The sequence below is a fragment of the Scomber scombrus genome, chromosome 15, assembly GCF_963691925.1.
Source record: "Scomber scombrus chromosome 15, fScoSco1.1, whole genome shotgun sequence".
Taxonomy (NCBI): domain Eukaryota; kingdom Metazoa; phylum Chordata; class Actinopteri; order Scombriformes; family Scombridae; genus Scomber; species Scomber scombrus.
Genome location: NC_084984.1, coordinates 26,752,842 through 26,824,930, shown reverse-complemented (window position 1 = coordinate 26,824,930; position 72,089 = coordinate 26,752,842). Strand labels below are relative to the sequence as shown.

General features: G+C 38.3%; 4 protein-coding genes across 5 annotated transcripts; 1 reads left to right on the top strand and 3 right to left on the bottom strand.

Moving 5' to 3' along the window:
* Positions 1-45,520: 45,520 nt before the first annotated feature.
* Positions 45,521-48,364, bottom strand: thap1 (THAP domain containing, apoptosis associated protein 1). The gene is made up of 3 exons (XM_062434754.1): positions 48,182-48,364; positions 46,861-47,053; positions 45,521-46,684 (listed from the first exon to the last, which is right to left on the bottom strand). Exons 1-3 carry the CDS (start codon positions 48,250-48,252, stop codon positions 46,280-46,282), a joined length of 669 nt encoding a protein of 222 aa, XP_062290738.1. The 5' UTR covers positions 48,253-48,364; the 3' UTR covers positions 45,521-46,279.
* Positions 48,365-48,844: 480 nt separating this feature from the next.
* ccdc82 (coiled-coil domain containing 82) lies at positions 48,845-53,376 on the bottom strand. Of its 2 annotated transcripts, XR_009927129.1 has the most exons (3): positions 52,373-53,376; positions 50,842-52,235; positions 48,845-50,802 (listed from the first exon to the last, which is right to left on the bottom strand). XR_009927129.1 is itself a non-coding variant. In XM_062433980.1 (2 exons), exons 1-2 carry the CDS (start codon positions 52,895-52,897, stop codon positions 52,011-52,013), a joined length of 750 nt encoding a protein of 249 aa, XP_062289964.1. In that variant the 5' UTR covers positions 52,898-53,376; the 3' UTR covers positions 48,845-52,010. The 2 variants fall into 2 exon arrangements, 1 of the variants encoding a protein (XP_062289964.1); XM_062433980.1 differs by having other exon boundaries at positions 48,845-52,235.
* A 575-nt stretch (positions 53,377-53,951) lies between these two features.
* wdr91 (WD repeat domain 91) lies at positions 53,952-66,474 on the bottom strand. The gene is made up of 18 exons (XM_062433972.1): positions 66,255-66,474; positions 64,952-65,088; positions 64,639-64,818; positions 64,340-64,546; positions 64,052-64,135; positions 62,693-62,802; positions 59,352-59,523; positions 58,822-59,019; positions 58,446-58,639; positions 58,215-58,269; positions 57,994-58,089; positions 57,525-57,619; positions 56,189-56,342; positions 55,685-55,793; positions 54,886-54,998; positions 54,687-54,794; positions 54,473-54,562; positions 53,952-54,282 (listed from the first exon to the last, which is right to left on the bottom strand). Exons 2-18 carry the CDS (start codon positions 65,072-65,074, stop codon positions 54,118-54,120), a joined length of 2,253 nt encoding a protein of 750 aa, XP_062289956.1. The 5' UTR covers positions 65,075-65,088; positions 66,255-66,474; the 3' UTR covers positions 53,952-54,117.
* Positions 66,475-67,825: 1,351 nt separating this feature from the next.
* LOC133994969 (sperm-associated antigen 16 protein) lies at positions 67,826-70,905 on the top strand (the record flags this gene model as incomplete). The annotated part of the gene is made up of 3 exons (XM_062434211.1): positions 67,826-68,683; positions 69,992-70,096; positions 70,258-70,905. Coding segments are annotated over 3 exons (1,611 nt in total), but the record flags the coding sequence as incomplete, so codon positions are not given.
* Between the last annotated feature and the right edge of the window lie 1,184 nt (positions 70,906-72,089).

Here is a 72,089-nt window from a genome sequence, read left to right as displayed (position 1 = left end):
ACATTTTCCAAAAAGTCCATATATAAAAAATCTACAACCTCACAGAGAGGCATGGGCAGGTTTTTTGGGATATTTACAGCAGTTACCAAATATAGTTATTTGTCCAATAAAGGGTTAAATCAAGAAATCTCTTCTAAATACATAAAACTGAATAATACAGTTTGACTCAACAAGTAAAAGTCTGAACTTTTTTTTGTGCTGTTGTTTGAAGATGGAGCCAAACTGAGTCACCAATTTTAATGACAGTGTTTATGCAAATCCTTCAATGACAGACGAGTCAGACTGTTATCAGTCAAACACGTAGGTCAGTCCAGAGAACCTTAAACAGGAGCCTTGAATACTCATCAATAAAACCTTCTATTAGACAACACAGAGCTCCACCCAGACTGCACAGTGCACAAAGTGACCACTCACTTCTGGACATTTAAACTCATCATCAAATTTAACAGGATCACATTGGGTTAGACACCAAAACCTACTACTAAAAATGGTGTTTATATAGAAACTATCAAAGTAAATACATTTTGAAAAGAAACATTATCAACATAACAAGAAAATGTTTTAAATGAATGTATCTACAGAGCTGCAAAATCTGAAATGAAATGAAAGAAGAAGGAAAAAGGGAGTGGACCATTGTGCAAAATACAATGTCTCAACTAATACCTAGAAACCTCTCACATTCATTGATAGTGTCACAATTAATAAGTCAATTTGCATATTATTATTTAGAAAGATTATACACATGTAGCGTTTAGAGCCAGATGTTTCTGTCAGGAACTGGTGAAGACCAAACCAGAGCTAAAAGGCTTTGTGTCTGCTGGATGTGTAATGAGCAATAATTTGCTATCATGTTCACCACAACTATATGTCAGTGTTAGCTTGTTCTGCTGCCAAAGAAGTGGCCGGAATTTATATAATAATAATAATAATAATAATAATAATAATAATAGTAATAATAATAATAGTAATAATAATAGTAATAATAATAATAATAATTAAAAATAAATAAATAATAATAATAATAGTAATAATAATAGTAATAATAATAATAAATAAAAAAATAGTAATAATAATAATAATAATAATAATAATAATAATAATAATAATAGTAATAATAATAATAATAATAATTGAACAGTCCTTAACTGTCTTTTTTCCCCCAACTACATTTTGCAAAGACCCACCCCTACTCTGCCTCTGATTGGCTCTGACCCTGATGTTCTTAAACTATCCCTAAACACACCTCTCACTCCTCATACCTAAACCAACCTAACTAACCAAGACAACGAGTACTAGCCAATCAGAGGCGGAGCAGGGCGGGTCTTTGTGGAATGCAGGTGGGGAAAAAAACATAAAACATGAAACAACAACAAAACAGGAAATAAAAATGTTCAAAATAAAAAACTGTAATATACAAACAGAAACACATATTCAAAACATAATTTAATGTCTACTTATTGTTTTTTTTAAAAACTTGATTATATGGTGTTATTCTCTATGTAGCCTAATGGAATATGTATTTTCACTTTGATAAATACATGTGTTTAAATGCAGAATTTATTATTTTAATTGTAAAACTGGAAATGTTTGTTGTATTTGTTTGAATTTAACTCTGGCATTAATTCAAGTATCTAGAATGACTTTGGTTAGTGTTTTAGTGTTCAGAGTCTTTTCACCTTCTCATGTCTGATTTACAGTTTGTCAAATGATACCAATCAGATTTTATAGTCTATGTGCACAAACATGTTCACCAACGGCAATCCTGAAACCACATATAAAAACACCCCCCAAATTTAACCCTTGCTGACATACAGTGTTTAGAATGTGACAGTTCATTCTTAATCTGAAGTAACAGTGAGAGGCAGTCGAAAGCTCAGAATGGTTAGTAAGCGGACCTTGAGTAAAGATTTTATGTCAAACTATTGGAAAGTGTTTTAGAGGAGAAGCTGACTGACAGACAATCTAAATCAAACTTCTGTGATGAAGATAAATACAATAAAATCTCCAGAAAGACACCTCACCATAAAAAAAACAGCTTAATCACTGTTAAAATAAATGACCTCACCTTTGACATTAATGCAATTAAAAAAAAAAAATAAAAAAAAAAAAAAAAAAGGAAAAAGGAATAGATTAAAAACATTTCCACTGATAGTAAGTCAGGGATGATTTAATAAACTTTTAATGGTTGTTTTGGCATTAGTAACCCTGTGCAAAAGTCCATTTAAAAATCAATTAATTAAAAGAGTCTGTATCATTAAACCCATAAGACACTTATCTCAGACTCAGTATTGGTGTTTGAAGCTTCAATATATTCTAATGAAGAATTCATCTGGATTTAAAGAACACATAAAGGTCTTTTAAGAGATAAAAATGACGTGTATTAGCAGAATTAGAAAAAAAAATTTAAAAATCAAGTGACCCAGCCAGCTGACTGGCTCATGTTTGTCTGTTTTTACTTTTTTGTGGACTTCTGACTGACAGAAGAAAGTGTTTGTGTGTGTGTGTGTGTGTGTGTGTGTGTGTGTGTGTGTGTGTGTGTGTGTGTGTGTGTGTGTGTGTGTGTGTGTGTGTGTGTGTGTGTGTGTGTGTATATTAAACTGTTTGGTAGAAAACATTGTGTTGCTGTTTTTCCATATTCTGCTCCAGATGGAGTGACCCACTTACTGAGAGAGAGAGAGAGAGAGAGAGAGAGAGAGAGAGAGAGAGAGAGAGAGAGAGAGAGAGAGAGAGAGAGAGAGAGAGAGAGAGAGAGAGAGAGAGGGAGAGAGAGAGAGAGAGAGGCTCTGTGCCATTTCTGGTGACTAATACCCCCTCCACCCACACCTCAACACACACACACACACACACACACACACACACACACACACACACACACACACACACACACACACACACACACGCACACGCACGGAGCGAACTGTATTGGCGTGTTCGCTGTCTTGTTGTTTTCTCTGTGATTCTGCTCTCTGATGATTCTGTTTGTTAAAAATAAAGACGTTTGTGAATAAATGAGTGTTGACAGTGAACGTCAGCGCATGTTGTTGTAGTTTTACATGTTTTCAGCTGAGAAACCTTCAGTCTGACACACACTGCTGCTTCGTGGCAGTTTTATAGACAAAAAACGGTGAAATCTTCAAAGTAAACTAAAGGGACTTTTTACACCAAATCCTGTTCCTTTATAACAGAGGACTTTTCTAAATTAAGCAGAATTTTAAAGTAAATTGGGACTTTTTGTTTTGACACTCTCAGTATGTGAAACTTGACTCTTGAATTTGATTCAGTCTGATGTCATGTTTTTGCTACATGGCATCAAATGATGTCTATAAAGATGTGAATCTTAGAAGCAACTATCATTTTCTAAATTATTTTGAAATGTAATCAATGTAACTATCATTACATTTATAACACTGAAATGAACAAACACTGCAGCCAGACTTTAGTGACCACATCACACCGATCCTTGCTGCCCTTAGAACTGATATTAAGATTTTACTGTTGTTTTTTTAAAGCATTGAATGTTCAGGCTCCTGTCTATATTTGTGAACTTCTAACTCCTTATGAGCTTGATCGCTGCCTGAGATCCTCCAGCAGGGCCCTACTGATGGTTCCTATATCTCAACATGTTACTGTTGGGGCCCCTCAGCTGTGGAACTCCCTGTCTGGAGATCTCAGGCAGGAACACTCAGTGTCATCTTTTAAATCTCTTTAAGACTCACTTTTATCATCTGGCTTTTTCTTACTGTTGGTATTTGTTGTGTTATTCATTTATTGTATATTGACTTTATTTTTGTTTTGGATCTTTTACTTTCATTATCTGTTTCTACTGTAAAGCACTTTGTTTGAAAGGTGCTATATAAATAAAGTTATTATTAATATTATTATTAGTATAATAATAATAATATACATATATACACCAAGAATTCAGACTACATACATTCAGATGGATGGTTTTGAGAATACACTATATACATATATATATATATATATATATATATATATATATATATATATATATATATAATATATATATATATATATATATATATATATTCTTTTAGGGTTCTCAACTGTAAACACAAAATTCAAGTCCCAAAACCTATATTCAAATGTTCATATTTAATTCTGTTCTGATCTAAAAAATGAAGTTAAATTTAAAAAATCTGGTCCAATTCAGACCCTAAAATTTCAAGACCTGAAGGTGAATGTGTGGAGTATAAAGGATAACCTGTATTACAGCCTATTAGAAATGACAACTGTTTAACACTTAAGAATACTTGCAAAAACTATAAGAGAGTACTGTGGCTGCTTTAATCTGCTATGAGTTGTGATTGGTTCATTTGGGATGGTTTCTAGGATTGAACTTCTCACCACACATGTGAGCAATATAACCATATTATACTGATATCATGATTCAAGGACTCAATGATTTTTATTGTCATTCCTGCCGTGTAGATACATGAAAGAGAATGAAATACCCGGAGATTGTAGTAAATAAATAAATATGATAAAATAAAGAACTCTACACAATAGGCATGAATAAATTAAGTATAAGTCAATAAAGTAGCAGCATAGATATAAGAATAGATATCGTGCTTTTATTGGAGCTGTGAGCACCTGATGACATCAGCAGGATGGATGAAGATTAGCGTTTAAAGGAAAATTCTGCTTTATTTCAACATGATATATTTTCCATTCATGTGTCATGCTCAGTCTCCAGCTGTGTTGAAAAGAAGTGTCTATTGCACAAGAGTCTGAAGTTATCATGAATCATTTCAAAAATGTGTCTGATAAAAGTGAAACTGGTGAAATCTGCAACATCGATACGAGGAAGTACATTAGTTTGAAATTAAGTGGAATTTTCCATTAAAACCGTCTGATTGGTTAAAAAAAGAATCCACCTGAAGATGAACTGTGAAGAGTTTAGGAATGTGCTGGCGTCAGAAAAATAAATAAACTGCTTTTCAGAGAGAAGAAGAAGAAGAGCTCAGGGACAGATACTATGTAAATCAGATTAATTTCAGCCTTCTGCTCTGCAGCTGACCTCAAGACCTCAGGGACACCAGCTCTGAGCCCAACCCCCCCCCCCCCCCCCCCCCCCCCCCCCCCCAAAACCACACACACACACACACACACACACACACACACACACACACACACACACACACACACACACACACTCACACACACACACACACACCTGGAGGGAAAGTCAGCATCCAGTCGGGAGTCTTCCTTCAGTCCATCTTTCTGCCTCATTAAATATTCATGAGACTCACCTGAGGCATCGCTGAGCCCGCCTACCCCCCCCTCCCCCACCCCCCGAGGAGTGATGTCATAGCGAGGTGATGCTGGTTTGTGTGATGAGAGCAGGTCTCCGAGTGAGGGGGGGAAACGATACAACACGGTGGACGTCAGTGAGGATCCGACGGAAAGAGGAGACGTGAGCGTCTGACAGCGGCTGACTGACAGCGGAGTCTGCTTCACCTCCTCCGTCAGTGCTAACAGTGTCTTCACCTGAGCTGACAGGCCGCCTGCTGGCTCTCAACCCTACATCCATTCACATCAAGACTCTGATCCTTGAAACCAAAACAGCTCAGACTTGACCCTTATTCTCAGTTATAAGAACAAATAGAACACAGTTAAGATACAGCTCTGTGATTCACATTTAAACTGCTGTACTTACTAACACACTAGATGAATTAAGGCTGAAGGGTTTGACTCTTTTCTTGAATCAGGGGAAAATAAATATTCATTATAATGCTTATAATTCTAATGAATTCAAAATGTAGAATAAGAACAGGATGTATTATGTACAGTACCTCCACACACAAGAACACAGTGATAATACACACTGTGTGCTTTTAGGACTACATACTGGAGTATTTAGTGGTTGTGGGACCAGAAACTGTGAATAATGTGTGGTTTTAGTACCATAAACTCTTTTGTTTTTACCCCCAAAATGTAAAAAGGTCAATCTTCAAGTACCACTAACTGTAATTGTTTCCTGCTTTTTAGACTATGAACTGTAAAAATGTGATTTTAGGACTGCTATTGTTGATTTGGCTCAGGAGGCCACAATAAAAGGGAAAAACACCATGGTAGACATTTAAAAAATATATTGATTTAACCCGTACATGCTGTTCATATCCTGACCCAGCGTAAATATTCCTTTATAATGAGTGACTATACATAATTGATCTACAGTGAAAACACATTCTGTATAATCACATTATATTATGATCTCATGTTATCTAAAACAAGAACATAATCATTCGGTAGGTTTCATGATAACAATTAACACCCTCTATGTGTAAAAAGGTATATCAGCTGCATAGAAATAAATCATTTTGAAATATTTCAATTTTTAAACTGGACCACATACAAGCTTAAGCTTAAAGAATGTTATTTAGTGTGTTTGTATTGCTTTCAATGGGTCAAATATGACCCAAACAGTATGTAAGGGTTCAACCAAATTAGAGATTGTGCTAAATTAAAGTATGTGGTATGGACCTCAGTGGCATCGGTAATGTAAGTGCTGGATGATGGATGGGTGAATGTGTGTGTTGAGAGATGCAGAAAGTAACTGAAGTAACATGACAGAAACCAGAGGCTCAAAATAGACATTAAGTAGCCCTTGAGTAGAATTTCTATGTCAAACTACTGATGCTGACTAACAGACTAAATCAAACGTCTGTAGAATCTCCAGTCAGACACACCTCACCATGAAAAGCAGCTTAATCATTGTTAAAATAAATGACCTCACCTTTGACATTAATGCAATAAAAAAAGGAGGAAAAAAGGAAAAGGGAATAGATTAAAAAACATTTCCATTGAAAGTAAGACAGGGATGATTTAATCAACTTTTTTTTTTTTTTTTTTACATGAGTAATCCTGCAACCCTGTGCAAAAGCCCATTTAAAAATCTATTAATTAAATGAGTCTACATCATTAAACCCATAAGAAACTTCTCTCAGACTCAGATATTTGAAGCTCCAGTGTATTCCAATGAAGAATTCATCTGGATTTAAAGAACACATTAAAGTCATTTAAGAGAAGTGTATTAGGTGGAAATGAAAAAAAAATCTAAGAGCCAGCTGACTTGCTCACATTTGACTGTTTTTACTTTTTGTGGAAGAAAGTATTTTTTTGTGTATTCGTGTGAAGCTGTTTAGTAGAAAACAAACCAAACCCAAAACCAAAGCAGCACAGCCTCTCTATGAATGAGAAAGATGAGTCACAAAAAAAGCTACAGGTGCCCTGAGTTACTGCAATCAGCCTGAGCTCATTCACCTGCAGGGGAGAGAGAGATCAGACACACCCATCACATGACCTCACAGTGGCATCACACTGTGCTCCTGTTATTTTCATATCATATCCAGTTACTGTTACATCTGGAAGCTCCAATTTGCTACTTAATGATAATGATCAGCCTGTCATTCAAGTGAACCTAACTTTAATAGCAATGTTGTGGGTAACGCGTCACAAAGTAGCATGTTAGAGTACTTGGATTACTTTTTTGATGTAATGGGTAACCTAACATCCACAATTTAGGTACTTAGTTGTTTAGTTACATTTTCAAAAAGGTAATGTAACTTGTAACTTTTTGCCACAAGAAAAGAAAATCTGATACAAATTTGCACCGTTGCTACTTTTTTGGCAGGCAGGCACCTGGCTACGTGCTACAGTTATATCACTGCGCGCGTGTACGGCAGCTCAGAAGGGACAACATTCACTTTGTGGAAATATTCGCATCATTTGGAATTTTTGGGAGGAAATAAGGGCAAGAACATTGTATTGTTTTCAGGTGATACCTGAATACAAATTCCTGTATTACTGTATTTAGTTTTATAACTTGTATGTGGGCATATGTTTTAGAAGCCACTTTAACACAATAAAGACTGTAAATGGGACATTGTGTCTGTCATTCCTGCTATTAGTGTAAAGATTTATAGATGATGGGCCAGACTTGGCTGTGTAATGATGGTACAGTCATTATATTTAAAGGAGGTATGGACTAAAACAACATGAGGAATCACAAAGTAACATTAAAGTACTCAGTTACTCTTCTGAGGAGGTAATGCTGTAATGTAATTAGTTACTTTTATAAGTAATGTTCCCCAACACTGATTAATAGACATAAGCACCAACTCTGCCATCAACCAATCACGTGGATGTGCTCGTAAGTCATTAACATGGGGATCATTGCCATCTCTTCTATCATGCGTTACATATGATATGTGGTTGAGAAGCAGCCTGTGTTTTGCTCATAGAGTCCTCAGCAGGGCAGATGAGCAGACGAAGCTCTCTGATTGGCTTGTTTCTCCCTCGCTCCTTCGGTCTCTCTCTGTTGATGTTGTTGGCTGACTCCAAGAGTTACTGCCTGTTACATAACCACACACACACACACACACACACACACACACACACACACACACACACACACACACACACACACACACACACACACACACACACACACACACACACACACACACACACAGTGGAAGTTTTCAGTTGTGTCTTTGTTCGGTGATTGGGTTTGATGTTGCTATGGCGACGCCGACTCGAAACAAAAACAGAGGTAGAAAATAAAAGCACAACATGACAGGACACTGTAGAACACATCTGCAAACGTTCATAAACGGAACCAATTATGCATTCAACCAATCAGAGAGCGAGTTGTTGTTCCGTTGTTCATGTGACTGATCGCTTTTAACCCCCTTTTGACCTGAAGTGCATGCTGGAAGAAGATTTGTTTATAATAACGATGACGAAATGGAAACGCGTTCGTATCCATTGACGTAAATGAATGAATGAAAGCATATAGATTAGGCGGATGAATGAATGAATCGAGGACAGAGGAGGTGAAGCTCACTGTGTGAAAATAAAGTGATGAAACTGGTGAAAAGCTGATGTGTTATGTAACCAACGCTTCATTGTTCTGTGAAGAAAACAACAGCTTTCGCTCCAAAACTGAGCAAATCTATGAGAAATACACAATGTGAAGATTAAAGCAAATCATCTTCATAATCAGTGATCTCCTGAACCTGATTGAGGGATGAGGGAGGGATGATGGAGGTGTGCAGGGATGGAGGGATGGATGGAGGAATGTATTATTGGCTCTGTAGTTGTTTGAGGGTGACTCAGATGCTCCGCCCACAGACTAACTGAGTCACCACGTACCGCCAAGTACTCCGTGTATGTTTGTGTGTGTGTGTGTGTGTGTGTGTATGTGTGTGTGATGTACCTGATTTAAATGTCAGTAAAGTGAGAATCTGACTCTCTCTCTCACAGCTTTTTTTCCTCCTTCTTCTGATTGGACGACGTGACTCTGAAAGCTTTCAGCAGGAACACACACTTTAATGATGTGAAACATAACAAAGCACAAACTCGCTCAGCTACAACACTGTCATAACGTTTAGTGGCATTTCACTTCTCTCTGTTTAGACTCTTTAAGACTACAATTCCCAGAAACCCTGCTGGTCGACTGTTAGAATAAAGAGTGGTTTATTCCCTCTAAAAAAAGTCTAAAAAGGTCCAAACTCAAGCAACACTCGTAGTATACAGAACAACTTTATTTTTAGACTGACAAATTTTGGCTTGCGGCCTTCATCAGAGTCATCATACACGTTACAAACAGCATTTAATAGATAGATCCTTGCTTGGTTTACAGCAGCTACATCCACACTTAAGACAACCACATTTAACATCATATAGAAACACATTTCTTACTATCCAATGAAAAAAATAAAAATAAAATCTTAACATTCCATTTATTTACCCATTAATAATTATGGAATTGTGGAATTTAAGCATAATTTATAGCTCAAAAAGCCTTGATTTTTTAAATTAAGTGAAAATTCATGGGTGGTTTTTCTTCAGCCCTGCTTTTTCATTTGGTCTCTGCTGCACTACCCATGGTACATATGAACCACAAACTCTTTTGCAATGGAAATTTCGTCAACCGTACACGCACCTATGACAGGTTTCTAATCATTTCGTTATGTACGATGTTGTACTATCTCTTAGCAACTCCCACATACCCTCCATAGCTATACTGTGCATGTGGTTACAGCATCTGTCTGCTTTACAATGGTAGAAACAACAGACTTTAGCGCTGTGGTTGGATGTGACTATTCTATTGTCACGAACATGTTGGATTTAATATGCTGTTGTCACTTTAGAAGATGTGTTTGATCTTGGTGGATATATCGAGGAAACTCAGAAGAGCATTGACAACCGTCACTTTAGCCTCATATCTGATTGTGAACAGCTGTCACAGATTGAAGGAACACCACAAAGCAAGGCGTACACATGCATATGCTGCACATACCACTTATTGTACATATATAAAGTAACTTATTTCATTATACATTATGGGTATCCTTATATATTGAGATTTCTCACTAAAACCCCAAAATGTCAACTTCAGTGGGCTGGTAGAGGAAAATTCAGAGGATCACCAAAGTCAGTGGGATTCATCCTCTGGGAAGCATGAATGTCTGAAAAAAATTTCATGGCAATCCATCGAATATTTGTTGAGATATTCAAATCTGGACCAAAGTGGTGGACCAACCAACAGACACATTACCACCACGTCGAAATTCTCTGGTACCAGCTTCACCAAAGTGAGGATTTCTGACTCTGCTGTAAGAACATCCAGCAAGAATCACAAGGAGTCAAGCATAAACCGTTTTAGCCATAGGAGAGCTAGGCAACATAGACCTTTCCTGAATTTTAGTTTTCCTTGAATTGCTTTTATCTCCTTTAGATATGGTTTGTCTATTCTTGCCTTCTTGCCACATTCAAATGTTTATTACTCATCAAATTGTTTTATTTGTTCTCTTTTATAACACAATTATTTGATGATTCATGTATTTTGCTGCTTTGCGAAGCACTTTGTAACTTGGACTTTGAAAAGTGCTCTATAAATAAAGGTTATTATTAGGCAGACTTGGCTAACGCATATATTTGAAATAGACCAGAAATTGACTAAAGTTGAATAAAGTTGAATTAAACTAAAATGTCATTATATCATTTGGCTATGAAGAGATCAATTCCCTCAGTGGTGAATTTCTGGCCTAAAGGGCACCGTAATTGTCAATATAACACAGAAGCATGGCACACTAAAGCATGTATGACTTGGGAAAATTTGGAGCACACACATATATATGTAGTATCTCAAGAGCACACATTTGTCATTTGTGTGCAATGATTAAAAAAAATTAAGTTTTATAACTAAGTTTGGCAACAAAGACTACGCCTCACCCCACACTGGTTCCATGTCTATACCCACCATGAGATTGGTACACATCCAACGCCTCCATCCATCCAACTGGCACCCTGATTCTGACCTCATTCCTTCATCCCTTCCCCTACACCCCCATCCCTCCATCCCTTCATCCCAAACCCTCATCCCTCCATCCCCTTGACCACTATCCCTTCTACTATTGTTACAATAACCCTTTAAACTCATATCTAAGTTGACATGGTCTTTGTTAGTGTAATTAGTCTAGAATTCAGAGCATCAAAGAGTTTTTGCTTGTTATTATTTTTTGTATATGATATAAATGAGACATAAATTCATTGTGTGTGACTTTGGGATAAAAATATGTTCTCATGCCTACAGTTCTCAAAGATCAGGAAAACAAACTTCAATTTTTTTGGTTTAAGCTTCCACGTGACTGCGTCCTCTCCGCTCTTTATTTGGTTCTTGTTTGTTTCTCTTTGTTATTAACGAGCTCAGACTGTGAGGTTACATAAAGCTTCTGTCTCAGCGAGGCTCTAACAGAGGGGTCCGGACAGGTACGAGCCTCGGCTGTCACAGCTCGTCAGACACCGCCGCAGTGTCAAGGCATGACTCGTTTAGCACTCTGTAAAAAGTGACGGTCCTCACAAGGAATCCGCTTTACTCTTCATTAAAAGATTCCACTGTTTTAAATGTGTCTTTTTCAGATTTGAATTTATTTAGTCAGATTTGGAGGATTTGATCGAAATATTATTTTTTACAGTGTTGTGTAAACTGAAGAAGAGCATCTGTCCTTAAGTGTCCCGGCTTCACGATGAGACAAGAGTTCAGGAGGTCACCGAGGACTGTGACCCCCCTTCCCCCTCGTGCTCCTCGCTCCTTCCACACTATTCACTTCCTGCAGGCGTTTGCTTTACTTTTTTTTCTTTCTTCTGAAATAACAACAGCAGCTCATTCTACAGTCTGAGGAGAAGATTTGGCTGCAGTGACGTCAGCCTGGATTAAAACTGTGCTGCGGTCCCATCTCGTTTTAGCTCTGACCCCCCAGGGCCCGGCACAAATCACTCAGCTTCCAAAACGTCAGGCGTAACCATGTTAGTGGAAGGGTCCGGTTAGCAGAGGCAGAATTCACCTTTGGGCGAACACAACTGGCCGAGCTCCTGAGGGTCCTGTGAAAATACTAATGAGATATAAAAAGACTCATTTAAAGCTGTGACCTAAAGTGGACTTACCTGCGGTCCTTAGCTGGTTTCACTCGGATCAGAAAAGACTAGAAATGTTGAATGTTGACTGCCAGTGATGAGTAAAAACTGTGATACCATAATGCCGAAGTATTCCATTACAAGTCAAATTTGAGTTTTTGCATTGGAATAACCCAAAATTAGAACACATGGTTTCATCAGCTGCTTGATGCTCTATAGGTCTCTATAGCTTTGTAAGTCTCTTGTGAGGTATTTTATCACCACACTGACCCTCAGAAACAAACAAAACCAGCTCGATAACATCAACAGCTCTGGTAATGTGATGTTCCTGAGGTCATTGGGTGTTTTGGGTCTCGCAACATCAGACTCTGGCTGTTCCAGCAGCATAAGTCCATGGTTTCAGACCTCTTGATCCAAAGACTTGATTGCTCTATGGTTATTGGTTCCTGTGATGCCAAGAAGGGTGTAGAACTTGCACAGTGTGTGTCAAGCAACGCCTCTACACCCTACCTCAATGGGCTCACCTCATTGCTTCTTCTATGTGGTCCTCCCAGGGGACAGTTGGTTCTATCAGGAGCACCTGCTTAGAAGAGGGAGATGTTAGTACCACGTCTGGCCTCAAGGATCTTGCTCTGATGTGGTCTTGGATCTTGATGTTCTGAATGCAGCAGTGGATGGAGGGTCACCGTTGCTGCTAATGCTAATGTAAAATGATGTTAAATGATGCTAATTCTACAGTTGAAGCAGGCCACAGATGTGACTACTGCTAGATATGCTGGAATCTTAAATATTTGGACAACACATGGACACAAAGAAGAAAAAGATTTTAGTATAATTATCTTAAACTGCTTTTTATTCTGTGAAGTTTACTTATACAACTGCTCCAAGTCTCCAAAGTTTCTTAACTGCACAAAATTGTCTGAAATCACTCGTTTCAACTTGGTGAATGTCACCTGTTCACGTGAGAACCGATCAATAGCATAATAAATGCTTAAATAATGGCCTGGACAGACCAAGAACACACCAAGAACTTCTATTTGAAATGGAACAGCAGAGATTAGCGTATTACTTCATGGGGAGTGAAGAAAATCTGCACAAATTTTTCACATTAAGTTCAACCCTAGTGAAATATGACCCAATAGCAAGCCGTCTTGACAGCCCCGACCTCTTAGGGAACAGATCAGAGCCAGATGGACTAAGCTTTTCCGAGTTCATTCACTTTTATTTAACTTCCTGCGTAGGAGTAAAAACCGCTTCACAAAAGAGGAATGGTTTTGCAGACAGTTATGAGATAAGAATCAATTGTACAAATACTGTTTGTCTTTTGAATAAACTAAGTGAATTATTATTGGTGACTGGGCTAAGCTAAGTAGGACTTTATTTTCCTTTTTCAATAACTTTTCATTGAAGGAATGGGGAAGTTTAAACAGAACAGTAGAGAGAAAATCTACGCTAGGAGTGACTGAGGATGTGACTGTGTAGCGTTAGCTCACCAGCAATAGCAGCTCACCAACTAGCACTGCAAGTAGTCACTAATGTTCTGGACCTATTACCACCTATTACACATATACATATTCACTTTGTGGTATGACTACATTTTGCGGCGACTTGTTCCACTTTGGGCAGTTTCGCAAAAATGTTACTATGAGTAAAAAAGAACTTCACACTGCAGAGCTTCAGGTCCTGCTGTCAGAAAACCAGCAGACTGGAAAGTCACAGTAAGAAAATGTTTCTAGAGAAAATAAAGAGGGAATGGTTCGACATGAAGTTGGATACCAAAACTCATCTTGCTAAACCAAAGCAGTCTGGTACCAAAATGGGGCCAATGTGTTGTATAGATTTAACTTAAATTGTGTCTTTTTTCTGGTTATGTGCAAAAAAAAAAGTTTTTCTTTTCATTGGTTTTGGATTCATTTTCACATTTACAGTTTCAGTTTGATGAAATGATCCTCATTTATATCCCTCTGTGCATAATAGAGTTGTGAAATTGGAAAGGCCGCTGTTTATGGGAGTGTTTTTCCTCTTTCTGAATTCCCACTGCAATATTGTCTTCAAATGATCTCCTCAATGTTACTGAACATAGAAACTTAAGACTGGCCTGGATAATGTAACACTCCTGTAGGATTATATTATAACCATCAGTTTCAATATATTTCAACTTCAACTTTTTTCCATGAGTAACCTTGAGCCTTGGCTGCCCCTTCCTATGGTATTCAAACACGTCATTGCTGATGTTGTAAACAAAATGTGTTGCCATAGTTGCAGAATTCTCTCAAAAGTTACTCAGACACTAAAAGTAAAATGATTAACTCTGTAGAGTGTTAAATTAATTGTATCCACACTGTAATTTTTTGCTACTGCTCAACGTTAGCATCTCACATGACCACATTTTAAAACTGTTGATTGGCTGTTGTAGTTAACTCATACCCCAAAATGATCATATACAGTCTTGTACCTTTAACTTTTTTACTGAAGAACTGACTGTGAAAAATGAATATTGAAGAAAGTTAAAAGCTCCGGCAACACTAGGACAACTAATGCGTTTCCAGGGTTACCCTTTATACTCTCAGAACCAGGGGTGTCTCAAGTAACTCCTCCCATTTCACAACTCTAAAAGTCTTTATGTTTCATGAGCTGTTACCCTGAACATCTGCAGACACTACACCATCTTCTTATGTATGTTTTTTTTCTTTCTACATAAAGCAGAATTATCACTTTTTGACAATGTTAACAAGAACTGAAAATGTATAAACTTCATAAATGTAGAATCTATAGCAGAGCTGCTGTATTGGATTGAATTCGATTGCACAGATGAAGAGGCCGACGAGTACAGGTGAGAAACTGTAACTGTGACATTCCCCAAAATCTTATTTTATCTACAGTTAAGAATCAGATTCCTAGAACATTTTTATGGAGCACATAGGAAACATTATAATAATACGTTATTTGCAGGAATGGTATATAAATGCAACAAAATTGTATTCACATTAAATTCACTTTTTCTCCCTCTTTATCTCTGCCTGTGCGTGTGTGTATGTGTGTGTGTGTGTGTGTGTGTGTGTGTGTGTGTGTGTGTTCTTCACAGCAGTGTGTGTCGATGTGTTCAGACAGCTGCCGTTTCCTCGTGGCTACACTGGTAGACGCCTGCAGACACGCGCACAGACATACAGTACACCACACACACACGCACGCATGCACACACACACACACACACACACACACACACACACACACACACACACACACACAGAGGACCAACACACATTCGTATTTATACATAAACACAAACACACACATATAGCTATTGTATGTGACAGTGTGCTGCAGGATAATCAGATGCTCTGGATAAAACACACTGACACAGAGATCTTAAAAAGGAATCATTTTGAAATAAAAAAAGAACATGAGTGACCTTGTAAAACAATAACTTTGGGATTTCGTTTGAGAATATTTGGTTATACACTTACATGTATGACTTTCTATATGTCTGTTCTTTGTCAGGAGGCAGGGGGGCTTGATCTCTGTCCCAGTCCACTGTAAGAAATGAAGGCTAAAACCCATAACTCTGGTTCAGTACAACATTCATCTGAACCTGAAAAATATAGAGACACTCACACTAGTAGTCATGTAGGTGTTCTTGCCACTATAGCTCCCAATGCAGGTATAATTTAATGGGATATCAAGTTGTTAAATTATACCTGCATTGGGAGCTATAGCTATACAGTTTGTGGACTTTTTTCTGCACCTGTTTTTTTATTTTTTTATTCCAGATGCACACATCCATCACATAACCTTTTCTTGCTTAAAACTACTTCCAGCTGGCACTTTGTATTTAAAATTCAACATTATATTGAAAAGTAGGGAGAAAAACTTTTTTCTACCAAATTGGTGTAAAGTCAGGGTTGGAAACATCTCGAAAAAAAGTTTATTTTCCCCCAAACTTTATATGTATGCAAATTCTATAATATCTAAGGTATACATTTCTAGTAATTGTACAATTAATTCTCATATTGTATTTTCAGACAGTTTTGGAATATTTTTCCTTTCTCAATATGTATCTCTATTAAAACACATAACATATAGTATAATAAAAAGGCTTATATTGAAAATATATTGAAAATAATATATTCATTTTCAGTTTACATCTCTTTTACATTGTATGTTTTGCAATTTTATTAAGAAGTGTTGAGAGGTAAAACAATAACAATTAAAATTTTAACAATATTTTAAGTGTAATTTTTGAAATTCGTTGTCTTTTGAATCCAAATTGTCTTTGTAAAGAGCATAAACTTGATCATACAGATTTTAAACTTCAGGATCCATTAGTTTTAATATATATTATTAAACCAAACACTACCATAAGATCCTAGTTGATAACTCACTGTACTTTATTTTTGACAAAACATTCCATGTTTCGGTCGTGACTGCTTATTTTTGACTTTATATTAAGCTTACTGCTATCTCACATCTTATTTTGGGTTTCAACACATAATAACAGGATCTTTATAAACATCTGAGATTAATATACTTACTTTTTTCATTGGGGGACTGCAGATTGTAAACATTCAATAGAATGACCCATATATTCAATCAGTATTGATATATCCAAATTCATGGTGTATAAGTGTCATGCTTATACTTTGTATTCCAGTGGGGTGCATCTGAAAAAAATGGTATTATCTCTCTTATATATTTCCTGTTGCTTGATTGGTAACCCAGGAAATTGTCGAATAACCACCACGACAATATTTGGATTGTACAATCGCAAATTTCCCCTGTTTGATTTCATGTTTTGCATATCTACCCCCCCCCCCCCCCCCCTCCCTCCCTCCCTCTCCCCGTGATGTTCCCACTCCGTATCTGCACTGTCACTACACATTATGCTGTTTCTGTTGTTGCAGAAAAAAAAAGATGCAGCATCTGCAAACTTCAGCCACCCATACCTCCGTGTCACGAGGATGCCCACTGACCCCTCTGACTGTTGAGACTTACTGAGCTTCGTGACACAGACACAACTCAATTCTATGACACAGTTTCACAATGTTGTTGTGATATTTTAAGGGAGATTTAAGGCAGGAAACAGCTTGCCCCAGCCCAGTTAAACAGAGTCTCCATTTGAAAAGGACCAAATGGAGACACTCATGCACATAAAGTCTAATAATAAAATGTAACATCGGTGAAGGTCAGTCAGATAAAGTCGAATCCCTGCAGAGAAAAACTGAAAATATTAACAGAGACTCCTGTGTGGAGATACGTGTACGAGCTTTCTGTCCGTCTGTCATCAGCATTAGCGTCGGTCTGAACGCAGCACATTAGCTACAGGTTTTACTGTGCTATAATTAATCCTCTTCACGCTCATCTATAATTCATGGAGGTGTTTTTTTTTTCTCTCTTTGATTTGGAAAAGAGAGAGAGGAGCTTATTTAAATTTTTACACAGTTTGATGAAAATAAAGTGGAGGTGTTGGTGGTGGTGGTGGTGGTGGTGGTGGTGGTGGGTGGGGGTCTGTCTGTCTCTGTAATTAAACTAGCTTTTAATGTTTCATTTTTTTGTTTTTTAATCTTAATATTTTGCCCCCCCCCCCCGCTACATGCCTCTGGCATCTAGGGGGGAGAGGAAGAAAAAAAAAAGATTGTAACCTTTAATCCTCCAGAGGACAGAAGAGAAAAACCAGTAAAAACCAGTGAAGCCAGAACAACAGAAAACACAAGACGGATGATATTTGGATTTGATTTTGAATAAAGATGCAAATAAAAGACAAAAATACTCAATCCTGTGTTCAATCCTTTTTTTTTTTTTTGTCCTCATACATATTGAACATCTTAAAGTCTTTTTAGTGATTCAAATGAAAACAAACCTTCATTTCACCCAAATCTGATGACTGTAAAATGAATTATTCTGCAGCTATAAAAAGTCATGTGAAGATGTGTGAAGTTGGCTTCAAATTTTTTTAGCGAATTAAATCTTTATATAGATTGGCTTTTTTCATTTATGAAAATAGAATGCAAATCTTTTGATGAAGCTAGACTAAACACATGCTGGACCTACCTACTGGATACACAAAGATAGGAAATGATATTCATCTTATTTCTTACTCTAGTCAAATATTCCTCATGTTTTTGGCTACTTAAGGGCAGAGGAAAGAAAATAACAAAAACACTGACATGTTATCACATTTAAAGTTGAGACGGTGAATGATTCACACGGCCGGTAAACACGGAGCTAAATGAAAGGCTAGTGTAAAGCTCTATAGAGCTCTGAGGAACTGCTGAGTCAGGTGATAATTCTCTACGGGTTAATCATGCTCGCTGTAGTCGTTCTCTTTCACATTACACATCATTATTTGATCCATTGTTTGCATATATACAGTACTGTGCAGAAGTCTTAGGCCTTTATTAAGATACAAACCAAAAATACAGGAAATATGTACACACATTTTTTTTTTTTTAACACAATTTTCAGAACAAATAGCTTCTACAGGCAAAAGTCAGTATTTAGTGTGACCTCCCTGCCATTAAGCACATCTTGAACTGTTTTGGGGAGACTGTCCTGAAGTTGATTGAAGCTGATTTGGCTTTTGTGATGGAAAATGAGGATTTTATGTTTGTCAAATTCTGTGATCTTTGGCAATTTCAATGGAATGATGTGATTGAAAGTTGGTCTTATACATATTAGCAAGCTTTCAATGAGTTAAACAACATGTGTGCTCAAACCTGGTGTAACTGACCTTTTTCACAGCAGTCATTTTGACATGAAATAGTAATAGACAAACACAGAAGTTTCCATTCCAAGTTTCCATTCCATTTAAGGTTCCTGCTATTGCTCAAGAGTAAGGCGAGGTCACACTAAATACTTGCTACTTTAACCTATAGAAGCTGTTTCTTTCTGTTTTTAATACTTTGTAAACTTTTCCTGTATTTTCTGAATGTATTCTAATAAAGAGACTGAGAAGTAATTCTTTTTGGTCATTACAGCATTGCTAAAACAACAAATCTAATTGTGGCCTAAGACTTTTGCACAGTACTGTATATCAAAAGATTATAGCAGCTTTAAAGTCTTGCTGTATTTTCTTAAATTCTCAGGCATGAGGCTGTAATCTGCTTTATTATTGTCTTGTTTTAAGATAACACTGATTTCTATTGGAAGCAGGTTGAAATACTCGTTTTTCACTTAATGGGGAAATCAGTCAGTCTTTAAGCACTCGAATATATAAAAATAAAACTTTTAAAAAAGTTTTACAAGATGATGTTTTCTTGTGCATAAGAAAAGTTATTCCCTCATGTGCACGAGATAATTGTGAATGTTGGATAAGGGTCTAATATCTTGCAACCACAGTATGTAACATCTAAAATCTCGTACAACATTTTGTCCATAATGTGTTTCAATCTAATCCAAATGGCCACACTTGAAAGCAGAGTGATAAGCCTGTCATAGAAAAAAGGGGGGAAGAGGTAGGGGTCCTGATATCATTTAAATACAGGGAAAACAGTGCTTAAATTCCTTCTCTCCATTCTCACCTCACAGCTGGTCAGTCACAGTGTGAGGTTAGTGTGAATGTTGGATAAGGCTCTAATATAGACCAAGCACAAGACAGGGGACAAATTAAAGGAACAACCTGAGAAAATTAGTGGAGAAACGTAACAACTGCAGATGTTTCCACACAGGTGCACTGCATGGTACAATCAAACAATTAACATCCAATCATGCCGTGTGGCATGTATAAAAAATGCCGAGCAGGCCCAGTTGATTCTGATTTTGTATCGAGATGTCAAGAGGAAAAGATGTAAGTGACTTTGAAAGAGCTTCAGTCTGTTTCAATAGGAACAGTGACTGAAGTGACATCTGCATTTAGATCAAAAGGGGAAGACATCAGTAGTAGAAATCAGTATCAATAAGGTTCTTCCTCAGGTGACTGAGAATGTCACTGCAGGACGTGATCAGACTGGCAGACTGTCGGCAAGAACAGTCCATTAACAATGACATAGAGAGGGATATTATAATAGGGTTGCAGCGCATAAACCCCTCATTACAAAGACAAGTACACATTTGAGAGTTATGTGGTTCAAAAACCATAAGCACTGGTCTACAGAGATGTGGAAAAAAGTGAAATGGTCAGATGAGTCATCTTTCACCCTTAACGAGTGATTTATCACCCGCTTGTTAGAACACCAAGAGAACACTACAGGTCTGAATGCTTGACCCCTACAGTGAGGTGGTCTGGTAGTTCTGTTATACTGTGGGGGGACATTTTGCTGGCATGGTTTGGGTCCACATGTCCTGTTAGAGTGAAGAGTCACTACAAATCAATACAAAGTTGTTGAGTGATCACTTTTTATCATATGATGAAAAATTTCTATCCTGATGGGAGTGGTCTATTCAAGGATGCTTCCATCCATCCATAGAGCATTAAGGAATCACAGAATGGTTTGATGAGGATATGATGTGAATCATATACTATGGTCTTCAGAGTCACCAGATCTCAACCCAACTGAACACCTATGGAAGATTTTGGACTCTCCAACACCATCGTCAAAACACCAAATGAGGGAATATCTTTTAGAGAGAATGGTGTTCATCCCTCCAGCAGAGTTCACACACTTTAGAATCAATGACAAAGGAGCACTGAAGCTGTTCTGGTGGCACATGGTGACCCAACACCTGTTACCTGTCTGTATCTTGCAAGCACAATACAGTATTTTACACACTCGGTTATCTAACATATTGCACACACTAGATGAGATAATATCATACCCACTAGATATCATACCTTGCCTGCACGTGATATAAATCTCGTCTAATCTTATTTGATGGGACTTCAGCAGCTCAGTACTTTTTTGTCATTGTAATCATCAGGATGTGTCTTTAAATGATCAAACGTGTAATTGAGAAAAACAATGAATCCAGGATCCTGTCATTAAAAAACAATTAAGTTGTAAACTTCAGATTAATAATGATCTTTTCCAAAAAATGATTGTTTTATATATCAAACCCTGGTACATCTTTTTTTTTCCTCTCTTGAAGCCCCTGGGAGCAGATCAGAGTCTAATCAACATGGATGTTTAAAAGAATCACTCTCAGAAACGCTCCAACATCTTCCTGCTTGGCGTTACAGAGCCGTGAGTCACTCCACTGAAGGAACCCAGCGAGGGATGAAAGTGGTATTAGTGCCGGTTAATTCGTCCTGACAGTTGGAAATGTTAAATCCTGCAGGGGGCTCAGCTTAACGCGCTCGCTCCCTGCCTAAGTAGGTTAAATACAAACCAGTGTGATCAATCTGCAGACACTAAATAAATCCACGCAGCCGAGCCAAACACCGGCTGGAAACTCTTGTGAGGAGGAAATGTAAGAAAAGGGAGTGGAACCACCAGGAATACCGCAGAGGAGCCCTAGAGCAAGGCACTAAAACCAGCATCTGCTCTAGGGCAACCAGTTGAATCAAAGATGGATTACTAACCGGAACAATGGGACCGATCACTGAGGCTACTGACTGCCTGGGGCCTCTGGTCACAAGGGGGCCTTTTATCACAGAGGGCCTTTAAGGGCCAGGGGGCAGCTGAGTGCCTGAAACCTCTGATCAGTAGGAGAAGAAGAAGAAGAAGGCAGAACAAAGGGAGTGTTACAAGTAATGTGAAAGAATGAAAGATAAGACAAGGAGAAATACCAGCAGAGGTCAGGAATGGAAGACAGAAGGAAAGAAGAGAAGGATGAAAAGAAGTTTTGGAGGGAAAATAGAAATGAATGAATGAAAAGGAAGTTGGCAAAAGAAGAGAATGGAAGAAAGGTAAAATGGAAGCAAATGGAAATAGGAAGGGTCATCATTTTTTATGGGTTATGGTGTCCCATCATTAGAACTTATTTGAAGGGCCTGAACATCTGAACAGATGTTTTCACTCATTCTGGCAGATTAGACATCTTCTCAGGTTGAAGGTGGGCAAGCTGTGCTGGACATTATGTGAGATCACTGGACTCCATGCAGAAGAATGTCAATGGTGTAACTTGTCCCATCTTGGCAGGTGCAACAAAGCTCACAGGAGAGTTATGGAGATGTCCATCTAACAGTCTGCAGACTCCCACTCACTCCTGAGAAGACCTGAATATAAGCGAAATCACCTGTGTGGTTGTGTATATGGGTGTGCATAACCGGTAAACCTTGCAATAGAAACTCATTGAAGTCAGACACTGTACTGATGCCTCCTTCTACACAAACATCTAGCAAGCTTCATGCTGTCCAGTGTTGGGGAAGCTACTTTGCAAGCGTAGCTGTAGTTCAGCCTGGCAGTAGTTTGTAAAACTACAGCTAAAAAAAAGTAGCTTTAGCAACTACTTATACTCATTATACTCATTTAACTCAGCGTTAAATAAATTTACATGTGGTGTATATGAAACTAAATATAATAGCCTACAAAAAAATTCACATGCCAGCAGAAATATGCCTCTCAACTCAGTTTTATTTTTTAAAAGAAAAAAAGCTGGTCAACATACTGTAGGTTCACCATAGACATGTTGGGTAATCTATAGACATGTTGGGTATTCTATAGACATGTTGGGTAATCTATAGACATGTTGGGTATTCTATAGACATGTTGGGTAATCTATAGACATGTTGGGTATTCTATAGACATGTTGGGTAATCTATAGACATGTTGGGTAATCTATAGACATGTTGGGTATTCTATAGACATATTGGGTATTTTATAGACATGTTGGGTAATCTATAGACATGTTGGGTAATCTATAGACATGTTGGGTATTCTATAGACATGTTGGGTATTTTATAGACATGTTGGGTAATCTATAGACATGTTGGGTAATCTATAGACATGTTGGGTATTCTATAGACATGTTGGGTAATCTATAGACATGTTGGGTATTCTATAGACATGTTGGGTAATCTATAGACATGTTGGGTATTCTATAGACATGTTGGGTAATCTATAGACATGTTGGGTAATCTATAGACATGTTGGGTATTCTATAGACATGTTGGGTAATCTATAGACATGTTGGGTAATCTATAGACATGTTGGGTATTCTATAGACATGTTGGGTAATCTATAGACATGTTGGGTAATCTATAGACATGTTGGGTAATCTATAGACATGTTGGGTAATATAAAGAGAAAAAAAAATCCTACCCCAATACCCACTTGTAAATAAGTCAACACAAAATGTGATAAAAACACAAAGAGGCAGACATATTCTAGATCGGTGTGTCTTGAACAACAATGTTGGCATGTCATGACATGATTCATGCCTTTTTTCAAAGAGAGTTCTGGAACACAATAATGGTAAAATAAAATGTATATTATATTGGTCTTTTTTTTATAAAAAAAAAATCATGTTATTGACCAAAATTGTAGTTTGTAAATTGAGTTAAACTACAAAAAATGACCCAAAAAGTAGTTGAAATACTTGACGTAGCACAACATATGAATGTAGTTTAACTACCAGCAAGTTACAGCAAATTGTAGTTAAGCTATGTAGTTCAACTACATGTAGTTTAAGTCTCCCCAACACTGATGCTGTCTCTATCCTTCCACTCAGGTGGTTATCACCTAATTAACCAAAATATATAAGTCAAAAAAAGAAAACACAATGTAAAAGTGTTGTTCTAATTGTCCATTAGTCAAAAGAAACAGGATTGTTCATGTGTTTTAGGCTTCAGGAAGCTGTGAGAAGTGTGTAAGCACAATTATTCTCAAGAGTCAATGTCAATTTTGCCACTAGATCATGGTAGTTGCAGGTGGAGGTGTGTGCTTGGATAAGAAAAATCTTGCTTTTCATTTCCAAAATGATGTAACTGAGGTCTAATTCAAATATTTCTCCCTGCTGATCTAACAACACGGATGTCACCCTCACAAAATTAGTCAATGCTAGAGATTTGGACGATATAACTATTAGTTAGCTTGGGTGATTACCGGACAAAGTTCACATTATGTATTCAAGAAATATATTTGTACCATCTGTGTCATAATCATCTAAAAACCTGTATGACCTCTTTTGTTGAGCAAGTTGTGTCTTGCAAGTTATGGCTTCCAAGTCCACTACGCGATGTAAGAGAGGTTCATAGATGGATGTTGTCATGGTCTTGCAACCAAAGACAGCCTAGGACAAAAGTGTCAGAAATGTAGGATAACCATCTCACAACGTGACTGCTGCTACGACCCACGTCCACTAACCAACCGATACGAATGCTGCATGAAATGATGCCCTGATCATTGTGATACTGGTGCTAAACACAATGCTGGAGGTAAAATGAGCAAAACTTCAGAAGCCTTGTTTATGTGATGTATCCTCCAGCTGTTATCATAACCACACCAAGAAGGACGTAGCATGGAGCTACGATTCTTGCTTAGTTTGAATGTTTACCACTATAGTGGCACAGATGGGTGACACACAAGTACAATTCAGTAGGTGTGATCATCCTACAGTGTACATACATCAAACCTTGCCTTACCAATGCCTTATCTTGCAGTTCTGTCTGTCTGTTCTGTCTCTGGTCCCTGTGTCTTCTGCCCACTCTGATCTGGTCAGCCCTACTAACATATCCTGGTTCCTTGCTCAACTCGTCTCTGGAGCCCCAGTCTCAGCACTTGCCCCAGGTTCCCAGCTACCAGTCCAAGCTTCACCTGCCTGCATCCCATTTCCACCCCCTTTTAACTATGTTCACCCAGATTCCTGTCTCCTCACCTCTGTCTGCACTTTCTTGTTGTTTAATCGCAACACAAAAACACAACTTTACTACTTCTTGCAAGTGAATCCGTTGACTTTACCATTTTAAAATTCTGGTATGATGGTGTGTGTTAAGTCTCTTGTGTGACATCAGGACTCTATCCACCTGTCTGTAGAAACACCTTCAGCTCTACAACTACAGCCCTATAGTGCAGCTTTATTTTGAAAAGACAATTGAGATTCACTGAAAAGACAAAGGTCTGCACAAAAACTGAAGTTACAGATGATAAAAGTAACATCTGGTTTCTAATAAAGTGAGTATCAAAGCACATCAGGCCTTCAAGCAGCTAAAAGTCTTCATAAAGTTAAATATTTGTTTTCCACTGAACCATTTTTGCTCCGGTCTCATTGTGTGGTTTTAATGCACCGATATTTATTTCAGTTATTCTGAGATGTCAGTGCGGGGTTGGTTTGAGCTTCATTTAGGATAAACCTCTTGACGTTGGTCTTGCGACCTGCTCAGCTGGGACTGGAAGCGTGGTCAGACATTCGGACAGAAGGATGATGGAGGAAAAGCCCCTGCAGCTGCTCTGCTGCATGAAATTACAGAAAAATACACGGCAAGGAAATTTATGCTGCTGCCTCTTTGTGTTCACGCTGTGAGAGAGCAAGCTGAGCGGAAACTGATCAGATCTGATCAGAGCCACGTTCAGGACGAGGCCAGCGGTGCGGAGCTGAGTTTGTGTGTGTGTGTTTGTGTAGTGAGGAGGGGGGGGGGGGGGGGGGGGGGGGGGGTGCACATTCACAGAGCCATAAACTAATTTCATCCAGAGTCGTGGTCGCAGACCGTCTAAAAATAATAACGCCTCACATGTTGTTTCATCTTCAAACTGGAAGTCAGAATCAAAATCAGCAGCAGCTTTCACTTGTTTCTACATGTTGATTTCCATGTCATTTTATTGATTTATGCCTTTAATGATAAGTTATAATAAAGTTCACTTTTAATATCTACTTTGTATATTTATTTTGAAAATCTAACTTCTTTTTTCTTGTTTTTTTTAATTTTTTTTTTTTTACATAAAATATGATTATAGAATATCAAACTGTTTTCATGCTCACTTTGTTTCCGGAGGTCAAAGGTCATTACAGAGCGGTTTGGCCCGCTGAGCTGCGATTAGTCAGTCAAGGTTGAAAATGATATTTAGAGAAAAACGTCAGGCCAAAATGCCCCAAAACAACCAGCTGCTCATCGAGACGATTCATTAATGAGGTCAAATCAACAAAATGAGGAAGACTCATCAGTCAATCTTCAGAAGGAAAACACACAATAGAGCCGAGAGACTTTAAAGGATCAGACCGCTGCTTTTACTTGTTTTACACTTGAACTACAAATCGTTCACATCCCGCTGAGCACTGTGCAAATCAAGTTTTTTACTCTGACCCATTCAAGGCAGACACTTGATTCACTTCAAAGCTCATTTCAAAATAAAACAATACTCCAACTGCTTTCAAAATAAAAGCACAGTCAAAGTATTTTCTCTCAACCATTCGCCACAGTGGGAATTCTGTGTATGAGTGTACAATGAGTCAGATGACAACATAAAAAAGTGAATATTGTCTAATGCATGTCTGATGGTGGGAATAGGTGAGTAGACACATACGCCTTTGTCACGTGTCAAATGAACAATATGAAACACCAAAAGTTCTACTGTCATCAGAGTGCATCAGGAGTTTATCAAATATACACATAAAATAGGTTACCATGAAAATCTTGTGTAAACCTCTGTATTGTAAATGCATTAACCCTATTTATAATCCTGTGTGAGACCTGTTCTTGTGGGCTTGAGGTTTACTCGGTGCTGATTGGGTATACTCAAAGCGGGACGTGGCGTCAACAGAAAGCGCTAAAATAAGCTGCATTTTAAAAACCCAGCAGAAGAAGAACAGTAGTATAAAGCGTCTACACCAGCGGAAAAAAGTTTATAGTGTCCACAGTCATGTACACAAACACACAAACCAGAAACACGGCAACCAACTCAGCTCCTTCCACGTTTACCTCCTCGTTGTCGTTTTCTTTGTTATGCTTTCGGCGAGTTGCTTTTTACTGCTGTCACAGGTCATGCTTTAAATTCTATCTGTGAATTTTCCATTCACTTCAATACAATCATAATTGTCTTGGAGCCGCATGCAGTGGACAGTAGAGGAACTGCAGCTGATGCTCCTCACCTGTGATGACACATGGCTGAAGAGGCTTCTGATTGGTCAGGACTCTTAAGTTCCCTGACCAGGTTAGAAATATCACCTTCACTTACTGCAAACTTTATGTTTTCAGTTCATGCAGCAGCTTGTCTTTTAGCAGCATTAATGTTCCTGAATTAAATCTGACAAATCCCAAACAACTGACTGACTGACACTGTGTGTGTGTGTGTGTGTGTGTGTGTGTGTGTGTGTGTGTGTGTGTGTGTGTGTGTGTGTGTGTGTGTGTGTGTGTGTGTGTGTGTGTGTGTGTGTGTGTGTGTGTGTGTGCTGTTGACATGCATTCAGTGTTGATTTGTTACACTGTATGTACCTCCAGATTATTATTAGCCAGAAGGCTTAGTGAGACGCACGCACGCACGCACCCACGCACGTGTGCGCACACACACACACACACACACACACACACACACACACACACACACACACACACACACACACATGAATTATTCATTATTTTTGTGCACATACATTTACATTAATCTGGAAACTAAAGATAGACAAACACACTAAATATCAGTTAGACTCCAGATGTGGGCTCCTCTCGTCTCTTATTGTCTTTATAATCTTGATTTATTTCATATTTACTTATTCAGTCTGAGGCTTTCTTATTTTTGTATGATTTCTCTCATACAAAAAAACATTTATTATTTAAAAAAATTAATTAAAATGACAGCTGTGTGTAGCATCATGGTCTGTGTGTCACGTGTTTATTCTATTATTACATCAGGACAATGAAAAAAAATAGTTCTTGGAAAGTGAATGTGTGTTTTTCTGTTTTCATCTTCAGCTGAGTCATTTGATTTACGAGGACAAAATGTTTCATGTTGTTCGCTATTTATTTGATTTATTGAATTAAAATAGCAGCAGCAGCAGAAAACATAATAAAAACTGATTTTAAAATGTCTCTTTTGACTTTGAAGGCCCTGCGTTGTATGGCCCAGAGTTACCTGGCTCAGCTTCTAAATCATTACTCACCAGCTTGAAGCTTGACATCTTCTGATCACTTCTTCTTATATGTGTATGTGAATTGTACACTCACTGGCCTCTTTATTAGGTTCACCTGTGCAATCTAATTCAATGCAATACAACAGCTCTGCTATAAATTCTACATTTATGAACATTTTTAAGAAGGTGATAATTCTTCTTTATGTTTATTAGTGAGGTCATAGTGGGTGATGGTGGTGTATTAGTGTGTATTATATTGAATGGTGTTCCTAATATTTTGTCCACTCCATTAACATACATGAGAGGGGCAAAAAAAATATTAGGAACACCAGTCAATATAATGCACCTCAGTACACCACCACCACTTAGTACGACCTCAGTAATAAATATAAAGAAGAATTTTTTGGCTTGTTTACAAGCTTTATAAGCAGCTTATTTTTCTTGATCCATGTGATTTCTGTCAGTTATGCAAATGTGTTTGCAGATGTCAGTTGGTGAGTAAGATACTAATAAAAATACTGGATAATAGCAACATTTTGATTGATAATACTGAACTAAAGTCCCTATCAGACATAGATTCTGGTCCATGTCATTCTGTAATATTTCTGGATTTTTCTATCCAGACATAAGTGCCCATTACATAAATGTCCCTTAATGTCTATAAAGCTATTTATTATAAAGCAATGTCTGTACCATGCTTGACCTGTGTCCACAGTGGGAATAGATTTTATTTGCTCATAAAACATTTTCATATTTAACCTTTGTGTCGTCCTCCCGGGTCAAATTGACCCCGTTTGTTTTGACTGTTCTTTCCTCCTTCTTCCTTCCTTCTGTCTGTCCTTCCTCCCTCCCTCCTTCTCTCTTTCTTTCCTTCCTCTCTCTTTCCTCCCTTCCTTTTTTCCTTCCTCCATCCCCCTTCCTTCCTTCCTATCCTTCTTCCCTCCCTCCTTCTCTTTCTTTCCTCCCCCCTACCTTCTTCCTTTCCTATTTTCCTCTGTCCTTCTTTCCTTCCTTCCTCCCTCCTTCCTTCTTTCCTCCCTCCCTCCTACCTTCCTTCTTTCCTCCGTCCGTCCTTCCTCCCTTCCTCCTATCCTTCCTTCCCTCCTTTCTTCTTTCCTCCCTCCCTCCTTTCCTTCCTTTCTTCCTCCCTCCCTCCCTCCCTCCCTCCCTCCCTCCCTCCCTCCCTCCCTCCCTCCCTCCCTCCCTCCTTTCCTTCCTTCTTCCTTCCTCCCTCCCTCCCTCCTTCTTCCTCCCTTCCATCCTTCCTTCCTTCCTTCCTTCTTTCCTTCCTTCCTTCCTTGACTCGAGGGCAACAGGAGGGTTAATATCATGCATTTTTTACATCAGTGTTTGCCAGCTAGCAGTCATCTTCTTGTCTCCTACCCTTATTGGTGCATTACATTTCTTTATGCCAGCTTTCAATTAGTGGAATAGTGTAATTATGCTGTTAGAGCCTTTATGTTAATGTGACACATTCAGTTCAGATTTGAGTCATGTAGAAAATATGTTAAATAAACATTACTATGTCGGACCTTGTGAGATTCTAGTGATTCTAGTGCCTATTGAGACATTAAACCAACATGTAAAATTACCAGAATGTTAAAGGACAAGTTCACAATGTTTCAAGTATATCTTAAAGCAGCTCTCATGTGTCCATATGAACAGTAAAGAGGTTTTCCTCTCTGTAATCATTCCTCCTGTTCATACTGACTATTAAAAGATCTCCTTCAAATGTGCTTTCAATGTAAAGTGATGGAGGACTAAATCCACAGTGTGTCCACACAGTCATTTAAAAGTAGATGATCAGCTTCTATTGAGCTTCATCAGTGTGAGTTAGTCATATCAAGTGATATCTGACACATTTACAGTCTTTTTACCATCAAATTCCCTCTTAGTGTTTCCCTGTTGAGCTGTGGTGGAAGTATAGTAACAAGAAGAGGAACTTTGGTACTAAAAACACTGTAACGTTGAAACATAGAAGATGAAGATTTGACTCATTTGGACGACTGAAGCTTCATATTAGCTTCACATCAACTTTTAAATACATGTTTCCACAGAAGGAGGACTGTGGATTTAGTCCTCCATCACTTCCATTGTAAGTACATTATGAATAGATCTTCTAATGGTCAGTATGAACAGGAGGAATCATTACAGTAAGAAAAACATGACTGATGTTTTAGGAGAGACTTGAAAAAATGGTGAACTTTTCCTTTAACAGGGACTTTCAAAAGCAACGACCAAACTAACATCTAACCAGACTTTAAGAGACATTTTAAGGAATGTTTATGCTTATAATATGAATATAAAGAAAAACTAGGGGCCAGCCATCATGACACCAGATTTTTTTCTCTCTAAGGAGAACACAGGACAAGTGATTTACAGAGCACATATGTATCCAGATGTTATAACTTCTTTGTATATATTCCAGTGAACTCTGAGAGTAGCTTTTTCTCTCTTTTTCTTCAGCTGCGCGACACATTCTCTTGATCTCATTAACACTGTTATTGTTTGACCATGTGGGAGATTGTGTCAGTTGACCTCTTTTTAACCTTTAGCGGAGGAGCAGTATTTAAAGCAGATGACAAGATATTGTTTTCAAGCATGTCATTGAAAGAGCAGTCATCAGCGTATGGTCCAACATGATCTCATAGTATTAGAAAACATTGTTTCGGTCTTGTCATCTAGGAATCTTGTTTGAACCAGAAATTCACTTTTAGTTTTTGGTAAGGTTAGGTTGACATAAAAAAAAACATAATGATGGTCAGAAAAAGGGTCGTTTTAGTTTATTAATACCAAGCCTACATTGTTACCATGCCGATGAGTGGCTTCATTTAGATGATGGATGAGCCATCCAGTACATTTACAGCTTTTGGAGTCATTCTTTTTTTATAAATATGAATGTTCAGGTCTCCGATCAGGATTAGCCAATCATATCTAGTGACACTGAGTGAGATCAGCTGGGAGAATTCCTGCAGGATTAGTGATGGATATCCTTGTGGGTGATATAATGTTATGATAAGTACTGATAATTCTGCTTTGAGTTTAAGAACAAGATATTCAAATGATGTAAATTCAGCCTTTAGCCTGAGGATCTGACAGCTGGAAGTGTCGAGATTTTTTAAAAGTATTAAGCTTTTTATTCTATTTTTATTATTTTATTTTATTTGTTTTGATTTTTTAAAAATGTGTTCTACCTCATTTAATGTTATTTAATTATTATCATCATCATCATCATTCTATTAGTTTTGTCTTTTTTCAATTTTATATCATGTTTCTTTTGTCTTTTTAATCTCTTTTTTTGAGATTGTCAAAACTTGTCAATCATCTGTGAAGCACTTTGAACTACATGATCCTGAATGAAAGCTGCTATATAAATAAAGTTTGATTGATTGATTGATTGAATTCACCTGCAGCAGGTCAACGTCTTTACACACACACACTGTGTAGAGACAATGAGTGCAGTCTCTCCTCTTCTGTTTTGTGTGACTGACTGATGGTAATTGTCAATTGACAAGCCTCTGTCAGTGTAGTGCTGTTTATTCAGGTCTCAACTAAAACACACAATGCAAGATTCTTTCCAGTTATCACATCGTTAACAAAGAAGGATTTATTAGCCAATCATGTGACATTAAACAGAGCTAATTCCAGATGTTGGGATTCTGGTTGTGTTTAACCCTTACATACTGTGTTCAGGGTCTAATTTGACCCTGTTTTACACTTGAAAGATGAAAACACACCTTAAAAACTTTTCCTTTAGCCAGAAATGTAAAGACTTTTCCTCATGTGACCCAAAAAATAGAACAAATTGGAAATATTTCAACTTTTTAAAAAAAAACCATCTGATAAATGTGTTTGACTCTACTGTTTATTTACATTTAATATAATGAACTGAAGTCATTATGTTCCCCTGTGTTATGTAACTGATAAAATAAAAAAAACAGAAGAATACACTCATTAAGAAATTATCACCAATGAATTAATGTCTGATGAGGTATTCACGAATGATTTGTGGTTCTGAAATGTTGTATAGAGACTAATCATGAGGTGATGTTGTGAACAGTATGTAAAGGTTAATGGAGCAGCATTAATAGTCTATTAATGTGACTGAGCTTCAGCCTGGCTGGTTTAACTAACTCCTTGATTGATTGATGAGTGTGGTGACACTGACATCTTCATATGAAACTCAGCTTCAGTACCTTTTCCATTCAGTTGAGTGACAGCGGTGAATGTCAGCCACAGTTCAGCATGTGTGTATGTGTGTGTGTGTGTGTGTGTCGCCGTGTTGTGAGATGTTCAGTCGCTGTGTTAAAGTCAGACAGCCTGCTGCATGTTTTCTCACAAACTTTCTCATGACATCAGGAAGGAATTAAACCGTCAGACGTGACTCAAACCAACAACACACACCTCTGCTGTGTTAACGTGCAGCTACACATAAACACATAGAGGAGGTGAAACCACGTCGTTATGGTTACCCTGTGTCACAGCGACGCCCTTTAACCCCAGAGGAGTGATGTCACACGGTCTCCACCCTGCGTGCGTCATGGTGACGCCGGCAGACACAAAACTCCGACACAATAACACGTTTCTGTTGACTGAGAGGATGAATAAACTCTGACACACGCCGAACACACATCATTCCTCTGGTTTTGTCGTCTGGCAGAAGAAGCACCGTTTCTGGTCCGTTGGTCCAAGCCGTGATGGATTTGTTAGTCCAGGTTTAATAATGAGCAAGGACACATTTGTAAACTAACTACAACTCCTGGTCTGTTGTAGTCTCTTGTATTCTGCCAGTTTTTTCTCCAGATTTAGAGAGTGTTGCCTCATGAGAACTGATACCAGACTCATAGTTCGCTGTATTCTGTCAATATGTTTTGTTTGTTTGAGTCATATTTGAATTCATTTCAGAATAAAACTCATTGATAAAACAGCGGCTGAATGAAAATGCTGAGTCATTATGTCATCAGCCTACCATGACTGTTCTACTCCTGCTTCAGATGCAAATTATTGGGCTGCAAAATGAATGAGTAGGGAATCTTATGAAGTGTAGTTCAGGAGAAGGAGCACACCACAACTGTCCGGCCATTCCTATCAATACCAGCTAGATTTCGCCTTCACCGAATCAATTTCTCTCTTCCCTTTTCTTCCCCTCCTTCATAGGGACCTTAGGATATCCCGAAATGGAATCTGTAACACAAGAACTATATTCATCAATAGGTTTTCTTAATTAATCCTTTAAGTCAATCATGTTGTGGATGTGGTCCTTGCTGGTGAATTTTCATACTGATTAATAGTTATTTTCCCTGTTAACTAATCATTTATAACAGGGGCGGATTTGGGAGGTGCTAAAACCCAGGGCTTAACCCAGACCACCCAGAGCAAGGGGCCCATTTTTTTCAGATGGTTCACAAGCGCAGTAATGTTACTATTCTGACTCATAATTAGTATTTACATCAATACACATTCATAAATTCCCCATCAGTCATTTATAAATGTTTGATTAAAAAATATGTTCACAATCACTATTTTATGGTCCAGGAGAACATTTTATAGAACATGATGAATATATTAACATGTTTGAATGCTGATTTTTGAAATCAAATGTGTATATTTGCATATAAAAAATGTGTATCAGCTGCACTCAGATAAAAAATGATGCATTTTATTTCAATGTTTTGTATACTCATTAGGTCACATTAGGAAAATTGTAGCTAAAAGAAATGTGTATATGGTGTTTTTACAGCTCTCTAATGTAAAATGAGTCAAATTGGAACCTGAACAGCATGTAATGGTTAAATGAAGTAAAATAGTGAGTTGTATTTGGTCATTCATCTTTTACTGAGTAAATTATTTATTATTATTGATCAGCGGATATTGCAAGTTAGAAAACCCCTGTATTGGACCAGACACCAATCAAATGCATTGCATCAAAAAACAGGCCAATCAGATCAAAATGTCATATGAAACAGAGCTGACAGCACCATGAAAAACAGTCAGCAGCTGGTTGAAGTTCAGAAAAAGTGACGTCAACATTGGGGGCTGCAGCCCTAGAAGCCCCCCCCCCCCTTAGCTCCGCCCCTGGTCTGTAAGATGTTAGAAAAAAAGGTTTCTAGATTCTTACTGGTGTCAAAATACAGAGAGATCTGATGGACCTAATGATGGAGTTCCCTGCTGGAACACATATCATGATTAATGAAAATGTGTAGTTAATGTAGTGTAAATGATGTATAGAATGTACTATAGATTGATTTAACAAATATGACAGTAGCGTATTCAGAGAATTGATGAACATGTGGAATTACAGATTCATTGATTCTTGCTTTCTGGGACTAATAGATTCATTTTTCACACTTCATGATGTGTTACAGGATGCAATGAGATGTGTGAGGTTGTGTTTTGGAAATTCACATACAGTACTGTACACATGCCACAGCACTGTGATGGAAAATGGAAATGTGTTATTACTCAAACATGGGAAGTGGTAGAAAAGAATAAACTAACCTCATTCTTTAGGAGATAAGATATAGAACAATAATGTCAGAATCTACATGGAATAACACTGAGGCCGGAATTTGTGTTTTTCCAGGTGTTCAAGTGATAGAGATAAACTTAATATGAAGATTCATGCTCAAGTGACTCATTTCCAGTGTTCACCAACCCTGTTCCTGGAGAGTTACTGCCCTCCATGTTTTATGTATCGCCCCACTCTAACACACCTGATTCTAATTATGAACTCATTATCAAGCAGCTGAAGCTTGTCAAAGGGCTTTGATAACGAGTTCATTATTAGGATCAGGTGTGTTAGACTGGGGCAACACCTAAAACATGGAGGGCAGTGGAGGAGCAGGGTTGGTGAACACTGATTTAGACAATTTGGTGATGGTTGGGTGGTTCGCCTGCTTCATCGGTGACAGTGACAACAGGTGTGTATTGTCAGCTCTGTGTTAGGAAAAGTCGGTAACCCTGGTTACCCTAACCCTAACCCTAACCCACTCATCAATTAGATGGAGTTGAGTAGAGAGACAGCTGATTTTGTTTGCTTTGGCTTAAGTTATTTTTGTTGAATTTCCTGGAGTTCATTGTACCTCGTTCTGTTTTCATTCATATTTTTATTAGTATCACTTTTTTGTGCACCTTTTTTGTACTCTGGCCTTCTGACCTGCTTCTTGTAACATCTCTTTAAAGCAAGAACGCCCAGACTGTGGTCGTGTTTTCCATTAAGGAAGTTCCGGGGAAAAATGTAGGAGGTGGGAACTTTACAGGAACGTCCTCTCACTCGTTCCCCTCAGCCGTTGGGTCTCCATTGGAGAGTAGGACCTTGATAGGACCCACCGGACTCTGGAGGTGACCTAATCATTCTGCAACAGTTTTGATCGTGGCGTCACAGAGGCGAAACGAGTATACCCAATCAGCTAACGAGTCAACCTCAAGCCCCACCCATAGACAGGGACTCATTTTGCCCCCGTAAAATTTCCTGGAGATTGTATTTCAGGGTAAGTTCCTGCTATGGAGACACACACCAACGGTCAAGGCCCCGTAAAATGACCCTGAAGTTCCTGCAGGTTTTTGATTCAACCAATCAGCTGTCTGAAGACTGAGATCATTTCATTAAATGAGTCAAGTCTGATGTGCTCCTGCTGGGTTAGAATTAAAAACCTGCAGTAACAGTAACATTGAAGTATTTCATGTCAAACTTATTAACTTACTCACAGCTGAGCATGAATTACATTGATTTAATCTTCACTGATATTTTAAAGGGACAATTTTGTCAACTCTTGAGACTCAAGCTTTCATCTCAGAAACTACCTGCCTGGTTTTTGATTCAACCAATCAGCTGTCTGAAGACTGGGATCATTTCATTAAATGAGTCAAGTCTGATGTGCTCCTGCTGGGTTAGAATTAAAAACCTGCAGCCGCATGAACCGTTATAGAATAGTTTCCATAATTTGGACATCCCTGATCTAACTCAACCTGTAATAACCTGATTTTGTTCCCAGCGTTAATTTTGCCTTGTTATTCATATTTTTGTATTAAATATCACTTTTTTGTGCACATACGCTGGCCTGATTACGTGCTTTTTGTAACATCCTTTTAAAGGTTTCCAGTGCTGGGTACCATCCTCTGCCCTTTACTACAGTACAAGCATCTTTCATGAACCATCGGTCATGTAAACTTCACACTTCATCAGTCACTATGAGTCTCAGATCTGACACTTCAGCAGAGTGCAGGAAAGATGAGACATCTGCAAACCTTCAGCGATTGCTTCATTTCATTTACATACATCTATAATAATCCTCTGCAGCTCATGGTCTGTAACAGTTTTTACAACATCAGTTCTGTGTTGTAAAAAAAACTGTCCTGGTCGAATTATAGGAGGTTATATGAGGTCTCTGTTGAACTTCAGATGAACTTTTGGGATTTTTGGCAGAAAAACAAAATACTTGAATCCCCTGAAACACAAACAGCAGCATGAAGTCACACATTCATCCTCCTCTTCTTCATCCTCCTCCTCCTCCTCCTCCTCCTATCCTGCTCATCTCACAGTGTCTCCTCTCTTAGTCATTTTGCTTGACTGCCTTCAGATCCATTCAGTATGGAGCTCTGTAAGTGTCTGGGGAAAAGAGGGAAGTTAAAGGAACACCAAAGTCCATTTCATCCTGAGGGGGGGGGGCATGAATCTGTCTGAATGTGTTAACATTTTATTTATGGCGATCCATCCAATAATTGTGGAGATATTTTACTCAGAAGCACAAATGTCAACCTCACGGTGACACTGGAAGAAAAGTCAGTGGATTGCCAGAGTAGGGTTTGGATTCATCCGCTGGGGATCATGAATGTCTTATGTGAACATTTATGCCCATCCATTCAGTAGATGTTCAGACTTTGACCTGCTGGTGGAAAGGTCAGGGGATCACCAAAATCATTGGGATTCATCGTCATGGAGACATGAGTGACATGATGATTGACATGATTAAATAAATATATAACACAAATTATGAAGTTTTTTTTTTGAGTCTATTGCTTGAATTAAGAAATGTGTATGAAACTGTAGGCACTCATGTCTAATGAATGTATATTGATTAAGTCTCAAGTGCACAGATTAAGTGCTTCTAAAGCGTGATTTGACTAATTAGGACACACAAATGCACAAATCAGTGTGTACAGATTAAGCAGCTGAAGTGAACAAATGATGTGCAATGACTAAAAAGTGCACATCAATTAAGTCATTCTAGAGCACTAATTACTTAAGTGTACAAATTAATCCATTACACAATGAAGCACTGCCAGTGCATAAATGAATAGTTAGTGTGTGTGCACAAATTCTCGAAAAAAAAAATCAAGTGCACAAATATACAAGAGCATGAATGACTAATTGGTGCTCACATATTAGACAATTGTACAACAGCAATTAAGTCAATCCAGAGCAGTATTTCTTCTGCAATAAAAAAATTATTTCTAGAATGCAAAAGTAATTATTTTGCAGAAATAACTTATTACACACAAAATAACTGAGTCCAATGCTTGAATTGAGACATTTGTATGACATTACAGGTATCAATTCCTAATTAATGTGTATTAATGAAGTCTTTCAAGTGCACAAATGAAGTGTTTCTAAAGTATGATTTGACTTATTACAGCACACAAAATCAATTCTGGAGCACAAGTGTACAAATTAAGCAAAAGTGCACACATGATGTACTAATAGAGTGCAAGAGAATAAAAATGGCACAATTTAGGTCATTCTAGAGCACTAATAACTAAAGTGCACTAAATTAATCGTGTGCAAAAATTCTAATGTATTATGAAATCACAAATGAAGTACTTCTAGAGCATTTAGTTCTCACATGAGTCATTTGTATGAGTTTCAATGAACAACATTCACTTTGCATTTGTACTGTTTCATATGTGATATCATTAATAATGTTGCTGCTATCTTTACACTCTATAGTTTGACATCTGGTTGTGGTGCTCATTGCAGCTGCATAGCTCAGCAGCACCTCAGCAGCATCATTAGAGTTTCATTCAACTTCTTTCTGCCATCTTTCTCTTCTCTCTGGGATTTGAACCGACAGCTCTCTGCTCTGCAGTTAAAGCCTGTTTTCCTCCCTCCCTCCCCCCCCCCCCCCCCGTCTTCCTCCCCCGCTCAGTTTCCTCCCCCGAGGTGTTTTTACTGTTTTTTTGAGGAAGCAGCAGATTATTGGCAGAGAGATCAGACGGTGTTATAGATCTGATAGATGCTCCCGGGCAGATTTTTTAGATTTATGGCAGTGTTTATATTTATATACATATAATCATCATCAACATCATCATCATCATAATCATCATCATCGTCTCGTTCGTCCCGCTAACCTCCGTTTATACTGGGAGTCCTCGGCTCTGCCCTCCAGGCTGAAATGCTGAGAGTCCAGACTGAAGAGAATGAAAAGTGAAGCTGTGTGGCTCTATCTGGGTCAGAGGATGAACAGATTCATCAGCAGGAGATTTACATCAGCAGAGTCTGAACAGAAGAAAAAGATCTGATGGAGGGAGAGATATGCTTCATCTTCAACCTCTGGAACCCCGACTCCCCCTGAACTACATGCCTAAGTGGCGTTAAGCGGTCTTATTTCCACATCACTGTCTGACCATGTCATACATTAGTCATATATGAACATAGAGTATATATTACTACAAACATAGTACTACGCTGTACTATAACAGTATCTTTCTATATCCACATGCAGTGTAATTTGACCCAACATCTGTTCTGCACATATATTAAAAGCTATGTTTAAATTATAAGAAGCATTTCTTTTGCTCATATACAGGATATATACCCATATATTCAGCATGTATATGACATATGTGATTTTAATATGTCCATATCTTATAAGTACTAGGAAAATATCACAATACATTACATAATGTAGATAAAGTTTTTGTATTAATCAGAAATAAAGAGAAAAAATGTTTTTAGGAAGCTGCTGTGTGTAAATAACAAGTCATTACAGTAGTTATCACCCTTATTTCATTAGATCTATTATCACACCAAAACCAATGTTAGATACACATTCACATATTTTGGGATGTTTGGCTCACCTCACAAGAAAACGGTTTTGGAGGAGTCCAAGCTGATTTCTGGAGTGTTGGCAGAGGACTGAATACAGTGTGGTAAAAGTGACTTTTAAAGTTCCCGAATGATGAAAATGATCAATTGAATATCTGTATATGAATATATGACACAGTGTATGCATCTGGTGAAATGTCCTGCATTATTTAATATCGCAATGTATAACACAAAAAAAAGATATTGCATTGTCATTAATTCCAATATTATGCATCCATATAAGAAATGATTGCATTCTAAGCTGATATGTAATTGCCTTGATGGTTTTGAAATTCAGCTGGCACTTTAAAGGATTATAAGAAATGTTAGTGCTTATAAGAAATATGACCTCACACTGACATTCAGTTTTGATTGCCTAGATGGTTTTTATGGGAAATGTGTAGTTCACAAAAGAGAAACTGTGTTCATGGTTAAAAAGATGCTATTAAACTTTATTTAAATAGACTTCCTTTGTGTTAATCCTACATTCATTCTGTTATTTTACAAGTTTCAGTCTTAAGAAGAAAATAAAATTAACAAATTACTCACACAATGTGCTGTGATTAATTTATTAGTTTTTTTTCTAAATCAACTGACAGTCCTGCTATAAATGTCATTTACATATATGGTCATATACCAGATTGTTTATGGGTTATTGTGCATGATCTATCTATCTATCTATCTATCTATCTATCTATCTATCTATCTATCTATCTATCTATCTATCTATCTATCTATCTATCTATCTATCTATCTATCTATCTATCTATCTATCTATCTATCTATCTATCTATCTATCTATCTATCTATCTATCTATCTATCTATCTATCTATCTATCCATCCATCCATATGTGTGTGTATGTATGTATGTATGTGTGTATATGATTACAGTGAATAATAATGTCAAAAATATATACACACATAGATAAAGACATATACACATATACACATACACACACACACACAGACACACACACACACACACACACACACACACACACACACACACACACACACACACACACACACACACACACACACACACACACACACTAACACTGTGAGTAAGTACACCCCAAGTGTAAGAAGGAGCGCTTCCGCAGGTCCTTCATTCCAACTGCAGTCAGACTGTACAATGCTGCACTATAGTTGCACTTTTGGGTCCTTTTTTTATTTTTTATTTTTTTTATTTTTATTGTTGTATATGTATGTTATAATTGCACTTTAAGGTCCTTTTACTTAGTTTATAATTGTATTGTTGTATATATATATTTTTTAAATTTTTATTTATTTATTTATTTATTTTTTTGAGCTGCTGTAGCAATTAATTTTCCCCACTGTGGGATCAATAAATGTATCTTTATCTTTATCTTTATCTTTACATGTTCTTGTGAAAGTGAATGTTTTATTTTTCTCAGTATGTGCATTACATGTCAAGTCTGTTACATTTTATATCAGTTTGAAGACACAAGTAGTCAAAATAAATCAGATGAATGAAGTTCTCTCCATATAAAGAGTAAATATATAAAAGCCAGGTTACTTCAGCCTTTGGTGGTGGGTGGCAGCAGCAGCAGCAGCAGCAGCAGCAGCAGCAGCAGCAGCAGAGCATGCTGGGAGCAGCAGGTCATCCAGGTGTTGTTTAATCAGAGCGGTCAGACTGTATCCTGAGGAGCAGCACAGTTCAGACAGGCCGACCTTGATGCTAGGCTGCAGGGCGGAGCTTCAGCCGGCCGTGTTTACACTCAACATGTCCACCTGGATCAGGTTCAGCTCCACAGAGGTCTGCTAACCTGAGGAGGCTCCAGGTCACTTTGAGGTGACTTTGTGATGGTAATTGGATATAGAAAGTATACCCACTGTTGTTTTTTGTTAGAATAATACAAATATATATTCACACACTGTTAATTAGAAACAACATTTCTAATTAACAGCCTTAACTTACTTTGAACCCTTTCAGTGTATCACTCAGTGTATTCATAACAGCTGGTTAAAATGCAAAAGGGTTGGGACCCCTGAAAGTTTCCAAGAGAAATCTAAGGGGTCACAAGGGGATGAAAGGGGTACCAATGATACACAAAACTGAACCCCCTTGAAAACGAGATGGTTCATCTCAAGAGGCTATCCGTTAATACATTTGAAATAATGATAAATGTGAGATCTGTTCAGACACAGTTGCTGCTAACATTTGCATCTGTACATTTGAAAGATGCTTTAGTCCAGAAAAACCTGCCTCAATAATCACTGCCTTTCACATTCCACAAGTACCACAAAGCTTCAGCTACAGATTTTTATTTCTCTACTTTTTTAGAGAGCGAGAGAGAGAGAGAGCTAGAGAGAGAGAGAGAGAGAGAGAGAGAGAGAGAGAGAGAGAGAGAGAGAGAGAGAGAGAGAGAGAGCTAGAGAGAGAGAGAGAGAGAGAGAGAGAGAGAGAGAGAGAGAGAGAGAGAGAGAGAGAGAGAGGTTTAAATTAGGTGAGTAAGTGTTTTCAGAAGAGGTAGGTCTTCATTGCCTTTATGGTCTACATGGTCTTTACAGTCTTTACGGTCTTCATGGTCTTCATAGTCTTCATGGTCTTTACGGTCTTCATGGTCTTTACGGTCTTCATGGTCTTTACGGTTTTCATGGTCTTCATTGTCTTTATGGTCTTCAGGGTCTTTATGGTCTTCATGGTCTTTACGGTCTTCATGGTCTTTATGATCTTTATGGTCTTCAAGGGTCTTCATGGTCTCTATGGTCTTCATGGTCTTCATGGTATTCATGGTCTTCGTGGTATTCATGGTCTTTATGGTCTTCATGGTCTTTATGGTGTTCATGGTCTTTATGGTATTCATGGTCTTTATGGTGTTCATGGTCTTTATGGTGTTTATGGTCTTCATGGTATTAATGGTCTTCATGGCATTCATGGTCTTTATGGTATTCATGGTCTTCGTGGCATTCATGGTCTTTATGGTCTTCATGGTCTTTATGGTCTTTATGGTCTTCATGGTCCTCATGGTCTTTATGGTCTTCATGAGATGTAAGGTATTCATGGTATTCATGGTCTTCATGGTATTCATGGTCTTTATGGTCTTCATGGTATACATGGTCTTTATGTTGTTAATGGTCTTCATGGTCTTCATGGTGTTCATGGTCTTCATGGTATTCATGGTCTTCGTGGTATTCATGGTCTTTATGGTCTTCATGGTATTCATGGTCTTTATGTTGTAACTGGTCTTCATGGTCTTCATGGTCTTTATGTTGTTAATGGTCTTTATGGTCTTCATGGTCTTTATGTTGTTAATGGTCTTCATGGTCTTCATGGTATTCATGGTCTTTATGATCTTCATGGTCTTTATGGTCTTCATGGTATTCATGGTCTTTATGTTGTTAATGGTCTTCATGGTCTTCATGGTGTTCATGGTCTTCATGGTGTTCATGGTCTTCCTGGTCTTCCTGGTCTTCCTGGTCTTGTGTTCCTTCCAGTGGGTGTAAATCTTTTCTGACTTCTTTAATAATAATAATAAATCCTTTGACTGAGAGGATTTTGCAGGTCATCTACTTCATGACTGACTCCTTGGTGTTAATGAGTGTAGAAGGTTCATCACAACCATCAGCTGGACTGGTATGTAACAGAGTAGACCTGCTGAACTGTGGGATACACCTCCAAACATCATTATACACATTTCAAGCTGTTTAGTGTCATTCAACATAGCTTGTGTGTATATGGTTGTGCTGCATGTCCACATTTTAATGAGGTGGACTCACTTTCACAGTCTTACCTGTTGGCTCACTGACTGTTAAAGACATCAAGTGAGGATGCTGGGTCACAGTTTACTGATAAACAGTCTGTATCACCACCTGCTGGCCTAAAGTGTCACTGCAGCTTTTCTTTCCACTCCAGATGAAAAGCTTGTCTGGTTTCATGAAGCACTGAGTTGGATTCAAATGAAATAACTAATTAAATAAATCATTTTCATTAAGAAAAGCCAGTGAAAAACTAAGATTTCTGATTTAGACACTGAGACAATAAAGAAGATATAACTGTGTATGAACAATAAGCTGATTTTAATTTGTGATATTAATGTGATTGATTTGTGATGTTGGAGCTTTTCTCATTGGTGGTGTCAAGAGTGGAGTTTCAAATAAAGATGTGGAAGGAAATTTCAAAAACAAAAGGAGTGAATGTCTGTACGTACTTCCTCTGCTTCCTTTCAAAATTCAAGTGCAAACTCAGCCTGTTATCCGAAATAGGAGAAACAGGAACGTTGGTGTGCCAATACATACAAATAAACGATAACAATTAAAACACTAACTCTGCTGATCCTGTGACTGCTTGTTTGTGGTCCATTTTAGAGACGTCACCATGTTCCAAATCCTCAGTAATTAAATATAGTAAAATGTTATTATCACTGTCTCGCTGATAGAAATGTTGGATAAATCCGACACTGAAGTTACTCCACTAACCACACATGCCTTTAAATAACATTACAGATACATTCATCTCTGCCTAATGCAGCTATAACTAAGAATAATTATAATCATTAAGGATGAATCACATGACTAATTGTATGTTCAACCGTTCAGAGTTTCAGCTCATTGTTTAGCTGTCCAACTGCAACTTTACTGTTTTGGTTCACTCTCATAGTGTTGTTTTGGGCTGTCTCACTTTTAAACCCTGATAGTGAGAAGTCAGGTCTACTTTGAGCTTCTCCATAGTACAACTCTTATGGTTTGTATTGTCTTTTTTTTTTTTTTTTTTTTTACATATATATATGTTCACCTGTAGATATAGAGTGGAATTGGCACATCATGTGACTGTCAGGTGACATGGGCCTAACTATAAAATCTCTCTGTAGTGTAAAGAAGAACAGAAGGCTTGAAATGTTACTTGTGATATCATATTCTTTTTTCAGCTTTTAAAGATGTACTTATATGGTCCAGCACCTGCTTTTTTTTTTATTTTGGATGTGCACGTCTACTACACAACTTGCTACTTCTCCAGCCCTGCCATTAAAAAAAATCTAGATTAATCAGAAGCAGACAAAGAGAAAAACTTGCACATCGTACATACGTTTTGCTTCTGTGTTATTGTTTTAAAATTTCCAAACGGAGTATTTTCTGTATATCAGTTATGACTATGGTTATTTAAAATTTGTGCAGGTTTCTTTTTGGGTGGGTAGACAAACCTGTCAGAACTGTTTTGAAGTGTTAGATGGAGAAGATAGAGCAGACATCAATTGAACAAGTGAATTAAGCTTCAGTTACACATTAGCATCTCCGTGCTAATGTGTAATTGTGTGCTACCTTGTACTTCTAGTGTGCTGTCTTTTTTGTTTTGCTTTTTTAGGATGCTTTAAACTTATGTTGCTTTTGTTAGTAACTTGAAAAGTGCTCAATAATTAAAAGGTATTATTATTAATACTTATTATTAATAATTATTATTATTTGATTTTCAATGTGCTTCTCTCTCCTTTCAAACCAAACCGGTCGAGGCAGATGGCCGCCCACTTTGAGCCTGGTTCTGTCTGAGGTTTCTTCCTGTTTAAAGGGAGTTTTTTCTTGCTACTGTTGCTAAGTGCTTGCTCATGTAAGAATGTTGGGTCTCTTTAAAATTAAAACCTGAAGAGTACGGTTTAGACCTGCTCTATGTGTAAAGTGCCTTAAGATAACTTTGTTGTGATTTGGAGCTATATAAATAAAGAGTGATTGATTAAATGTATCACCATGTCACTGATAGATTTATTAGCAGATTTGTTGGTCTTGTTTTGAGTCATAGTGACTACAATAAAGGCTTTTTTAACCTCAGCGCCTGGTGAGTGAATGTCCTGATAGCTAAGTGATGACAAATAGCACATAACTGCAGTGTCACTGATTCCAGCCTCTCTCCATTTGTCTCCTATTGGTCTCTTCAGTATTGACTGTCCAATACCAGGACAATCCTGATAGTCAGAAATAGATGATGTTTTTGTGCTACTACTGAGGAATGGTTATGAATACAGCATACATCTAACAGACACACTGTATGTTAGCAATGTCCAAAATTGATCGGGAAGACCAGTATCAGCACTGATCAAGTGAGTCACTGTTAAACTGATCATTATCAGCTACACACACACACACACAAGTGATTTCAATTGTGTTTATGTGAAGCAAAAAAGTGAAAAACATAAAGTGTCCAGTTGTATTACACATTAACCATCTGTTACACACACATCCTGTGTTGGGAGTTTTCTTCCTTTTAAGACAAACATAAATAGAACAGAGGTTACAGTTCTTATATTTTCAGTTCTATCCCCCAATCCCACACTAGGATCTTTAAAGGAATAGTTCAACATTTTGGGAAACACTTGCTTTCTTATTCTTATGTCATGTGTCTTAAGACTGGAAGCAGGAGGAAACAGCTGGTCTGGCTCTGATTCAAAAATACATCTAACAAACTATAAATCTCACTAATTACACCACAGTTATATCTTATTTGTTTCATTTACACAAATATGGAACTATTTCTTGATGAACAACTGTTTGTTCATTTGGCTGGCACCTCTGTGAAACATCTGCAGGGAGTCGCTGCACCTCGCTGTTGCTCGGCAATAATTTGTTTCAGCATAAAACTCCGACTAAAACCTAAAATGTTGAACTATTAATTTACAGTGAGTTCACTTCAAGTCGTTTCACTACAGTCCAAACAGAAAACTCTAAAAGAAAATGTTGTATGTTGCAGTTTGCTGGAGTTTTTACGTCTTTGCATTTGTGTTCCTGGACAATTGAGTCCTTTGGCTCTCATCTTGAGGTTAGCGGTCTTGCTCAGCAGCTCTTCAACAGTCTGCCTGGCTGCTGTTGACAGATCTGAGACTTGTTCACACCCGTCCGTCCTTTTTCGTCGTCCCCCGTTACTCGATGCCTTTCAGCGTGTGGTAGATGTGTTTCGGTAAAATCACGTACCCCTCGCCGAATGCCGCCGGCAGCTCGCGGACAGTCCTGGGCGCCTCGCAGGTCGCCTTCAGCCTCTTGAGCTGCCTCTCCTGCCGCCGACACTTCTGCTGAGTGGTCTTCAGCGTCTTCCTCAGTCGCTCCAGCTGCTCCTCCAGCTGCTCGATGCGCTTCTTCTGCCGCGCGGAGTCCTCCACCGTGTAATTGTGATCACAGGAGACAGACGCCGTGTCGCAACGGGTGTCGGGCAGGCAGCTCCTGCCGGGCTCGGACTCATCTTCCTCTTCCTCCACCGGGTCAGATGTCAAAGGCAGAGCGAGAGGGAAGTGGATCTCTGAGGGGAAGGCATCCTCCAAGGACTCCGCCTGTCAGGTACAAAATAATCTGATTAACTATGGGCATTTTCTGTATGATCATATATGTTTAAAACCAATTTGTTTTGCACTTGTCACTTTGATTATGTATGGAGAATAGAGGCTAATTCCAGTATAACTTTGCCTGCCGTTACCACAGGAGACAGTGGAGCGGCCTGCTTCTTCACCTTGATGCTGAGGTTGAAGGTGAACAGCGACGGCACAGCGTTCTCCTTCAGCACTCGGTTGTTGCACTCTATCTTGAAGCAGTCTTTGGTGAAGTGCTGCGAGCAGATGTTGCTGTACTTTGTCGGCTTGAAGTTGTTCCTCCTCATCGCCGCCACCCATTTACAACAAATGTCCGGACGTGCCAGGGGAAACCTGGAAAAATCAGATAAGAAATCAATATGAATACTGTTTTTTAGGAATCTTATATTTTTAGTAGTTAAGCCTCTTTAAATCATTCTGCGAGTGTACTGTTTTCGGGACGAGAGAAACATAATTTATTACTGTACTGAGTGTCATTGTTACTGATCTAATAACAGATCATTCTTTTAGGTTATTTTGGAAGTCAATTTCATATACAAGCGGTTAGCTGAAGCCTGGTTCTGTCAGAAATCCTCTCCCAGTAAACATCAAGTCCTCCACACAGAACTCCATAAAAAAACACTTTACTTCAGCAGCAGATTCACCTGTTATTGGAACTCTTGCTTTGCTCATCTTACAGGGAATTGAACGTCTCACAGACACTGAAAGAGTCAGCAGGCTGCTTTAGAAAACTGAAAACCAGCACTTTAACTGAACATGTATTGCTCTGTAACTTGTGTTATAAGTAGACTAGAGCCGGCTTCAACTAGTATAACATGGCCAGACCTGCAGGTTTCGACATGTTTACTCTGTTCCAGCAGGAGACTATGCTAACATGAGCTTGACAGCCAACAAGCCGTTGCTACATGAAGGAACTGTAACCGAACTCCGTTCACATTTCATGAACTTTAAGATCTATGTTGTTCTGGATAACCGAAACATGGTGTCGAATATAAAACAAGTGTTTACTTATAACGTACATGATGTCCGGGTAAATTCGGCATATTAAAAAAATCTGCAAAACTGTCATTAAATTAGGTTTTACTGACATCTAAACATGAATGTTCAGGTATCGCCACTGTAAGCGAGGCGCTAGTTAACTTGTTGATTTGGCGAAAGGAGGCGCAAACGAAGGGCAAACTCGATAAAAGACTGTCAGTTTATCACAGTATAATGACATTTGGTGACTTGTCTGTAACCCGAATTAACGAGTAAAATCTATAGATAATAAATGTGTAATTTCAAATTCGAACACCTACCTACTGCTTGACTATGAGCAAAACAGCTTTAAAAACGCTGCTCGGTAAACGCAGGCTGGTGAGTGACACCCTGCACGCTACAGTAAGGAACAACATAGTGCTTATCCATCACATTTGGGACAGCTAATGTTAGTTAGTCAACACGCAGTTTCAGAGAGCTTACTTGTGGAAGGAGATGTCTTTCTCTTTGTGGTAGCGGTTCTTACAGCCGTACGCTGAGCACGTCTGAACCATGGCTGCTGCTGCTTCTGCTGCTGCTGCCGCCCCGGTCAACACTCACTGACACACGCATTTACAGTCCACGGAGCTCCGCTACTGTTCCTCCATTTCCTCCACACAGGCTTCACTGCCACTAACAATGATGGCGGAGGAACGCTCCAGTCACATGACAAATCAGGACCAATCGGTTCTTCCTTTTCTTCTTTCTGTTTATTGGCAGATTGGAAAGCCGACTTCATGTGCATATTGCCACATACTGTGCCAGGGGATGTAGAGAATGAAATACAATGAAATGAAATAAAATAAAAACTATATCCTGTTAAACAGCCCGTTAATTATTAGTTAATCTATTACTCATCTCTATGTTTCCCACACCTTATCTCCATTTGTTCCTATTATCCCCTCCAAGTCCCATCCTTGCCCTGCCTGTCCCCACAGACAAGGGTGACCATAAAGGTTAAATATCATGTATTTTATATACTGTACTTGTGAATATTTTCACAGTTGGTCAGCTGTGTGGATGTGCAAACAATGATATTTAGTTTGTCACTGGAATACACATGTAAATAGCACAATATTTTTCATTTCAATGATTTTCGGGGGAAAATTCACTGTCAAAAAAAGAAAAACTTTATTAATAACAGAGGTGTTTACAACCAAGCAGGTTGGTCTGCAGAGCTTTTACAGCAACAAAAGATCATAAATACAATCAAAAACAAATAATACACGGCGCTGTATGTATGCGAGGATGACATGTGTGTATGTGTGTGTCATCATTACTGTATAACATACTGAGTCCAGTAATTAAAAGATGCAGAAGAGGCCACAAAGCTCTTAAATACTGTGTATGTTGAGTTTGTATACAACAAACTCTACATACAGAAACATTCCTTACAGTCCACTTTATCACAGGCTGATAAATGTGACTGTAAAACCTTTGAAAAATGAACTTCCAATTAGGGATTTTTTTCCCCCTATTCTGTACGACTGCACTTAAATGCACCGTTATAGAGGGAGGAAAGAAGGAAGCAAGGGAACAAGAAATGAAGGGAATATGAAAAAAGAGCAAATATCTGATTAGCATATAAATGCAGCACTGGCAATGTGAGAAAAAAGAACAATGTGAATCTTTATCATTTATATGTTAATATTTACTGACTGACCACATTTTATTAAATTCTTCTCATTGAGTGCAAAATATAAACTGTTAGTTTTATTTTGAAACTTCTGGCAAACCTTCCTGTAAGTTGGTAAAACATTTGACTGGAAAATATCTACAGAGACTCACATGAGTCTGTGAGACACAAATGTCTTCATGTTGGACACGTAAGAAAAATGTGTGTTTCTTTTAGTCCGACTCTTATTTTGAAATATCGTCAGTTTGGACATGTACATATTCACTACACTATTAATACTTTGGCATCAGATGTAAATAGTCACACGACAACTACTGCCGCTGAAAGTCCTCAGAAAATGCAGATAGTGAACATTTGAGCTCAGATTTTCTTTACAGCACACTGTTACCAAAGTCAAGAATGAATATCACTCACTAACTCACCTGTCTATCATACATCAAGTCAAAAACAAAACACTTTACTGCTGTTATTTTAACTCTCCATCGTGTTAATGAACTGTTTGTAAGACATGAACAAAAGGACACACACCTCAAATGTGTGCAGTTGTACATTTTCGGACAATTAACAGGAATAATCAGGGCCTGTGGTTCAATTCAACTTTTTGAAATGTGAGAAAATAATGAAAATGTCACAAGTGACGTCTTCAAATGTCTTTTTTTCAATGTTTGATCAACAGAAACTATAAATATTCAGTTTAAACTGATAGAAAAACAGAGCTGACAGATGAGGAAAGCAACAAATCCTCACAATGATGCACCTTCCATGAACATACGGATCTTTCTTTGCTTTTAAACTGTGACAAATATAAAGTTACATTACAAGAAAATGTACAAGTGGTTGACTTCAGTAAGTCTAAATGCTGAGGTGAGATCAGTGTGTGTATGTGTGTGTGTGTGTGTGTGTGTGTGATGTGTGATGTCAACACAGAAAAATAAAGTATGTCTGGTTTGCAGGACCAGAGTCCAAATGTAATCTCTTATTCAAACACAAAGTAAATGAAAGAGGGGGAAAAAGTGCTGTCAGCTGGGTATGTTTAATGTCTCTAAATACTACAGTACCCAGAAGCCTCAGCAGTCACTGTCCATCCAGAGCTGTGAGGTTCAAACGTGTCGTATTCAGAACGCTGGAACGAAACAAGAACTCCACGCTCCCTGTGATTGGCTGTTTCTTACAGCAGTGCTCTCTGGGACTCGTAGTCTGTTACAGTTTCATGTCTGACAGATTGAATGTATGAGTGTATGAAACATGAGGAGTCGCGTCCCTGCTGAGATCTAACACTTCTGTTTTAGTATCATCTGCTGATTCAGCGTGTAAGTTGGTGCTGATCAGCTGCAACACACCACATACAAAAAAGACACCATTAATCAAAGCATTAAAATTCATCCTTGTCCTTCAGAATAATAGCGTGACAAAAGAACCTGGCCTCAAGCTTTACTTGCTGGTTTTTCTGTGGATGCTTTCAAACAACTTTTTTTTTCTTTTCTTTTCTTTTTTTTTTTTTTTTTTTTTTTTTACATCTGAGCCAATTCAGGGAAGAAGACTGTGGTTGAAAGCTCAGGAAAAAGCCAGTAAATGGACCTTGAGTTAGGTTTAGTTGACACTAAAATTAGACATATACCTTTAACTGAATTTAAAGAGAAAGTGAAAATAGACCATCAAATAAAAACTTAAAAGCCATGTGAAATGATGCAGTGTGTTTACACGCACTGAAGAAACTTATGGTCGCCTTTCTGCTTAAACGTCATGTAAATGAAAGCCCTGTTTTCCACAATGGAGGCCCACACCACTTTCAATTTAAGATGCATAAGTTCAAAAAACCAACAAAAAACAATTAAAATAACAAAGTAAGGCTTGGGGCTGGAGAGAAACATGACTACTGACCGGCTGCATGTATACATGGATTTACATCAATTAGATTACAATAAATGGATGTAAATGCCTTTTCTAACTACCTGTATTACCTGCTTTCTCTGAGTATTAAGGTTACTTAAGTGCATGTAGACAAACTCAAAGGTCATATTTAATAGGGATGCATTTTTGGGCTGCAATCCACCCAGATTCATTAAGGTACAATACTAAAGCATCTCTTACTGAACCTTTTATCTCTCCTCACTGTTCTTCATTAGCAGCAGCTTCTCATTTCAATCCAACTGTCACTTTCTCTGGTTTAAAATGACATATGAGAAGAAGCTGCAGCTTATTACTGTTAATTCTGTAATGTAATAATCTTCAACACTGACATGACATTTGTCTGAAATCATCATCTGGGATTTGGTATTTTGGGTGATGGACTTGACACATCAGAAAGTCAGCAGGTACAGATACTGACGAACACTGATCCTCCAGGAGCCATATGTCCCTCTCTTAAAGCTGTGTCCCATTTCTGGCTCTCCTTCCTTGGCAGGATGCGTTGTAACGGGGCGGCGAGGCTCTCGAAATCCTCTGTGCATCTTTTATTGTTGCATGTCACCAGTGTCTGTTCCTATAGCAACAAGATATGACCTGCAACTCCAGCTCTTTTAGCGTTTTTTGTTTTCCACTTCAAGAGCTGCAGGTGGGAAAAAAACTGTATAAACTAAGAGAGTTTTTCAGATTAAAAGTATTTAGTTTTTCACATTCAAACTCCTCTGTTCTCTACTATTTCTCCTCCTCTGATTCCTCCTTCTCCTCATCATCTTTCTCCTCCCCATCCTCATCCTCCTCCTCATCATCTTTCTCCTCCCCATCCTCATCCTCCTCCTCTCTCCCTCCTTCCTCATCTCCTGCCGCCTCTTTCTTGTTGCCGTTTTTCTCTCTGTCTTTATCTTCATCTCCGCCTGCCAAATCCTCAGCATCTTTGGAATCTTCGTCATCGCCCGAATCCTGAAAATACAAACACATGTTAAACTTTATACTGATAGGTGTAAGTTAAACTCAATCATGACAGAACATTTTTAAAGTTGATTTGTCCTAAGCAGGTGTTTTTCAGTCTACTCTAAAGAGTGTGTGTATTGATTTACCTGCTTGAGGCGGATCCTCCTCCGGCTCGGGACCCGGGCCTTCATCCTCCGGGACAGCGCCAGCAGCTTGTTGTGTCTCTGCCTCCTCTTCGCCTTCTCCGCCTCCTCCCGCTGCTTCTCCTCTGCATGATCAGAGTCAGACTCGTCCTGTCGCTGCAGCCTGCTCCGCTTCCTGGGCTGTACTAACCTCTTCAACTTGCTCCTCTCCTCCTTGTCATCATCATCATCATCCTCCTCCCCGGTGCTGGAGGAGGAGGAGGTGTCATCACGTCCAAGAAACGAGCGCTTCCTCCTGGTCACCAACCGGCTGTCATCACTGGACGATGCTCCAGACTCGCTGTCCTCCTCCTGGGAGCTCCGGAAGTCGGACTGGGATCCCGAGGAGGAGGAGGAGGAGGAGGAGAAGGAGCCTTCGTCACTGTCGTCCAGGATAGAAGCGGGAAGGCCAATTTGTCGCTTTTTTGAGGCGTCCACTTTGGTTTTCCTCATCGAGGCGAACATCTTCCTTTTGTATAAGCTCTCCATGTTTGCTGCGCTTGAGTCCGGAGACCAGTGACATGAAACGGAACCGGTGTTACGCCTTAACTGGTGACCGTGTTTACTGGTTTTCCCTAAAAAAAAAAGACTTTCTAGTTTAAACCTTTCTTAAATACATACTCATGTGTTTTAGTATCTAAGTATCTCAGCATTTATGTAAGTTCGGGAGACTCATTCACCTCTCGTTACGTATCTTAAAATGTGAGAAAGTCACCAGTTAACACGGTCACCAGGTAAACCGTCACACCGGACAGTGCCACAAGCTAACCGTCTGCGCGTCACAACAACATCGGTGTGTTTCTGTGTTTAAAACGTTTCACAGCAGCTCAACTCACCTGACCAGAGACGCTGTTTGAGTGTGTTAACAGCAGGGGTCAGTTTGCATGTGTTACTGTAATATTTACTACCTAAATAACATAAATGACTGCGTTTTTATCTCACTGCTGCTAGCTGCGTGTTATTGTTGTGGCTCCTGCTTCTTCTTCTGTGGTTTAATAGCGGTTTGCACACAGCTTTAAAGGTGCTTTACCGCCACATTTGGAATGTGGCTCGGAACGGTTACTACAAGATACCATCACAATACGTTCTCCTATTAACCCTTTCATGCATGAATTATCAGTCAGGATTTTTCTCCTAATTTTTTTCATTCATCTTTAGGCATGAAAAAATATATATTTGAACTTCATTTTTTCTTTCACCAAATGATATACTATTACATTATTAATAACGTAAATCGACTGATCTATAACCAAAAAGTAAGTAAATTTAGCAGAGTATTTAGCAGCTAAAGACGCAGATACTTTTTCTAAGGAGTTGTCAGCAAATAGAAGTTCATGTTGTGTCTATCAGGTGGACACAAGCATGAAGCCAATGAGATGATAATGTTGCACTGTGTTTGCTGGCTGACTTGTTAGTCACAAAACTTTTTAAGGCTTTTTGGTAGAAACATGGCTGTAAGTCTTGGGTATTTCTGCCCCCTAAAGGCCAAAAAAAATCCATGAATGCAGCTTTAAGAAAGACACCTGCTATCAGATTGAACTTTCAGTGAGATTTTAATGTTGATATGAATTTACAACAGGTTTGCTAATTGTCACACTTTGTATCACATGATTAGATTATCATCATTACATTCTAATAATCTCCATCTGTAACTGAATCTGAACTCTGATGATCTCTGACCCTTCAGGTATGCTCTATTAGGTCCTCAATCAGGACTTCTGTGCCAGGAGCGTGCTCAGTTTGATCTTTCCGTCCATGGAGGCAGTCAGACAGGTCCCGCAGTCCACTGCCGAGCACCAATCAACTGTCACCACTGGTGCTTTGTGCCCGCCCAGCGACAGCACGTTCTCCAGAGCCGGCTCCCCATTAGTCAGCTGGAAGATGGGGAAATATGAAACATCAATTAGATTAAAATAGTGTGGGCTAAACTAAACTAAAAATCAAAAACAACAAGAAACAAACCAAAAGCACACACAAAATCAATACATAAAATAATATACGCAACTTAAATACAAATTTTAAAGGGCATTTAGATGATGAAGGTGAAGATGAAGGTATATTTACTCTGTATATGAGTCCTCCAGAGCTGGAACAGGTCAGGATGTGTTGTCCTTCAGAGTCGAAGGCAAAGAGTCGACCTCGAGGAACCTGAACCTGAAGAAAACATTCACAAACTTGGGCCTCAGTGTGTCATTACATTCAGTTTGTGTCATCTGTTACATTCTTTACTCATTTAACATGTGAGGTACACCACTGTTTCCATGGTAACACTGCGTACCTGTCTGTATCCACTGTACCCTGACAGGACGAAAGGTCCAGTGGCGTCCTGAGGTAAAGCCTGCTCAGACTGCTTCACCCCACACCGGTGGATGTTCCACTGGATAAACTACACACACACACGCACGCGATTTTTTAGGATCTGTAGATATTCTCTCACAATAATGAGTTTTCCACAAAATAACCACACACATACACACCTTTCCATCTTCTCCAATGCTGAATACAGTGTTTTCATCATAGCTGAACTCCACACTGTAAACTTCTCCATCATGAGCTCTCCAGCTCATAACGCTCTCATAGCGCTGCATATCTGCAGCAGAGACAGACAGTGTTCACTTATTAATATTTAATATGTTACAGAAGGTGCCCCAGAATCATTTACACTAGTTGAATATGTTTACACACATAATATTCAATCTTCATGACTTCACACACAATACACTGTAAGAAAGTTTGTTGTTGGATTTATCTGAGAGCATTTCAGTAAATGAGGGCTAACAGACAGCAGCTCATGTTAACACTCATTTTGCAAAAAATGTCTCATAACCATGAATATATCCTCTGTGTTACACTACGGGAATAGAAATGTAATTGATAAATTATCCACACACAATAAACAGTGCATCACTTCTGAGTGCTGCGACTGACACAAATCTGTTCTGCTTAGATTGACCAAATAATGTTGTTCAGCTGGTAAGTTTATAGGATGCTGCGAGGTCATATTTATTGGGATCTACATGAGCCTTGTGTTTACATCATTATTTACTGTAGATTTGTGGTGAGTCGTGAAAAAGAGGGAAAACTTGAGCCTTCATTATGGGGCAAAATATTGTTGGAGGGGCCAGATTTGGTCCCTTGCCCGCTATTTGCCTACCAGTGTTCCATATTGTAAGAGACTCAACTGCAAATAGTCAACTAATGTATCAATGATAAAAAAATAAATAAATAAATCATTAATTGCATCCCTGATAAACCCTGACTTTAATAAACACTGACCGAACAGTCTGATAACTCCGTCAGCAGCTCCGGTCACCAGCAGGTTTCCGTTGTGGTTGAAGGCTGTGCAGTTTATGGCTACTGGTTCAGGTTCTAAAGAGAACTGGAGCTGAGAGACAGACAGAAAAAATACATGTTAAAACTAATGCCACACATGCCAACTCTAACACTACAAGCGTGAACAGGTTACGATTACATTACACGTTCAAATTAGCGATAGCGTGTAATGCTTATGTCAGCGTGCTAACGGTTTAGTGTTTAACGTTGGCATGACTCAGCTGTACGTAGAGCTTAATGTTAATGTACTAAATGTTCACATATTAATGAAAGCAATAAGCATTTTTATTTTACCTAACATGCTAGTTGCGATGACGTTCTTATCTCAAACTTTAATAATATTTCACGTTCTGTTCTAATAATACCTAAATTGTTGTTCCAAGTTTGTGTTGATGCTGGCAGTGCTTGATAGCTAAATAACTATTAGTGGACTAACTGGTTAATTACCTGTTGTTTGACAGTTTTGGTGTCCCACAGCAGCAGTTGTCCAGACACTGGTACAGGAAGTCGAGGAGAAGATTCGGTACTTCCTGTCTGACTCAGAGCTGCAGCCGAACACACAAATGACGACCCGCTGGGACTGCAAGCTAAAGACAAGATACTGAGAAACAGAGGAGGGTTTTTATTATTATCAGAATTCATACTTCAACAATAAATATTCTTCATTGATGTCAAACTCAAGTGTGCAGTCTTTACTGCGGGTCCAGTTTTTTCTATTTTGTCTTTTTCAAGATAAACGCTGCGTTCCATTTACCTCGGAAGTTGGAAGTCCCGAGTTTGAATCGTTTCAGTTTAGAAGTCAGAAAACCCGGTTCTAACCAGGTCAGCCATTGATAGCAATACCAGTTGATAAAAACACATTTCGCTGTATTTTGCACATACAAACAGTGTAGCAACATGTCCACAGATAGAAGTTGGACAGTGCTGTGTGTACAACTGATGGAAAGAGACACAAATAAGACAAAACTGCTAATAAACAGGATATTACTACAACTTCCACACCGTTGATGTGCAGGGCTACCATCTTGGATTGTGAGGTTGGGGCTGGTGACTTTCGTCCAACCCTTTAAAGTCGTGAAATCCGACTTCAGGGGTCATTCCAGTGAAATGTCTGACTGGGAACTTGGAAATTCTGACTTATGAGTAAAATTGGAACGCACAGATAGTTCCAGCATGTAACTAAACCTAAAGCCACAAATTGTTGGTTTTAGCCATGCTAGCAGCTTTGGTGCTAAAAGAATTGTCTTAGCATCCATAGGTAGGACTGCCATGAACTTTGGTTCAGATATCCATATTGCACAGAGGATAAATCCTAATGGTGACCCAAGGAGTTTTCCTCTGTTGCCACCAGCAGGCAGACCTTTGTGGTTTTGTATCGAATTGTCTTGACAACTACAGACATTCATGCTCCCCACAGGATGAATTGTATTAACTTCTATGATCCTTATCTTTTCCAAAACTTGTCCAAATGTTAGTTAATGACCAAATTTTGTTAGCATGCTAACAAGATAAATTAAAATGGTTAACAAGGTAAACATTATGTCTGCTTAAAATCAGCATTAGCACAAAAAAATCCCTGTGCTTAACTACAACCTCATAGAGCCACTAGCATGGCTTTAGACTCTGGTTACATCAGTAACATCTGTTTGTGTACAGATTAAATTCATTATTGAATAAAAGTTTTCATTAGTGAGCCTTCTTGGTGTTGGTATAAGATAGTTTTGTAGTTCTACACACAGTACTATTACTTAATACAGTACATCAGACAGACAGCCAGGTTTACCGTGGGTGAGTTTCGTCGATATTCATCTCGTAAAGATTCTTCTTGGCGTCTGTATCATACAGCCGCACTGTGCCAACGCCGCTGCCTAGTAACAACTGACCACACATATACACACACACAGTCACATACAGTCATTTTTGTACTTTATTCAACTTTACCAACCGCTACATGGTGTTATTGGCAATCCTAACCCTAAACCAAAACCCAGTATTAACCCTAAGTCCCCATATAAATGTGTGAAAAATGTGTATCCCCATGATGTAATAGAACATACAGGTAACACATGCGTCAAATATCCAAGATTTATTAGAATCAATGTCTATAGAACCACTGTTGACCTTTAGTGTTTATAACCTATGCCATGCTTATATTTTGTGTTACTTTATCTTACTTTATAATTGTAAGCTGGATTAAAGCTGTTAATGTGTCTTTACTAAGTTCATTTGCAGTCTATGTCTCTTGTTCATACCAGTCTGTCAGGTTTGGTGGCCCACTCCAGAGACAGCAGAGAAGACTTTGACATGATGGTGGCCTTGGTCTGCATGATGGGGTTGAACGACCACACCTATGGAGGGGGACAGGAGGAAGTCTTTCTCATGTGATTCGAATAATTATAAATCGTAATTAGAATATGCATGGTTTTATTTCTATGTTTGTATGACCCCTAAAAGATAAGTAATGGAGATTCACCTTAATAACTCCGTCTACATCCAAACTGGCAACCCGGCGGCCAGAGCAGTCAACCCTAGAGGAGAAAAATGAATGCTTTAAGTTTTGCTTTTATATTTGAAGTGACATCAAAAGCTAAGTGAAGTCCACCTCCTTAGATGCTATTCAATCAGGCTCATCAAAGTAAATGTGTGAGGTATTTTAGTACCTAATCCAGATTGAACTGTTTAAAAGAACTGGTTTAATGCAGACCTGCAGTGCATGATTGAGGAATGGTGTTCTCCATATTCCTCCTGGCTGAGTTTAATGAAAGGCTGTTCCACAGACAGACCTCCTCCCTCTGCTCCTCCTCTTCCACTCCTGCTATTTAGGGAGGAGTCAGGTGCTTCACTGGAGGTCTCCACAGGAGGTTCCATCTCCCCTGCCTCCCCCTTCTTCTCTAGTATCTGAAGACAACACAAGAAAGGACACAATCAGTTTAGATGGAATCAGTGTCCAGTCCTAGTAGCAATAACAACAGCCAATGTCCAAACATAATTCATTTCATTTGAATAGAATAGTTGCTCTACGCAGTAAAGTAACTGATTATAATTTCCCATAATTTCATCCAGAACCACCTGTCAGGTACCTGTGATGGTGGTTTGGAGAAAAGCTCCTTCCTCTCTTTTTCATGGTCCTGGACTCTCCTGTGTCTGGGATGTGACTGCTGGTTTGTCTGCTGGTTTGTTGATTGCTGGGAATGGGAACTTGAAGGTTCACTGGTTAATGGCTGGCTGGAAACTGGCTTCACCTCCTTAGGTTGGACTGCCTCTTTTGACTTTGCAGTCTAGAAAGACAGATTAATATTAGATGCTAATGATAATCAGAAATCTGACAGACAATCACTTGGTTCCAGACTGTTGAATCTTAACCCATGTCTCAGATTATTTTTCAGCAATTCACTGATGGTTGTTTCCCTGGGTGGAGGAAAAAATAACCATTCTGACCTTTTTAGTTGAGATTAAGAAAGAATATGTCTTCTTTAATTGTCAAAGACAGCAAACTAGCAATGGAAAGATCACAAAATGATGGCCACTGTGGATGAGATGGACTCGGATGACTAGGTTCTTGTAAATGTACTTATATCAATCTGGCTTGAATCCCCTGCCACACTCTCACCTGATTGATTGGTGGATCCTTTCTGCCCACTGCTAACTGGTTTGGCGAAGACCCAGCAGTGACCTGAGGCGTTTTCCCTGGAGTGCGTCGGCCTTGTGGTAGGAATGTAGAGAAGAAGTTTCTGGAAGGAGTGGTTGAGGTACTGATAGCACGCTGGCTTGACACCAAATCCCTAATATGGCAGAGGGAGAGTGAGGACCTTTAACAACAAAACCACTGAATGAGTACAAAATGAATCCGACCTGAAATGAAGTCAAGATTAAAGAGCATGTAGATACTGTCTGGTACGAGGTCATTAATCAATCAATCAATCTTTATTTATATAGCACCAAATCACAAAAAACGTCATCTCTAAGCACAAGGCACATTAACTCTTCCCCTCACTTTGGAGTTGCCCTCCGCTTGACCCCCCAAAAACGGAAAGCTACAAATCAACATGGTAAAATAACTCCACTATGGAACAAGACATTCATGAATCCCAATCTTCTACAGCAGCAGGTAGGAGCCAGCAGTAAAAAAGATGTCATGAGGTATAAGGTCCAATATCCGTCATTATTTGTCCATGTTTTATCATTTCCTAGTTTTAAGCTACAGAACAGTTGTTGGGCATCCTTGTGAATCATGCAAACCAGGACGAGCTAGAAGCTAATAGCCAGTACACCAGCCAACCACTACATAATAGCCAATACACTAGCCAACCAGGAACACGTGCTTATCACTTGTCACAATAGCTGTCCCACTCGCTAGATTGCTAACTGTCAATTAACAAGTCAGGTACCTTTTAATCGAGGTACCATTGCTTCCTGTCTCATTGGTCTTTTGTGGTGTTCAAAATATCTTTACTTCTACTTGATGAATTGACCGTACAATCGTTCGTTTGATTGGTTGACACCGCATACCGAAAAATAACTGGAAGTTGGGCGGAAAATTCTACATCCAACTACACTGTTGCCAAATTTGGTGATTTCCTGCCCAATTGCTTCCTAAGTAGATGACATTTACCCCTGAAGACAGACAAAATGTACATGGATCCTTACAGTACTGTGGTGATAATTGTAAAGTGAAAGCAGTTGCTAAGTGGCCACCAAGATACCTTTTTAAACGTTTAAAAAATCGTGAGCCTAGCTACTGTCCACCAGCAGATGGCTCCCTGCTACACTGTAGCGCGAATGCTCACGGCCAAAAATAGAGACCTAGGGCTGTAGCCTCACCTAGTGGAAAAGTCACACCACGCCACTGGTAGACATTCATGTTCCCCAGAGGATGAATTTGAATACTTTTGGTATTCTGTTTTTTTTTTTTTTCTCTAGCTCCACCAGAAAGTTGCACAAGCAAAAAACTATTTTTGGACCTCAACTTTTATCTGTTTTATTTTCAGTGATCATTATAACCTCACAGAGACCCTTAGAGCTGAGTGACAGTCAAATGTGTATTTGCTCAGTAGCAGGAGTTTTTAAGTTTCATTTAATTGCACCACACATGCTATTGTTTCTTGTTGTATGAAATTTGAGCTGTTAGACTGTGATACAGTATGGTATAAACCATTTTACGTTTAATATTGTGGACTAGACTGGAATATAAACAATCTCAAATCAATATTATGAGCTGGTAGCCCCTCCTTCATCCTATCCTGTCTTATACATTCTGCCATGCTTGAGAATTTATACTTAAGTCCCAACAGGATCGGAAAGTAAACTAACAATGTCTACCCCCTATCAGGGTTTGAATCCCATTAAACACTTGTTGTGGAGGTCAGCTCACTCGAGGTCAAAGTTAAATTAAATTCAAATTTTGCCACACAACCTGACTGGAATCCCCCTCTGGGAAATCCATCGCTAGGATTCACGCAGCTGCTGTCTCCCTCGGAAATAATGGCCTTGCATTGCGAAATGTAATTTTTTTTAACTTGACTGTAATATCGGTCTATGGTAAATGATATTAGCAAGTCTGTCTAGTCCTGGTTTTACCATAGAAGTAATATGTCCATAGAAGAAATGGTCATACATACCCTTTCTTTCAGGTTTAAAACAGACATCACTTAACAGGATCTAACTAGTAGAAAATGTGGAAGCCAGATTTTAAACTGAAACCAGGTACTTTGATTTTCACGTCTACTATACTATACTACCAGTTTGTTTTAGGATTGATTGTAAGATTTTACTGATCACTTTTATAGTATAATGGCCTCTGTCAGCCAATGAAAACCCTTAGTGAATTTAAAAAAAAAAAATGGATCGTACTGACAACAAACAACAATTCATCAGGTGAATTGTTTATTTGGCAACATGAACCGCATCACAGCACACAATATAAAACAACATAAATATATCATTAACAATAAGTTAGTGTTGGTTAAAAACTTTTTTAAAAAGGTATATCTTATATGAAGACACACAAAATAACTTAATAATAATAGGTTTTGTTTGCTTTAAAGTGCCTGAAAATTATTTTTAAAGCTAGTGTGGGATGAAGATATATATAAAGTTTCTCTATGACAGCCTGTTACAACAAACAAAACAAAACAAAAAAAACATCCTCTCATTCCTCCCTCCTCTTCTCTTCATGTTTTCCTCTCGTGATACTATTATTATACGGAAGATTATTAACGCCAAAACCTTAAGAAATTAAATTCATTTTCCAAATTCTGAGGATTTAAATACAATTTTAGTTTAAAACATCTGACTTCTCTAGCATCACTGAATCAATTTTTTTCCTAAGAACTTTTTTCTTTTCTTTTTTTTCTTTTTTTTTTTTTACAGAACATTAGCAAAATAACTTAAACACGCCTCATTCACCAAGACGTTTTTTAGCCATGTTGTGTTCTCAAAATTCAGATAACAGACGGTCTATTCTATACAGTCCACACATTAACCTTCATAATGAAACTGAGAACTTTAACATTAAAATACCAGTAAAACAAAGGCAGTGAGGGTAAAACCAAACAAGCTAGCATGCCAAAATGCTGACATCAGTAATACTTCAGAGAGATTCTGCTACATTTAAGTGCTTAAAATTAAATAAAACCAGAGCTGAGTTTATACTTGATAATATCGTACCTCTGCTTTGCACATTTTGTATTTAGAAGAAGCAAAATAAAACTTTCATTTCATTTAAAACAGGGCAGCCATCTTGGATGTACCACAGGAGGACAAACCCCAACCACGAGCCAGAAAGATCAGCTATGTTAGAAATGTATCGATGTATAACTTTGGCATTATGTTGCTGACTGTCTGTCTTTTACATCAAGAGTCAACACATACAACATTGAAAGAAACTGACAGAATGGCAGCCGTCTTTGTAATAATCAGTCATCAGTAAAGACAGTGATGTTAGTGTCTCACAACTCAGTGTCTCCCAGTCGGTCCATGTTCTGGACGTACACCGGCAGCTTGTGGTGGTTCACCTCATCTACGTCTCTCTGGTCCCGACACTCTGTCTGTAGAGCGAACACCTGAATAAGAGAGATGGATGGAAAGATCAGATACATTGGCACTAGTAAACTTCAGCATGGGACAGCTGAGACAGAAATGAATAAACCTCAGGACGAGACATTTTAAAACATTCAAGTTTAAACGTAACGTTAGACATTTTTAATTTACACCTGATAATGAGGCTGGATGGGTCTATTTTAATCTCATTGTATATATTTCACATGCTAAAAATATTAACTCATTATTATTATTTTTAAGTTAATGATGGAACATATACACTAAATTATGGAACTATTTTAACCATATGATGAGTTATTTTTTAATACAAGTAATGAAACAAAATTGACCAAATAATGGGAATGTTTTAAACTAAATTAGGGGGGAAATAAATGATATCACTTTTTAACTACATGGTTGGATTCTTTAAATACTTGATAGCAGGACCTTTGAATCAAATAACGGAACTTCTTAAAAATATATAGGGAACTTTTTTTATCTAACTGATGGAACTTGAAATGATAGAGCTTTTGAACCATATGCTGAGACTTTTTTTTAAACTAACGGTTGGATTTTAAAAATGTTGGGGTTTTTTTTTTGCACTACTTAACTTCTTTTAAATTGTTGCTTTTTACCTGATTTTCTATATTGTATTTAATCTATTTTTAGCTACTTTTATTACCGTTTTTATGTTCCATCTTATATTACATGAATGTTTCTTTTTCTTTCCTCTTTCTTTTTAAACATTGTGTTATGCTCTTTCTTCTTTTAATGTGAAGCACTTAGTGTATGTCATTTATTTTTTTGTAAAGCACTTTGAGCTGCATGTATTGTATGAAAGGTGCTATACTAATAAAGTTATTTTAATTATTCTATATATACAAATGAAGGGACTTTTTAAACTAGATATCATTATTTTGTATCTGTTGGGTCATTTAAACCAAATAATGGGACTTTTTAACAAAATGAGTTTTGTTTTTTTAAACCAAATGAAGCAACAGTTACATTAACATACAGAGCATCAACTGACCTTTAAAAAGTTATCTTTATATATTTAAATATTTAAATATCTAAATGTCATGATGATGTACATAAAAACACAATTTGAATAATAATAATAGCGCTATTTAAATGTCAGTAAACCTACAAGTACTTGGAATTATGTAACTTTATGAACCTTTTAAAGCAACTGCTTGAATTACAAGAAGCTTTTTTTGTGTTGAACATTCTAAGAAAACAAAGGAAACACTGTTGGAAGTTTATTTTACTCACCATCTGGCGGAATTGTTCGTTCTCTTCTGCCAGGCTGGTTGTCTTCTGGACTTCAGCATCAAAACTCAGCAAGACTGGCTGGGGTGAAAACCAGTTAAGGACTGGAAACCAGCAAGTTTAAGTGAGACAGACACAGTGGATCAGCGTAATGCCCTCTAATGGTTCTCCCAAACATGACGATGGAGGGTTGTCTTCATTGTTAAATCTAATCAAGTTACACTTTAGTTACACATTAAACAGCATACAGGGTTAAATTGTGAATTTAAATGTTCACAGCTGAAGGATATGCATACACTGGAAGAGGACAGACAGGAAGTTGTGCAGTGAAACCAGGAAGGTGTCGGACCACTGGCGGGAGAAATAAGGAGAAAAGGCGGGGTTCTGCTCGGGTGCGTGGATAAACGGCAGGATGAACCAATCTCGCCACTCAGCCTGACCCTGCAGCTCCTGCGCCTGCTTCTGGAAAAACTCGTGAGTCTTCTCCACGTTGCCTTTCTGTGATAGAGGAAAAGATGGAGGGGTTGATGTTCCAACAGACAGTCAGAAACCTACAGTAAAATGTGTTTGATTTCCTTAAAGGATGTTACCTGGATGGTGTTGATGACGTAGTATCTGTAGAGGCTGGTTCTCAGTTTGTTGACGGTGGATCGGTAAACATCTTCCAGCCTGCAGAACAGACGTCTGTCCAGGTAAAGCCAGTAATCCTTCAGACCACACAGGTCGAAGATCTGGATGAAATGCTGCAGCTGGTCGATGATCTTATCCACCTGCAGAGGGAACAAGTTTTAAATGAAAGATCAACTAAAATATACTCACTTTTGAACATCATCTGTCTACAAAACATCTCTTTCTTGCTGAAGGAACATCACTGTTAAAAATACATCCAACAGTCAGTCATACCCTGAAGCCTTTCTCCTTGTCGGTTTTGATCTCGTGGTCCAGGTTTTTCAGAGTGCCGGTGAAGCCTCGGTAGATGAGATACTCTCTCACATGCTCATCTGTCCTCTCCACTGCAGACCCCATGGTGACCTCTAACCCTGTAATACAATACAGTGTATGTGTCTTATACAGTCATCTAATATGGGTTTCCTATTCACTGACAACAAATCTGAAGCCTTACTCTTCCTTGTTTCATACAGACATAAAGACATAGACAAATGTCTTGAAACAAGCTTATTTTTGTTGGAAAAAGATATTATATTCTAAATATACTGGCAGATTTGTTCTCTTGTTTTATCCCTCGATTATGGAAACAAATGACTTAAGATAATAAGATGGATAATTGTTATAGTGTAGATACTGGAAAAACTGGAATAAAACAAAACCTTTCACACTTAAAAGGCATTGGAAGGGAAATATTTGTGATGGATAAATTACTTTTGAAGTCACTTTTGAAGAAATAGATCTCCTTCACTGTAAATATGACAAAGAAGGACTTTTATTGTGTAAAATACCTTGCATATTTGTTGTAACAAATAGAAATATACTGTATGTAAACCATTATCACCGCTATTACATAACAAATCAAGATGCTATACATGTTAATTCATCATATTCCCATTGATCATAAGTCAAAATGTGACTAAACGTCACTAAAACCATGAACAACAGTCACTAACAGAATACCTAAATATCACCACGTTATCGATATCGCGGTTTTAATATCATAATAACATCGCTTTAGTCTCACTAAGAATCTTAAAGCTAGCTTCATCTACAGTCTGGTCAATTATCGATGTGCTGCTAAACTGTTGAAACTTTGAGGTGAAGTTTGGTTATTTCCACTCAGTTTAATATCCAAACACACATTAAGTTTGACCCTAAAGTACAAATTCAGCAGTTTCTTATGTCTAAATGTAACGGTTTGTGTTGACTCATCAGTATATTTGATGGGTAACAAAGTGAACTCTGAAGCCAAACTAAAAGATAAATAACATCAAACTAAACATAGTCGTAAGGAAACAGTCTGTTTAAACAACAGTAACGTCGCGCTTCATAATAAGGAACATTTTAACTCTTTGTTTAACATTTAAAGTATCACAGAAGCTAATATAGCAGCTATCCGCGACATTTTACACACTACTTTACTATTTAGTCACATTAACATGACGTTTGTTGTATTATATGTATGCCGAGTTGTCCCATGCAACGTCCTTGTTCAATATAATATAATAATAATGTAATATATATCACATTTACGCACCTGTGTGTAGAATAAAAACAGTCTGCAGGATTTTCAGTGCAGTTTGGTGTCCTCGTGCACGTGCCCCGGAAACAAACCTTCTTCACCACGCGCACACACACTAAAGTATTAGAGGAGTGAATAACGTGTGCAGAACAAAGCTGCTCCTCTCTTACATTATGAGGATGAAATACATCATATAATGTTCACAACAACAGAGGAAACTCTCTTCCTTGTTGTCTTTTCCTCATGACAGTCATGTGACAATTTCACGTGACGTAGACAGCTGGTGGTGGACACGGAGCGCCCTCTGGTGTTCAACACGTCCTACTACATCTAGAAGTAAAGAGCCCCAAATCAAAACCATTACTTCTATACAGGGTTATTATTTATTATAAACTAATATTTATATTATGGTTAACTAAAACTAAGCCTCAAACTAAAACTAGCAGTAAAAAAATAATTTAGTTTAGTTTAGTAAAAACGAAAACTAAATAAAAACTACAATCAACAATGTAAAACTAACCAAAACTAAACTGAATAGCAGATAAAATCAGCTTAGTTTTAGTTTGCTTTTCATTTTCTCCATTTTGACTGTATTGTATTCAGTGTGACTAACGGGCTAGTACCAGTAGGGAGAACACAAACACAGATAATTTGACCTCAGTGTCAGCATTATTTCATCCTTTACAGCTTCTACTAATCAAGACTTTCCTCCTAATCCCTGAAACAATAAAACTAAAACTAAATAAAGACTAAACTAAAACTACTTCATCAGTTGTTAAACTAACTAAAACTAAACTGAAATAAAAAAGCAAACTGAAAAACTAAATAAAAATAAAAAACTAATGAAAATTTAAAAACTATAATAACCCTAAATATAAACTGTAATAAACTAAATATGCTTCTATAATGTTTTAATTAACATATTCCATATTGCTTTTTTTTTTAAATGTATTTATCTGAACTGCTTCACTGTTCTTATTTCCTTATTATCCGCATAGATTCCCATATATATGATTTCAATTGTTTAACACCTCTGTTATGATAAATGGAAAATGTGAAAAATATTTTAATCATGGACGTATTTAAGTTGTGACAAAAAGAAAAGCCCTCTGATGGGTAGTGCATCTACACAGAAACTAGACAATAGTTAGTTGTTAAAATGTTAAAAGTTAAAATGTAAAGAAAAGTTGTCTCTGTGTGTGATTTGCTGCTTAACAAAAAAAGATTTAACCCTAATCTAAAGAAGAAAGAAACAATGTAAATAAGAGGGAAAACTGACTGCATAACAAAATATAAATATGAAAATATATATATTTTTAAAAATGTGCATAATAACAATAAGTACACAATACATATGAAAGATATAAACACTAAACATATTCAATATTTACATGAAATCATCTATAAAATGAATTTGGAGCAGGGTTGCTATGGTAACAGGGTAAACAACACTGCCTGTTCTGTGTACAGTTACCGTAGCAACGGTTCAACAAGAAGCTGAGAAAATGTCAGCCAGGAGAAAAGAAAGAGCAGCGGAGGAGAAGCAGGAGATCTTCTCAGAGGAGGAGGAGAGGAGGAGTGCTGAGGAAGAGGAGGAGGAGGACTTTGAGGAGGCGATGAAGGAGGCTGCCTCCTCTGCTGTTGTTAGGAGGAAACCTGGATCACCAAAACCACAAATGATCCTCAACATCCCGGAGGCGGTGGATGACTTCCTGAGGAACTTCCTCCGGAGATCAGGCTTCAGTCAGACTCTGGATCGTTTTGAGGCAGAGTGGTACGGGTCTGCTCAAAAACAGCTGGCAGAGACCCTGAAGGCTGCTCCAGCGGGGGTCTTCTTCATCCCTGATGCTCTCACACACAGACAGCTGCTCCACAGTGAGCTGGAGACGGTCCGCAGAGAGACCCAGCTGCTCCGGCAGGAGGTGCTGGCTGCAGGGGAGAGCCTGGTGAGGATGCAGAGAGAGAGGGACTTCCACCGGCTGCAGTACCGCAGAGCTGCCGAGGACAAGAACCAGCTGATAGAGGACTTCAAACAGCTGAAGAAACATCTGGAGTCCTATCAGCCGGCGCTGAAGCAGCTGGATGATAAATACCAAGCAGCTCTGAGGCAGAAGATGCTCCTCAGTTTGGAAAAGGATCGAGTTCACAACACAGAGTCAAGACTGAGTCCAGAAAAACCCAAAAACAAGACTGACACAAGCACCAAAAAGTCTTCAGCAGGAACCAGCAGGCATCCCAAAGACTCTGAGTTTCCTGTTTGCAGCAGGCCGGTGAAGCTTCACCTGACATGCAGAAGCCCCACTTCCTTCAGTCTGTCCTGCTCCATCAAAGCACACCAACTACCAATCAGCTGCATCCACCTCCACCCACGAAAACTGATCCTCGCCTCCGTCAGTGATGACCGCAGCTGGAGGCTGTGGGCGCTGCCGGCCAGCGGAGAGAAGGTAGAGAATACCTGCATGTGTCTGTGAGAGGAGAGGAGAGGAGGGGAGGGGAGGGGAGAGGAGAGGAGGGAACGTATGAAAAGAAAGAGATATGAGATGGGATGAAATAACACAAAAGATACAATTAGATGAGATAGGGGAGAACGGGGTTGGTTGTCACATTCATCAGATCTCGGTCCCTAGATGGCGCTGTTAAGAAGTGTTAGTACTTAAAGTTTAAGAATTTATGTGGGATGTTACTTCAGAGATTTGTGGAGTAAACCACTGGACATTGAGGTGAGAGGAGGTTTAGTGTTTTTCATGTGAAAATGTAAATATCCAACTCATCAGTGTTTCTCTTCTTGGCTTTAACACGATGAGTTTATAATAAAACATTATTACCATTAAAAAGTATGAAGAGAGAGCGATAGTTAGGTAGGTTTTTTCTCTTAGCTACACCAAAACATGTGGTTGATAGCTTTGCTGGTAGCAAAAAATCCCAGTTGGGATGTTTGTCACATTCTCTTTGCGGTTGGTTATCACATGTTGGCATCTATACATATATAGTGGGATATATCTAGTCCTTTCTTTCTTTTAAGAGAGCAAAATGAGGGTTAGGGTTAGGGTTAGGGCCCATATCTTCTGAACAGAATCAGCTGAAGGAGAGTAAGACCTCTCTATTCCTACCTGACACTTTAGGCTTCAATTACAAATGAAAAGGAAATCTATTCAGTATGTGGTTTATGTGGAATTCAAAGGAAAGTTAAAAGTGTTACTACCAAACTCCATTCTCCCCTACTTTAAGAGAAACGAAGAGATGAGAAAACATGAGATACAAGTGAGCAAATTCAAATGACATGAAACGGTTTTTGTTAAAAGATAAGATAAGATAAGATGTATCTGTTGATCCACCTTGGGAGAAATTCAAATTGGCACATTAGTACAGTGGAAAGGGTGAAAGTGTAACAAAAGTAAAATCAACAATAAATAAGACAAAATGGGAACAAATAAAATACTATATACAATAAACTATAATAAATCTTAATAAGAATATATAAATGTGCAATATGCAGAAGATGAGATATGAAATCAAAGTATCAAATGAAATGAGACATTTGACATGGAAATTGAGAAAGAATTAGACATAAAACTGAGATCAAGAAGGATAACATGAAATGAAACGATAAAACAAAATACAATGATGTAATGTAACGTTAAATAATAGAAAGAAGATCAAATTAAATATGTTATTAAAGAAGACAGGAATAGTATCATTTTGTTATCAGGTGAGGCTCACTGATTGGTTGATGGCATGTTCTTTGTTGCCAGGTTGGTCAGATGGTGCTGACAGGTGAGGGTCATTCTGATTGGCTGTCTGGCTGCTGTTTTCACCCCGATGGAGCAAAATTGGCGACGACCAGCGGAGACACTACAGTGAGTACATCTCCGTCACTTCTACACCTAAAACAATGTACAGATGTTGTTCCACCACAAGACTTGAGAACATCTTTAAAGCTTATTGGTGTAGATTCTCCAACTTTAGGAACTCTTGATGGATTATTTGGTGTTTTTGATGATTGTTATTATTTCTGCAGGTACGTCTCTGGGATTTCTCTCGTGGCCTCTGTGTGTTGACGCTGTCCGGTCACAGCAAACCAACCTGGAGCTGCTCCTTCCACTCTTGCGGTCACTTCCTGGCCTCCTGCTCCTCCGACAGAACCGCCAAGCTGTGGGACCTAAACAGCCAGCGCTGCCGCCTCACGCTGCGTCGCCACACCGCCTCCGTCAACAGCGTCTGCTTCCTGCCCTTCTCCAACCTTCTCATCACCTCCTCCGCTGACAAAACCCTCAACCTGTGGGACGCCAGGATGGGAGTCTGTACTGCCACCTTTCATGGACACCAGCACCCCTGCAACCACGCCACCTTTCACCCAACAGGTGAAGTCTTGGCTTCCTGTGACTCTCAGGGCATTGTCAACCTGTGGGACGTCAGGAAGTCTTCATCAGCAGTGGGAACCGTAGATGCTGGACCGTTGGGGGCCAACCAGGTAGCGTTCAGCCCATCAGGGAAGATGCTTGCTGTTGGCAGTGATGATGGTTTGGTCAGACTGGTGGAGGTGGATTCCAGCACAGTGAGCAGCCTGTCAGGTCACAGAGACGGCGTGCAGAGTGTGACATTTGACCACAAGGGGGAGACTGTAATATCAGCGGGGACCGATGGGCTGATTAACATCTGGACGTGATATAATGTGAACGAAGAAATGAACAACTGAGTGAATACAGTTAATGATGTTTTATATAACACATAATTTTCAGCAGAATTTGGTTTTCATGTGGTTAGAAAAATATGAAACTAGTTTAAGCACTAAAACCTAAAGCAATACTTAATTTGATAACTTATTGAGTTTTTTCAAAGTTCCCAAATGTCAACACAAGCAGCTGTACAAGAGATTTAAATAAAATACAGACCAAAATTATGATTTAATTAAAGAAAGAATAACTTAACAAGACTGAATCTATGAAATACTTGGTGATAAACCGATTTTAATCAATATCACTTTAACAAGCTTTAAAAGAATTTTCTCACATTTGTGACATTGATTCTTAATGAAAATTTATAGCAATTTATAAATGTATAAAAACATCTGTGAACCAATGTGGACTCAACCAATTCACATTAAACACAAAAAGTCTTCAGTTTTCTTAAAGATACATAACAAAAGTTGTGGTTTGAGAAATTTAAAGGAGCACTCCACCAATTTATACATGATATTCAGATTGCTGGTCATAGTTGTATAGTCAGTTATAGAGTATATCATGTTATATAATGTCCTCTGTGGCTCTGGACAAGCTTTCACGAGTGAAAAAAACAACCTTGAGTATGTCATAGTGATGTCAACAGGGCTATTAGGCTTGGACACACATTTTTGAGTTTGAAAAACAGGCACTTATCAGGCACAGAGGGTCTAATGAATAGATGCTTTCCAAGTGCAGTTTTGAGAAATGTAGGGTCCAGTGTTTTTGTAGCTTAACTCAAACCAAAAGTTGAAATATCTCAGTTTAGTATCTAGTTTCTGCTAGAGAGACAAAATGTCATATTTCAGAGTGGTTTCAAAAAACAAAACGTTGTCCCTTTAAAACAGAAAAACAGCATACCATTTTTGTTTTGTAAGTTTTGAAAAGGGTAAATGGAAAACCACTTTTTAAAATTATAATTAATAACATTTGCTAAATAAATAAACTGACAACATAAATGTAGTAAACCAACATATTTTAATGTGAGTTGTTTGAGGACAAACCAGCTCAGAGCAGCTGGAGACGACACTGTTACATGGTAATAAAAATACTTCATGTTGCATTAAAACTGTAATGACATAAACATCCTTTAATGAGCTGAACGTTGATTTGGCACATATACAGTACCAGT

Bases quoted from the DNA above. Each gene is read 5' to 3' on its own strand.
- thap1 (XM_062434754.1), bottom strand. From the start codon at position 48,252: ATGGTTCAGACGTGCTCAGCGTACGGCTGTAAGAACCGCTACCACAAA. The intron at 47,054-48,181 runs GTAAGCTCTCTG...TGATTTTTCCAG, and splicing joins AAAGACATCTCCTTCCACAA to GTTTCCCCTGGCACGTCCGG. The intron at 46,685-46,860 runs GTGAAGAAGCAG...TGTACCTGACAG, and splicing joins CCTTCAACCTCAGCATCAAG to GCGGAGTCCTTGGAGGATGC.
- ccdc82 (XM_062433980.1), bottom strand. From the start codon at position 52,897: ATGGAGAGCTTATACAAAAGGAAGATGTTCGCCTCGATGAGGAAAACC. The intron at 52,236-52,372 runs GTAAATCAATAC...TTGTATTTTCAG, and splicing joins GGAGGATCCGCCTCAAGCAG to GATTCGGGCGATGACGAAGA.
- wdr91 (XM_062433972.1), bottom strand. From the start codon at position 65,074: ATGGGGTCTGCAGTGGAGAGGACAGATGAGCATGTGAGAGAGTATCTC. The intron at 62,803-64,051 runs GTGAGTAAAATA...TCTCTTATTCAG, and splicing joins ACGAACAATTCCGCCAGATG to GTGTTCGCTCTACAGACAGA. The intron at 59,020-59,351 runs GTGAGAGTGTGG...CTGTCTTTCTAG, and splicing joins AGGATCCACCAATCAATCAG to ACTGCAAAGTCAAAAGAGGC.